Source organism: Balaenoptera ricei, chromosome 2 (assembly GCF_028023285.1).
Source record: "Balaenoptera ricei isolate mBalRic1 chromosome 2, mBalRic1.hap2, whole genome shotgun sequence".
In the NCBI taxonomy this organism is placed as follows: domain Eukaryota; kingdom Metazoa; phylum Chordata; class Mammalia; order Artiodactyla; family Balaenopteridae; genus Balaenoptera; species Balaenoptera ricei.
Window position 1 is genome coordinate 129341407 of NC_082640.1, and position 72089 is coordinate 129413495.

Genomic DNA, 72089 nt, shown 5'->3' on the forward strand with positions numbered 1-72089 from the left:
AGAGGAACTACTCCCAATGAAAAGAACAAGAGAAATCTGCTGAAAGAGCAAACAATGAAACAGACCTCTCCAGTCTACCAGACCCTGACTTCAAAAAGAAGGTAATAAAAGTGCTAAAGGAATTAAGAAAGATTATCAACAGAAATGCAGATCACTGTAACAAGGAACTAGAAACTATAGAGGTGCCAATCAAAATTAGACAACTCAATTGCCAAGATAACAACCAAGCTAAAGGCAATGAGTAGCACACTAAATAATGCAGAAGAATGAATAAATGATCTGGAAGATAGAATAATGGAAAATCACCCAATTAGAACAGCAGACAGAGAAAAATTTTTTAAAAAATGAAAGCAACACATGAGATATATGGGATAATATAAAGCATGGTAACCTATCCATAATAGGTATTCCAGAAGGAAAAGAGAGAGAAAAGGGGATTGGAAATGTATTTGAAGAAATTATGGCTGAAAACTTCCCAAGCCTAAAGAAGGAAACAGATATCCATGTATAGGAAGCACAGAGGGCCCCAAGGATTAAATGAAACAGACTCACACAAAGACATATAATTAAAATCGCAAAGTTAAAGATAAAGAGAGGATTCTAAAGGCAGCAAGAGAAAAACAAAGGGTGAGTTACAAGGAACCCTCCATAAGGCTACCAGCTGATTTCTCTACAGAAACTTCACAGACCAGAAAGGAGTGGCATGATATATTCAAAAAGTCATGAAAGGGGAAAATCTCAACCTAGGATACTGTACCCAGCAAGATTATCATTTAGAATAGAAGGAGAAACTAAGAATTCCTCAGACAACCAAAACCTAAAAGAACACAGAAATACTTAAACCTAACCTAAAAGAAATACTGAAAGGTCTTCTTTAAATAGAAAAGAAGCAAGAATCCATAGGAAAGGGAAAAACAAAATAGGAAAGGCAAATATATAAGAGGACTGAATATAACTTAAATAAGTCAGTACATAGCTTAAAAAACAATCAAAAATTTTGTAAAAGTGATTATAACTAAAATGAACAGCAAAAGGATAAACATGAAGATGTAAAATAGGACATAAAAATCATAAAAATCTGACTACAACAGTATGAAACTAGGAATCAACCACAGAAAGACAAATGGGGGAAAAAATCGATTACATGGAGACTAAACAACATGGCAATGGGTCAGTGATGAAATCAAAGAGGAAATCAGAAAATACCTTGAGAAAAACAACAATGAAAACACAACCTTACAAAAATTCTATGGGATGCAGTAAAAGCAGTCCTAAGAGAGAAGTTCACAGTGATACAGGCCTTTCCCAAGAAATAAGAAAAATCTCAAACAACAATAACCTACCACCTAAAAGAATTAGAAAAAGAACAAACAAAACCTAAAGTCAGCAGAAGGAAGGAAATAATAAAGATCAGAGAGGAAGTGAATGAAATAGAGATAAAACACAATAGAAAAGATTAATAAAACCAAGAGCTGGTTTTTGAAAGGATAAACAAAATTGACAAACATTTAGCCAGGCTCACCAATGAGAAAAGAGAGAGGACTGAAATAAATAAAATAGGAAATGAAAGAAGAGAAATAATAAATTCTGCAGAAATACAAAAAAATCATAAGAAAATACTATGAGGAATTCTATGCCAACAAACTGGAGAACCTAGAAGAAATTGACAGGTTTCTAGAAACATACAGTCTTTCAGAATTAAGTCAAGAAGATAATTTGAACAGACTGATCACTAGAAGTGAAACTGAATCTGCTAAAAAAACAACAACAAATCTCCCTGCATACAAAAGTCCAGGACCAAATGGCTTCACTGGGGAATTCTACCAAACATTCAACACCCACTCATGATAAAAACTCTCACCAAATTGGGTATCAAGGAAACATATCTCAACATAATAAAAGCCACTTAAGACAAACCCACAGTCAATATAATACTCAATGGTGAAAAGCTGAAAGCCTTCCCATTAAATTCTAGAACCAGACAAGGATGCCCACTCTCACTTCTATTCAACATAGTATTGGAAGTCCTAGACACAGCAATCAGACAAGAAATAAAAGGTAGTCAAATTGGAATGGAAGAGGTAAAATTGTCATTATATGCAGATGTCATGATACTCTATGTAGAAAACCCTATTTTCTCCACACGAAGACTTAGAATTGATAAATGAATTCAGCGAGGTAGCAGGATACAGGATTAATATACAGAAATCTGTTGCATTTCATTACACTAACAATAAAATATTAGAGAAAGTAAAAAACAATCCCATTTAAAATCACATAAAAAAAATACCTATGAATAACCTAACTAAGGAGTTGAAAGACCTATACTCTGAGAACTATAAAACATGATAAAGGAAACTGAAGAAAATTCAAAGAAATGGAAAGATATCCTATGCTCTTGGATTAGAAGAATTAATATTGTTAAAATGGCCATACTACCCAAAGCAATCTACAGATTTAATGAAATCCTTATCAAATTACCCATGACATTTTTCACAGAATTAGAACAAATAATCCTAAAATTTATATGGAACCACAAAAGACCCAGAATTGTCCAAGCGATCCTGAGGAAAAAGAACAAAGCTGGATACATAACCCTCCCAGACTTCAGACAATGGCACAAAGCTACAGTAATCAAAACAGTGTTTTGTTGGCACAAAAACAGACATACAGATCAATGGAACAAAATAGAAAGCCCAGAAATAAACCCACACACCTATGGTCAGTTAATCTTCAGCAAAGAAGGCAAGAATAAAAAATGGAGAATGGACAGCCTTTTCAGCAACTGGTGTTGGGAAAGCTAGACAGCCTCATGTAAATCAATGAAATTAGAATACTCCCTCACACCATATACAAAAATAAATTCAAAATGGTTTAAAGATCCAAATATAAGTCATGAGACCATCAAACTCCTGGAAGAGAACACAGGCAAAACATTTTTAGACATAAATTGAAGCATTATTTTCTTTGATCAGTCTCCCAAGGCAAAAGAAATAAAGCAAAAATAAACAAATGGGACCTAATCAAACTTATCAGCTTTTGCACAGCAAAGGAAACCATACACAAAATGAAACGACAATCTACAGACTGGGAGAAAATATTTGCAAACAATGTGACTGACAAGGGGTTAATTTCCAAAATATACAAATAGCCCATATAGCTCAATATCAAAAAAACAAACAACCTCATCAAAAAATGGGCCAAAGATCTGAACAGACACTTCTTCAAAGACATACAAATGGCCAAAAGACACATGAAAAGATGCTCAACATTGTTACTTATTAGAGACGTGCAAATTTAAAACTACAATGAGGTATTACCTCACACTTGTCAGAATGGCTATCATCAAAATTCTACAAATAATAAATGCTGGAGACAGTGTGTTGAAAAGGGAACCCTCCTACACTGTTGGTGGGAATGTAAATTGGTGCAGCCACTATGGAGGACAGTATGGAAGTTTCTTAAAAAACTAAAAATAGAGCTAATACATGATCCAGCAATCCCACTCCTGGACATATATCTGGAAAAGATGAAAACTCTAACTCGAAAAGATACATGCACCCCAATGTTCATAGTAGCACTATTTACAATAGCCAAGACATGGAAGCAACCTAAGTGTCCATTGACAGATGAATGAAGAAGTGATACATGTGTACAATGGAATATTACTCAGCCTTAAAAAAAAAGCATGAAATATTGCCATTTGCAACAAGTTGGATGGATGTAGAGATTATCATACTGAGTAAGTTAGACAGAGAAAAACAAATATGTGATATCACTTATATGTGGAATCTAAAGAATAATACAAATGAATCTACATACAAAACAAACAGACTCAGACATAGAAAACAAACTTATGGTTTCCAAAGAGGAAAGGGACGCTGGGATAAATTAGAAGTATGGGATTAAGAGATACACACCACTACATACAAAATAGACAAACAACAAGGATTTACTGTATTGTACAGGGAGCTATATTCAATATCTTGTAATAACCTATAGCAGAAAAGAATCTGAAAAAGTATATATATACGTAGAACTGAACCACTTTGCTGTACACCTGTAACTAACACAATATTGTAAGTCAACTACACTTCAATAAAAATTTTTAAAAAAAAGAGATAATGAGCCTGTGGGGTATAGGAAAACAAAAGGAGCAAGCGATATGGCACTATCTTTAAATAACTGACCTCTATCACTTTCATTGAGAAAATATCACTGAATCCATTTGTGCAAGTTCCCTTACCTATAAAATGCACATAGTAAGATGAATGATCTCTTCTAGGATGAAAATAATTTTGTTCTTGAGTCAGTGAATGCTAATAAATTTATTTCCTACTGGCAGAGGTTTTCTGTAATTTAAAAAAAGTTGCTGAGTTTTAAAAACAGGACATTTTAGTGAAGTTATATAGCTGGTGAATGTGTTCAATATGACTTTAGATATTTTTTTTTTTCCAGATTTCACTGCTTTTAGTCAAATTTAGCGAGGTTGGGAGGGGTTAGAAAAATGAAGTCACTATTCCCTATAGACCATCAAGGGTCAATTTCCAAGGGTCTCAATTTCTTATCATGATGGAAAACACAGTCCACTTCAGGGCTGTTAGCTTCAGTTTTTATATTGTAATTATTTACCAGTATGTAGTAATAGATTTAAAGCTTTTATAAACTCATTCTATCTCGTTTTAAAAAAAGAAGCATGGTCTGTAGCTCTGTCAGTAAAAGACCTAAGAAAAAGTGGCCACTTGAACCCAGGTTTTGATCTTTAAATGCAATGAAAAAGAAAAAATAACAGCCAGTATTCCTTCGAGAACTGTCTGAGTCAGATCTGGAATAGAAAATGTACAAGATGATCCTGGAGTATTTTATCTACAAGAAATCTAGGCAACTAAAAAAAAGAAAAAAACTGTCATGATTGTGAGATAGTCTGTGACCTGGGACCCTCTATAAGAGGGTCAAACTGGACAAACCTCTCCTCCAGCAACAGAATACAAAGAAACTATAAGGAGCTAAAAATAACGGCACACATGTGCAGTTGGGTCAATTATGAACAAAAAGATACAAAAAGGCCACAAACCAACCACCATTTCTTAGGTGCCTGGAGCAAAAGCAGGCTTCTGTGCATAATCCCTGCACACAGCACCACCAAGGGGGCGGACAGACCATCTAAGCTAAGCCTCCTGCCCAATCCACTGACCCACTCCTGTTATTACTCCCTTTAAGGAACTAGCTTGCCTCCTCTTGGGAAGTGAGGTTTTCTTGTTTTTGCTCTCATGCTGCAGCACAAGCCCCAGTAACGCCTTGTCTGAAATCCTTTCTGGCCTCTTATTAATTTTTATTGATTAAAGAGTCTAAGGACCTAGGTCAGTAACATATTTTAGTGACCACTAAGGGACACCCGTGGGGCTTTTGTTTATCTTGCCCCTCAGAGGACCGCCAAATCTTCCTCTCTGCTGACATGCGGCCACCTGAACCTTTTGCTTCAGTGTCACCGCGTTTAGTAAGTCTGCCTTTGGGCCCCTCAGTACCCTCATTCAGGCAACACTTTCCCCTGCCCCTTTGTCCTTTTCCCTCTCTTTATCTACACTTCTTTTTCTGTCCTCTCCTTCTGTGTCCTAACCTTCTGAGAAAATGGATGTCAGGCAGCTACAGCCTAACTCCTCGCAGCTTGTGACACCATACTCCCTCTGGCTGGCAACGGCTCACCCTGATGGGTGACAAAAAGAGGTGAGAGAGGCTCACCTCATACTGTGCAGATCTTGGTCCAGCGAGCGCTCCCTGATGGGAGATTTCTGAGAGTGACAGAGGTTCAACGCTCACGTCATGTAGTGGCTAGCACTCTGATCATCACAAAATTCTCATCTTTTTTTTTTCCTGTCATCAAGAGAAGTCCCATCAGGAACAGGCTGAAGCAGCAGACTTTTCTGTGTGAAATGGCTGGTGCCTGGCCTTTCAAGAAACAAACTGGAAGTGCCTGAACAGACACCCTCAGAGGGGTGGTTTAAATGGTAATCTCTCTCCTTCTGCCTCTCCTCCCTCTTGCTCTCCCTTGGTCTTCATACCTATACTCCTGTCTCCTTTCATCTTGGAGACTCTGTATTGGGTCACCCCCTTCACGACCCCTAAGACCTTTCTGTTTTGTGTCACCAGCTCTGAGGATGGGAATTCTGTGATCTCCTTTGCCATCTTCCCCTTTGGTTTTGTTACTCTAGGTCTCAAGGGCTCCCTCTGGCCCCCGGGATCTCTAGTAGTCAGCCCCCAGATTTATATGTAAATGTGGGAAATGCCCAGGGAATCCGCAAAGATTCTCCTCTTTTGTATTCTTAGCAATTGAGGACAATTTAAATTAGATGGTTTAAAAAGAAATAAGCGGATTTTCTTTTGCAACACAGCCTGGTCCCAATATGCCCTGGGTGACTGAGAGAAATGGCCACAGAATGGATCCCTTAATTTTAACACCATTATACAACTGGACCTATTTTGTAAGCACTCCCTTATGTGGAGGCTTTTATGAAATGTTACCAAGACCCTGGTCTGAGGGAGAGAGAGAGAGAGAGAGAGAGAGAGAGAGAGAGAGAGAGAGAGTGTGTGTGTGTGTGTGTGTCCTCTCCGTTTTGCCAAAAGACTGGGAGCCAGACCTCCTCACAGACCCTCTCTTCCAATGGCCGATAAGCCATCAGCTCACCGAGTCTCCTTCTCAGAACCCTGTTTCCTCCCTTTAACATCACTTTCAGCCCCTAGACCCCCACCTTACCCTTTCAAATCAGAAACCCCAAAATCGGAGCCCCCAGTGCTGTCCCCAATGGGGCTCCAATCAGGTTCAAAATTAGCTCCCACTTTTGCATCACAGGGCCTTTACCCACTCCAGAAATAGCTGATGGGAATGGGAGAAGTACTAGAGTGCATGCTCCCTTCTTGATGGGGGTTCTAAGATTCTGTAAGGAGAGGTTTGGCAGGTTCTCAGAGAACCCCAACAAGTTTAGGGATGAGTTCATTATGCTGGGGTTAAGGTTCTTCCTGACCTGGCAGGACATCACAATTATTCTGGCCCACTGCTGCACCCCAGACAACAGGAACGTATACCAAGGAAGGCCAGAGGACATGCAGATGGCCTATGGGCCGCCAATCTGCACCACCAGATTTATCAAACAGGTGGTGGTACAATCCCAGATCATGACCCACACTGAGACTATGAAAACTGTGTGGACCAGGCTAAAATGAGACATTGTATTACTTGTTTATCAGAAAGAATGAAAAGTGTATGGTGAAGGCTGTAAATTATGATAAGGTCTGAGAAGTTACACAGGAAAGAGATGAAAACCAGGCAGTCTTCCTGAGCCAGGTGACAGGGGCATTCAGGAAGTACACTGATACAGACCCTGACTCCACACAAGGGAGGTTGCTATTGGCCATGCATTTTATCACCCAGTCTGCTCCTGATATCAGGAGAAAATTTTAAAAGCCTGAGGCTGGGCCCCAAACCTCACTGTCAACCTTGGTAGAAGAGACCTTAAAGGTCTGTAATAAATGAGATTTAACAGAGGAGGCTAACAAGGATAGGAAATTAGTAAACAAAATGAAGCTTTTGGCTGCTCTGATTCACCCACCACCTCGAGGGGACCCTAGGGGGCCGAGAAGATCAGACAGAGAGTGGAGAAGCCTCCTGGGCTAAAATCAGTGTACCTATTCTTGGAAGGAGGGCACGGGAAAGGGGAATGTCCCAAGTGCCCTCTTGTGAGGCCTGAAGGACAACCCTGGTTGGCTCCGATTCCTCCCAAATCTCTCAGATTCCAGCATGCTGAGGGATGGGCCTGAGTGCCTGCCTGATCCTACTCAATCCATCCTCATCACTCCAGCATAGCCTTGGGTTACCCTCAATGTGGCAGGTAGGAGAACGGAATTTCTTATGGACACTGGAGCCACCTGCTCTGTTCTGACTTGGCTGGCTGGCCTCCTCTCCAACTGTGACTGTACTGTGACAAGAGTTGATGAACAGGCAAAGGTAAGGTGATTTATCTCCCCTTACCTGTGGAGTTGGGTCTATAATTATTGCTCACTCACTTTGGTATATGTCAGAATGTCCTGTCCCCCTCCTCAGAAGGAAGAGACTTACTAAATAAATTGAGGGCCAGTATTTTCTTAGAACAAGGTGACGTTCAACAAGGTGACAAACCAGAGCAGGGAATACTCCTATAGGTGACCTCAGACAGCCCGCCTGCTGATCCCCAAGACATTCCCCAAGAACTTAGAGAACAGGTGCATCCAGGGGTTTGGGATATTTCAGTGCCAGGAAGGGCAAAACGTGTTTCCCCAATAGAAGTAAGATTAGAGGGACAGAGACAAGATGGCGGAGTAGAAGTACGTGAGCTCACCTCTTCTTACAAAGACACCAATACCACAACTAACTGCTAAACAACCATCGACCAAAAAGTATTGGAACCTACCAAAAAGATATCCTACATCGAAAGACAAAGAAGAATCAACAATGAGATCGTACGAGGAGCACAATCACAATAAAATCAAACCCTATACCCACTGCATGGGTGACCCACAAACTGGAAAATAATTATACTCCAGATGTTCTCCTGCAGGAGTGAGAGTTCTGAACCCCACATCAGGCTCCCCAGCCTGGGGGGTCTGGAAATGGGAGGAGGAGCCCGCAGAGAATCTGGCTTTGAAGGCCAGCAGGCTTTGAGTGCAGGAATTCCACTGGACTGGGGGAAAAAACTCCACTCTTAGAGGGTGAACACAAGATCTTGTGTGCACCAGGACCCAGGGAAAAAAACAGCAATTCATAAGAGATTGGACTAGATCTACTTGTTAGTATTTGAGGGCCTCCTGTGGAGGCAGGGGGCAGTTGTGGCTCACTGTGGGGACAAAGACACTCGCAGTGGTAGTTCTGGGGAGTACTCACTGATGTGAGCCCTCCTGGAGGCCACTATTTTCTCACCAAGATCTGACCCCACCCAATAGCCTGTAGGCTTCAGTGCTGGGAAGCCTCAGGCCAAACAAGCAACAGGGTGGGAACACAGCCCCACCCATCAGCAGACAGGCTGCTTAAAGTCTCCCTGAGCACACAGCTGCCCATTAAACACACACAATGACACGACCCTGCCCACCAGAGGGATAACACCCAGGTCCACCCACCAGTGGGCAGGAACCAGTCCCTCCCACCAGGAAGCCTGCACAAACCTCTTAGCCTCATCCACCAGGGGGCAGACAGCAGAAGCAAGTAGAACTACAACCCTGCAGCCTGCAGAACAGAAACCGCAATCACAGAAAGTTAGACAGAATGAGACAAAAGAGGAATATGTCCCCGATGAAGGAATAAAAGAAAACCCCAGAAGAACAACTAAGTGAAGTGGAGACAGGCAATCTCCCAAAAAAGAATTCAGAGTAATGATAGTAAAGATGATCCAAGATCCTGAAAAAAGAATGGAGGCACAGATCAGGAAGATATAAGAAATGTTTAACAAAGACCTAGAAGAATTAAAGAACAAACAAACAGAGATGAATACAATAACTAAAATGAAAAATACACTAGAAGGACTCAATAGCAGAATAATTGAGGCAGAAGAATGGATAAGTGAGCTGGAAGACAAATGGTGGAAATCACTGCCATGGAACAGAATAAAGAAAAAACAATGAAAAGAAATCAGGACAGTCTAAGAGACCTCTGAGACAACATTAAAGGCACCAACATTTGCACTATAGGGGTCCTAGAAGGAGAAGAGAGCGAGAAAGGACCTGAGAAAATATTTGAAGAGATAATGGCTGAAAAATTCCCTAATAGGGGAAAGGAAACAGTCATCCAAGTCCACGAAGCGCAGAGAGTCCCAGGCAGGATAAACCCAAGAAGGAAAACTCCGAGAAACATAGTAATCAAATTGACAAAAGTTAAAGACAAAGAAAAAATATTGAAAGCAACAAGGGAAAAGCACAAATAACATACAAGGGAACTTCCAAAATGTTATCACCTGATTTCTCAGCAGAAACTGTGAAGGCCAGAAAGAAGTGGCACTATATATTTAAAGTGATGAAAGGGAAGAATCTACAACCAAGAATACTCTACCCAGCAAGGCTCTCATTCAGAGTTGATGGAGAAATCAAAATCTTTACAGAGAAGCAAAGGCTAATACAATTCAGCACCACCAGACCAGCTTTGCAACAAATGCTAAAAGAACTTCTCTAGGTGGAAAAGAAAACGTCACAACTAGAAACAAGAAAATTATGAATGGAAAAGCTCACTGGTAGAGGCAAACATACAGTAAAGGTAGGAAATAATCTGCACAAAAATGAGATCAAAACCAGCAATTGTAAGAGGAGAGCACAAATGCAGGATATTGGAAATGAAATTGAAATTAAAAGACCAGCAACTTGGGGCTTCCCTGGTGGCGCAGTGGTTGAGAGTCTGCCTGCCAATGCAGGGGATGAGGGTTCGAGCCCTGATCTGGGAGGATGCCACATGCCGCAGAGCGGCTGGGCCCGTGAGCCACAACTACTGAGCCTGTGCTCCGCAATAGGAGAGGCCGCAACAGTGAGAGGCCCGTGCACTGCGATGAGGAGTGGCCCTCATTCACCGCAACTAGAGAGGGCCCTCGCACAGAAACGAAGACCCAACATAGCCAAAAATAAATAAATTAATTAATTAAAAAAATAAAAATAAAAAAGACCAGCAACTTAAAACAATCTTTATATAGAGACAGCCATATCAAAACCTCATGGTAACTGCAAACCAAAAATCTACATTAGATACACACAAAAAAATAAAAAGGAATCGAAACACAACACTAGTTAGTCATCAAATCACAAGAGAAGAGAACAAAAGAGGAAGGGAAGGAAAAAGACCTACAAAAACAAACCCAAAACAATTAATAAAATGGCAATAAGAACATGCATATCAATAATTACCTTAAACATAAATGGATTAAGTACTCCAACCAAAAGACACAGACTGGCTGAATGGATACAAAAACAAAAGCCATAAATATGCTGTCTGCAAGAAACCCACTTCAGATCTTGGGACACATACAGACTGAAAGTGAGGAGATGGAAAAAGGTATTCACTGCAAATGGAAATCAAAAGAAAGTTGGAGTAGCAATACTCACATCAGACAAAATAGACTTTAAAATAAAGACTATTACAAGAGACAAGGAAGGACACTACATAATGATCAAGGGATCAATCCAAGAGGATATAAACACTTGGAAATATATATGTACCCAAAATAGGAACACGTCACTATATAAGGCAAATGCTGACAGCCATAAAAGGAGAAATCGACAATAACACAATAAATAGTGGGGAAATTTAACAACCCACTTTATCAATGGACAGATCATCCAGAAAAAGAATCAATAAGGAAACACAAGCCTTAAATGAAACATTAGACCAGATGGACTTAATTGATATTTATAGAGCTTTCCATTCAAAAGCAGCAGAATACATATTCTTCTCAAGTGCACAAGGAACATTCTCCAGGATTGATCACATGCTGGGCCACAAAGCAAGCCTTGGTAAATTTTTAAAAATTAAAATCATATCAAGGATCTTTTCCGACTACAATGACATGAGACTAGAAATCAATTACAGGAAAAAAACTCTAAAAAGCCACAAACATGTGAAGGCTAAACAATATGCTACTAAACAACTAATGCACCACTGAAGAAGAGGAAAACAAAAAATACCTAGATACAAATGAAAACAAAAGCATGACAATCCAAAACATATGGGATGAAGCAAAAGCAGTTCTAAAGGAAGTGTATAGCAATACAATCTTACCTCAGAAAACAAGAGAAATCTCAAATAACCTAACCTTACACCAAAAGCAACTAGAGAATGAAGAACAAACAAAACCCAAAGTTAGTAGAAGGAAAGAAATCATAAAAATCCGAGCAGAAATAAATGAAGTAGAGACAAAGAAAACAATAGAAAAGATCAATGAAACTAAAAGCTGGTTCTTTAAAAAGGTAAGCAAAATTGATAAACCTTTAGCTGGACTCATCAAGAAAAAAAGGGAGAGGGCTCAAATCAATAAAATTAGTAATGAAAAAGGAAAAGTTACAGCTGACACCACAGAATACAAAGGATCATAAGAGACTACTACAAGCAACTATTCATCAGTAAAATGGACAACCTAGATGAAATGGACAAATTCTTAGAAAGGTACAATCTCCCAAGACTGAACCAGGAGGACATAAAAAATATGAACAGACCAATCACAAGTACTGAAATCGAAATTGTGATTAAAAATCTTCCAACAAACAAAAGTCCAGGACCAGATGGCTTCACAGGCAAATTCTATCAAACATTTAAAGAAAGTTAACACCTCTCCTTCTGAAACTATTCCAAAAAATTGCAGAGGAAGGAACACTCCCAAACTCATACTATGAGACCAACATCACCCTACTACCAAAACCAGACAAAGATACCACAAAAACAGAAAATACCAGGCTAATATTACTGATGAACACAGATGCAAAAATCCTTGACAAAATACTAGCGAACTGAATCCAACAATACATTAAAAGGATCATACACCATGATCAAGTGGGATTCATCCCAGGGATGCAATATCCCTGATATTTTTCAATATCCACAAATCAATCAGTGTGATACACCATATCAACAAATTGAAGAGCAAAAACCATATGATCATCTCAGTAGATGCAGAAAAAGCTTTTGACAAAATTCAGCACCCATTTATAATAAAAACTCTCCAGAAAGGGAACATACCTCAACATAATAAAGCCCATTTAAGACAAAACTACAACTAACATCATACTCAATGGGGAAAAGCTGAAAACATTTTCTCTAAAATAAGGAATAAGACAAGGATGTCCATTCTCATCACTTTTATTTAACATAGTTTTGGAAGTCCTAGCCATGACAATCAGAGAAGAAATAAAAGAAATCCAAATTGGAAAAGAAGAAGTACAACTGCTACTGTTTCCAGATGACATGATACTATACATAGAAAATCCTAAAGATGCTGTTAGAAAACTACTAGAGCTCATCAATGAATTCAGTAAAGTTGCAGGATACAAAATTAACACAAAGAAATCTCTTGCATTCCTATACACTAACAATGAAAGATCAGAAAGGGAAATCAAGGAAACAATCCCACTTACCACTGCATCAAAAAGAATAAAATATCTAGGAATAAACCTACCTAAAGAGGCAAAAGATCAGTAGTCAGAAAACTATAAGATACTGATAAAGAAATAAAAGATGAAACAAACATATGGAGAGATATACCATGTTCCTGGACTGGAAGAATCAATGCTGTGAAAAGGACTATACTACCCAAAGCAATCAATAGATTCAATGCAATCCCTATCAAATTACCAATGGTATTTTTCACAAAACTAGGACAAAAAATTTTAAAATCTGTATGGAGACACAAAAGACCCCAAATAGCTAAAGCAATCTTGAGAAAGAAAAACGGAGCTGGAGGCATCAGGCTCCCTGACTTCAGACTATACTACAAAGCTACAGTCATCAAAACAATATGGTACTGCCAAAAAACAAATATCGATCAATGGAACAGGATAGAAAGCCCAGAAATAAACCAATGTTCATTGCAGTGCTGATGACAAAAGACAATATATGGACACAAACTAAATGTCCATTGACAGATGAATGGATAAAGAAGATGTGGTACGTATATACAATGGAATATTACTCAGCCATTAAAAAGAATGAAATAATGCCATTTGCAGCAACATGGTTGGATCTGGAGATTATCATACTAAGTGAAGTAAGTCAGACAGAGAAAGACAAATATCATATGATATCACTTATATTTGGAATCTAAAAAAAAATGATATAAATGAACTTATTTATGAAACAGAAACAGACTCACAGACTTAGAGAATGAACTTATAGTTACCGGGGGGGGGGAAGGCTGGGAAGCAGGTTTAGACTGGGAGTTTGGGATTGACATATACACACTGTTATATTTAAAATAAATAACCAACAAGGACCTACTGTATACCATAGGGAACTCTACTCAATATTCTGTAGTAACCTAAATGGAAAAATAATTGATACATGTGTATGTATAACTGAATCACTTTGCTGTACCCATGAAACACAACACTGTTAATCAACCATACTCCAATATTAAATAAAAATTAAAAAAAAAAGAAGATCAAAGCCTAGGGGAAAATACCCCTGGAAGAAACAATATTCTTTAAAGCCCTAGGCCCTGGAGGGGATCCAACCACTGCTCACCAAATTCTGAAAACACATACTCATTAGGCCCTTCTAATGAGTCTCTCTGTTCAGAAGCGTAATGGGGATTACTGGTTTGTGCAAGACTTAAGAGCAGTAATGTGGCATCCCTATTCACGCAATGGTGCCAAACCCATGCACCCTCCTCACCCAAATGCCCAGGGGTGCTCAGTAATCTCTGTGTTGGACTTCAAGGGTGTATTTTTCTGTATTCCCCTGTATCCAGACTCTTAATACCTTTTTGCCTTTGAATGGTGGGACCCCAACACCTTGAAGGCTACCCAATACACTTGGACAGTGCTTTCACAGGGTTTTCAGGACAGCCCCCATCTTTTTGGAAATGCTTTAACAAAGTAGCTGAGGGAGAATGGAACTCTGTTAAAATATCTTGATGACTTATTGATCAGTAGTGAGACAAAGCGAGCTTCAGGTCAGAATACCGTTAAGGTTTTAAATTTTCGGGCAGAAAAAGGATATAAAGTCTCATCATCCAAAGCTCAGATCTCACAGTAACAGATTCAATACTTAAGCTTTGGTTTGAGCCCTGGCCATAGATCAGAAGACAGCAATTAGTGCATGATCATCTCCAACCACAAAGAGACAGCTCTGAGGCTTTCTTGGGATGGCTGGGTTCTGTTGTATCTGGATTCTGAATTATGGCCTTATAGCCAAACCCCTATATGAGGCTTTGAAGGGGAAAGAAACAAAACCCCTTCAGTGGAATAGGAACCACTGGTGGGACTTCAAGACTCTAAAGTCTAAATTGAGCACAGCACCAGCACTGGGGCTTCCAAATTTATACAAACCCCTTTACCCTATACATTCGTGAGAGGTCAAAAATAGTGCCAGGTGTCCTGACCCAAAAGCTGGGGACAGATCAAAGACTAGTGGCTTACTTTTCAAAACAAATGGACTCAGTAGCCCTGGCATGGCCAAGGTGCCTGTGGGCAGTAGCCGCTACAGCCCTGTTCGTTAACGAGGCTTCCAAGCTCATCCTGGAACCAAACTTAGATGTATTAACCCCTCATCAAGTACAATCCGTGCTAGAAGTCAAAGGCCATCATTGGTTGACTGGGAGAAGGTTAACAAGATATCAGCCTCTCCTAATGGACACCCACAACATTACCTTAAAGATGTGCCAAACTCTGAACCCAGCAACTCTGCTTCCAGCTGTTGAGAGTGGAGACTTACCACATCAGTGTACAGAAACTACAGAAGAAACTTACTCCAGCAGGTGTGATCTTCTAGATGAACCTCCTGACAGCCCAGAGGTTGAATGGTTTACTGATGGGAGCTGTTTTATAGAAATGGGAACCTGAAAGGCGAGGTATGAGAAGGTCAGTCTAGAAGAAGTCAAAGAAGCCAAGGCCCTGCCACCCCAGATTTCAGCCCAGAAGGCTGAACTAATTGTATTAATGAGAGCTCTGCAATTAGGGAAGGAAAAGAAATTAAATATTTATACTGACTCTAAGTATGGGTTCCATGTGCTGTAAGCTCATGCCGCCATTTGGAAAGAAAGAGGGATGTTAACTGCTGGAAACTCTCCCATAAAGCATAAAGATTTAATCCTGGCTCTTTTAGAGGCAGTGCAGCTCCTGACCCAGGTGGAAGTAATCCACTGTAGAGGCCACCAGAGGGATGGATCTTTTGTGAACCAAGAGAACAGAAAAGCTGATCGAGCTGCAAAACAGGTAGCTCGAGTGCAAGAGCCTGAGCAGATTGTGGCCCTAGTGATTGACCCCCACCCAGGCTCCCTGGCCTTCCCCAGTATTCCCAACAAGAACAAGAAAACACTGAAAAAATAGGGTTATGAGAAAAGAAGCACCTGTTGGTATATGAAGGATGAGAAGGTGCTTATCCCTGAGGCTTAACAGTGGAAACGTGTTAAGAATTTACATGATGCCACCCACTTGGGGAGGGATACACGCTGGAACTTAATGCAAAAGACCTTTTTAGGGAAGGGGCTTAAAAGAACAGCAAAATAAGTAACACTTACCTGTGATTTGTGTGCCCGTAATAATCCACAGGCCCATCCAATCCCCCCTTCATTACTCAAGCCAGTTCAGCACCAAGGGGAATACCCCGGGGAAGATTGGCAGTCAGAGTTTACCCAAATGCCCTGGCAATTAATATATAAATATCTTCTTTATTTGTTGATACCTTCACACGATGGGTTGAAGCCTTCCCTACTCCAACCAAAAAGACTACTGAAGTCTGTAAGTCCCTCTTAAAGGAAATAATTCCTCAGTTTGGACTTTCCAAAAATCTCTCCAGAGTGATAAGGGGCCCTCTTTTATAGCCAAAATCACACAGTGGCTCTCAATGTCTCTGGAAATAGATGATAAGCGACACACCTCCTGGCAGCCCCAACCTTCAGGGAAGGTAGAGAAAATAAACCATACTTCAAAGAAAACTTTAGCAAAGTTTTGCCAAGAGACTCTTGAACCTTGGACCAACCTGTTTCCTGTTGTACTCCTCAGGGTCTGTATAGCCCCCAGGAGTAGTCTGCAGCTTAGCCCATTTGAAATGACCTATGGGAGACCTCTCCTTACTACTGACATTCTACCTGATGAGGAAATGAGCCAAACTGCGCAGTATATTATTAATCTAGGACAAAGTCAAAAGGCAATCCTGGACTATGCCAACAGCACTGCCAGCTCCTGCTAAGAATACAGCGGAAGGGGCAGTCTCTTCATAAACTAACCCTGGAGACCAAGTTCTTCTTAAAACATGGAAGGAAAGATCCCCAGAAGATCAACAATTGTCAAAATGGAAGGGTCCCTAGAGAGTAATCCTAGCCACCCCCACCGCTGTGAAACTGCAAGGGATACCTAGTTGGGTACATCTGTCCAGAATAAAGCTCTTACCTCCAAAAAGTTTGCAGGCCACATCAGAGGAACAATTCACCTGTGAGCCAGTGGAAGATCTGAGATACCTATTCAAAAGACAAGCACAATCAATAGCTAAGTAAAAAGTGAAATGGTGGATTGGATTCTTATTTGCCATTCTTGTTAGTGTATTTTTGTTTGCATTTTGCTGGTTTGCTCAGCCACCCTCGCCATGGAAGCAGCTCTTTTGTCCGCATTGGCTCTTAGGGAAACACACCACCACAAGAATGCCTCTCCTACTGATTCTGTCCACCTTACTAGTCCCTGTAATCAGGGGACAATGGCACAAAGGCTCACTTATCAACACTGCCAAAATCATACTTGAAGGGGAACATTTAAGGGAATGCTGGTTATGCCATCAGCACCCTCAATTGGGTACTGCCCCTGCTTGCATTCTCTCTGAATCTGTCAGTTCCAGTGGTGATTAATGATCTAAACGGAGGACCGCTGCCACCCTCTTGACCTCTGCTAGTCTCACCTGCACTTTTCTTAGGTGCTGGGAGCAAAAGCAGGCTACTGTGCATGATCCCTGCACACAGCACCACCAAGTGGGTGGACAGACCACCTAAGCTATGCCTCCTGGCCAACCTACTGATCTGCCCCTGTTGACACCACATTTAAGGAACCAGCTCACTCCCCCACTCAGGGAGCAAGCAAGAGCACCTGTTTCTTGTTTTTGCTCCCTCAGGCTGCAGCAAGAGCTCCAGTAAAGCCTTGCCTGAAATCCTTGGCTGGCCTGTAATCAATTTCTATTGATTAAAAAGTCCGAGGATCCAGGTTGGTAACAGTTGTGTCAAAAGGATTCAAGAGCCAACATGAAGGGGATTCCATTGCCAAAATATAGAACAATTTGACCAATAATAACTGCCCTTCATTGAAAATAATAGATATTTAAAATCCTTGTATCAAATATATTGAAGTGAGATAATAATACTAATAAAAATACTAATACATAAAAATACTAATTTTCCAATGTTGCAGAATACAAGTGTATCAATCCATTATTTTGAAACTTGGAAAATAAGGTGAAAGAATTAAGAAAAATAGATGAAGGGGAGAAGTACTTTATGGGAAGTTTCCAGGTAATAATATAAGAAGGAGTGGTATGATCAGAATATCAACATTTAGTAACGCCTAATCAATTTATTGGCTCTAAGTACTGATCGTCAATTATCACCTATAAAGTAATCCACTCCCCCATGCCCCAAGTCATACTGGAGTTTGATCTAAGTTGAATGCATATTTTATGGAAAATCTAGTAGATAGAGGAAGATTTTTTTTTTTTTTTTTTTTGAGGAAGATGTTTATACCTTCAGAACACAATGAGCAAAATCCAGACGGAGGATGATTCTACAGGACCTGGTTTTCTCAAAGAAAGTGGCAAGGAAAAAAAGATTAAAGAAATATGAGGCATGTCAACCAACCACAAAGTGTGGGCTTTATTTGGATTCTGATTTAAACAAACTGTCTAGAAGAAATGACATTTATGAGACAATTGGAAATTTTACTTATTTAAAGATAATAAGAATCAACTTTTTCTTATTATAATAGTACTATGGTTATGTTTTTTTAAACTATCATTGAGTGATACAGTGAAATATTTATGGATAAAATGACATGATGTTTGAGATTTGCTTCATAATGATATGGAGTTGGGAAATGGATGAGCTCATGAATCCCATGAATTGATAATTATTAAAATTGTAGGATGGGTACATGGGGGTTGATTTCATTATGGTGTCTACTTTAGTATGTTAAATTCGTCCTTACTAAAAGTTTTAAGTACAGATTTTGCTCCCATAAAACATACCTTTTTACTCAATAGCCCATTATGAAGGTCCTGACCTAAATGCATGTTTACTCCATCAGCGTTTTAATTGCACCTGGATCTTGGCAAACAGCTTGACTTTCTCCAGGTTCATTTTATTAAAAAAAAAAAAGTGTCTCTTCTAAATGCTTATGGACAAATGAATAAGCCCCTCACCTGGGACTGTTTTAAACTGTTAGTTCAGATTGGTAGAAGTATGTCGTATTCCCCTGGACCTCTAAAGTCATTAAAAAATATTATATTTAACAAATTTAAATTCTATACTTAAAACACACTTGTTTCCTCAGTTCCAAATGTACTCTTTTTATTAGAGAATTTTAAGTCTTTAATTATATCTATATTTGTTTGCATCATACTGCCTCTTAATCTTCCATTTCAAAATTAGTATAAAGAAAATTGTGAAAATGTTAGGATCTTGGTCTATCACTGCTAAGGGGCAAAGTTGTTTATTATTTTATGTTTTCATGCTTACTAAAATCCTGCCTCACACCCTTTCATATTAATCTAAAGCAAAGTCCATGGGATCTAGATCTGAAAGTATTTCTCTGATATTCAAGGTAACCAAAAATAGGTCATGAACAGTTAAGAACAAATGTAAATATAGTCATACTTTTTACCTCTATATGCACGGATTATAGTATGGCGTTGATTTCTGCTCTGCTTTCCCAGTTTCCTGACTTCCACGTCAGATCTCCATCTTGGGAATGAGATCATCACAGATTCTGGTCCTTGCTGTCTTTTGTCTTCTATTAATGGTCTTCTCCAGTGAGTGGACGCACTTCTGCTCCTTCCTTACACACGTCTGAAGGCCCTCTGCTTGGGCCTGGCTTGGGACCTGAGCGATCTCCTCGTTTTCCAGCTTTAGTTTCTCTCCTGCATGGCCTTTAGCGCTGGGTATCTCTGGCCTTCCCTTTCAATGTTTACTCTGCAATCTTCGACACACGTCTGCAGTGACTCTTCATTCCTGAGGTAGCCTTCCATCACCTTCTGTTGTTCAAGCTACTTAAAGGGGTCAGGGAAAGATTTTTCTATGGAGTTTAGGTCTGCAGTAAGCTGGATCTTTTTCTTTCAGAACCTTCTGGATTTCGACTTTTGCAAATTCTTCTCTTTTTTTTGTAAATTCATTTATTTAATTTATTTTTGGCTGTGTTGGGTCTTCGTTTCTGTGCGAGGGCTTTTTCTAGTTGCGGTAAGCGGGGGCCACTCTTCATCGTGGTGCGCGGGCCTCTCACTCTCGCGGCCTCTCTTGTGCGGAGCACAAGCTCCAAACGCGCAGGCTCAGTAGTTGTGGCTCACGGGGCCAGTTGCTCCGCGGCACGTGGGATCCTCCCAGACCAGGGCTCGAGCCCACGTCCCCTTAATTGGCAGGCAGATTCTCAACCACTGCGCCACTAGGGAAGCCCAAATTCTTCTTTTTCTGAGTCTCCTCCATCGCCTGGTACAAGATCCCTTCAAACACGTTCGTGACCTTCCCCATCTCCAGGTTCTTCACGTGGAGCTCCTCACACTTGCTCTTCAGCGACAGCTTCTTTTCTGCCACATCCCGGTCCTTCTGGCTGAGCGGCAGCACGTCCATCATGGGTCCCATGGGCAGCAGCTGGTCCGCATGCTGAGGAGAACACACAGGAGCCAGCTGGGCACGGGAACACCCTGAGCTCCCAGGAAACCAGGTTCTGCCAGCTTGGCCTCTGGCGGACTTCCTGAAGAAGGCATGTGGGGCACAGGCTTCTCTCAGGGGCCCGGGCAGGGCGTCGGTCTCAACGGGCCTTCCATAAAGGAGCCCATGGAACTTGAGGCCTAAGGACTGTTTCCTCCAGGCTGATTCCTTAAACCGGGAGCAGCCCCAAACTGCTCCAGAGAATCCACCCCACCTGGTGCCTAGAACCTCAGACGGGTCTCGGAGGTGCTCCTCATTCAGTGGCAAGGCAGCTCTGGCCGTGTGGCTCCGCGGGTAAGCCCTAGGCTCACTGACCGCACCACTGGCAGGAGCCCGCGCGCGGAAGAATCCCCGGCATGCCTGCGGCTCCTGGCGGCCCCGCCCCGCTCTACAGCGCAGGCGTGTCATCCCGCGGACCGGAAAGCAGCTTGCTCCACCGAGGTGAGTTCCAGCCGCTTCTGGCCCAGCTCTGAGCAGTGGAGCTGCAGGCCCCGCCCGCCTGTTCGGAGGGTCTTCTGGGGACCGGGTCTCTTCGCCACCTCGGAACAGGTTAAAGTTTGGGTCACCCAGCTTGTCCCAGTCCGGGTTGTAAGACAGCGGAGGAGGGAGAATGGGACCCTCCTCTGCCTGCTCTGGGGCCTCTTCCTGCCTCGCCTCAGGTCTCCCAGAGGGAGGTTTGAGGCCGGCCCCCTTTCCCAGGTTCCTTGGTGGGGGCGGACTTTTGCTGGCAGCGTCTTCAGAGACGTCAGATTCTAGGCCTATGAGCCCACTCCTGGAAGGGTCAGCCATTTGGCCCTTGGCCGCTTCCTTCTGAGGCCATGGAGACGTGGCCCTTCCAGTCTTCAGAGGGCAGGCCTGTCCCTGTTCTCAGGACTAGGAGCATCCTTCCCGGTGGCTGCAGCCTCGCCAAGCAGGTCTGCGAGGGGCCGGCTTTCCGCGGGGCTCCTTCCAGGCAAGTACCCAGGGGCAAAGCAGCGGAGGAGGAGAGTCCGCGGCCAGCTTTCCCCTTCCGCGCTGTGTGGTCCTCTCTTCTGTCTTGGGAGGCCATTCCCAGAGGGCCTTCCAGGATTTGGCAGGTGGATGTAATGTCTTTCTCTAAGCGATAAGAACTAATGTGTTCTTGCAAGGCTTGCTCAGGGCTGCCAGACATTTGTGCTGGAGATGCCTCTTGGTTTTCAAGACTTCCAGGGTCCGGGGAGAGTTTGAGGGATCTAGGAATTTTCTAAATTCCTAAACACTTTCCTCTAAGCCACACTTTAGTTGCATTTTGTAAATTTTAGTAAGTTGTATTTTAATTTTTATTCAGTTAAAATATTTTTTCAATTTCTCTTGGGACTTCTTTTGATACCCACCTAGGCCCTTGGACTCTTTAATCAATAGAAATTGACAACAGGCCAGTGAGGATTTCAGGCAAGGCTTTAATGGAGCTCCTGCTACAGCAGGAGTGAGCAAAAACAAGAAACAGGTGCCCTTGGCCAGTTGGTTCCTTAAATGCGGTGAGGAGGAGGGGTTGGGTCTTTGGCTTGGGCCAGAGGCATTGCTTAAGTGGTCTGCCCACCCTCTTGGTGGTGCTGTGTGCAGAGATCACAAGCAGTAGCCTGTTTTTCCTCCTGGCACCTAAGAAAGACAGTTGGTTTGTTCACAATTGACCCAACCATGTAAGTGTGTAGTTATTTTTAGTCCCTAATAGTTTCTTTGTAGTCTCTTGTTCAAGGAGACATTTGTCCAGGTGCAAGCACTCTGGTAGAGGGTCCCAGTTCCCAGCCAATCTCACTTTGACCCACAAATTATTTAGAAATGTGCTGTTCGATTTCTAAATTATTAGGGATTTTCATCTGTCTTTCTGTTAACTGATTTCTAAATTAATTACATTGCAGACTGAGAATATACTTTGTATAATTTCTATTCTTTTAAAATTAAAGTATGTTTTATGGCCTAGAATGTGGTCCATCTTAGTGAATATCAACATGAGCTTGAGAAAAATATGGATTCTGCTCTTGTTTAATAGAATATTCTATAGATGCCAATTAGATCAAGTTTATTGTTGTTCAGGTTATGCAAATCTATGCTGAATCAATCTGTCAACTGACAGAGGGATGTTGATGTCTCAGATTGTAATAGTGAATATGTCTATTTCTCTTTTCATTTTGATGCTCTGTTAGGTACCTCCATATTTAAGATTTTTATGTCATTTGAAGATTGACCCTTTTGTCATTATGCAATGCCCTTCTTTATTTCAGATAATCTTCCTTCTGAATATGCTTTATGTGAAGTTAATGTAGTTCCTCCAGCTTTTTTTGGATTGTTGTTAGTATATCTTTCTCCCTTCCTTTACTTTTTACTTACATGTAGTATTTATATGTAAAGTATATTTCTTGTAGACAACATATTTCTGTGTTTTTTCTTTTTTCCTTTTAAACCACTCTGAAAACTTCAGTTTTTTCAGTTGATATTTTCAGACCACCTTAAAAGTGATTGTTATTATAGTTGGATTATTAACTAGTTTTAATTGAGTGCTTATATGATTCCATTTTATTTCCTCTCTTAGCATATCAATTGTAATTTTTTAACTATTATTTAGTGGTGTCCCTGGATTTTACAAGATATAGTTTTTAACTAATCTAAGTCCACCTTCAAAAAGCACTATACCATTTCAAATGTAGCGTAGATACTCGGAACATTACCAGTTTCTCTTATTGCTTCTTATATTACTGTATTAGTCTGCTTGGGCTGCCATAACAAAATACTACAGATGTGATATTTGATGTGCCTTAAAGAACAGAAATTTATTTTCTCTCAGGTCTGAAGGTTGGGAAGTCCAAGAACAAGGTGATAGCCAGTTCAGTTTCTGATGAGAACTCTCTTCCTGGCATGTATATGGTTACCTTCTTGCTACGTCTTCACAGGGCAGAAAGAGAGCCCGAGCTCTCGCATGTCTCTTCTTATAAGGATACTAATCCTATTGGATCAGGACCCCACTCTTATGACCTCAATTAATCTTACTTATCTCCTTATAGGCCCTATCTCCAAATACAGTCACATTGAGGATTAGGGCTTTAGCATATGAATTTTAGGGGGACACAGTTCAGTCCATAGTAATTAGTGTCATTCATTTCACTTACCGATATATTCTAATCACCCAGTACATTTTTACTAGTATTACTTTAGGCAAACTACAATCTTTTAGATCCATTAAGAGTAAAAAATTTATTTTACCTTTATTTTTTCTCTGATAGTCTTCTTTAATTTAGACAGATTGAAGTTCTGACCTATATCATTTTTCATTTGCCTGAAGATCTTAACATTTCATGAAAAGCAAGTCAGCTGGCAATTAATTTCCTGTTTCATGTTACTTTGAGAAAGTCTTCATTTCTCTTTCACTTTTGAAGAGTAATTTCACTGGATATAGAATTCCAGGTTGGCATATTTTTTTTCTTTCAACTCTTTATTTTGCTTAATTCTCTCCTTACATGATATCTAATGAGAAATTTACTATAATACTTGTTCCTATTACTTACTATAATCCTTGTTTATTTCTTCTTTCACTATTTACTTTTTCTGTCTGGTGTTCTACAATTTAAATATACTACACTTGGGTGGTTTTCTGTTTGTTTTACGTTTATCCTGCTTGGTGTTCTCTGAACTTCCATAATATGTGTTTTGGTGATTGCCATTAATATTAATAGAAGCCTGACCATGTTAACCGAAATTTCAGAAATGGAGACCTGACTGAAATAAAGCGGCATATTTATTTGTGGTTTGTTAGGACTGCAGCCCGGGAGACAGATTCAACAAGCACGTGAATTGTGTTCTGCTAGATTGTAAGATGGAGGAAGCTTATAAAAGCAAAAGCTGCAAGGCCACACCTAGTCACATAGTTGTTTGTCAAAAATTATGATTGGAGCTGGCAAGAAGGGCGCTTGTTAAGCAAAGATTGGTTGGGGCCTGAAATGGTTGCATAGTTACAAGGGGTGGGGGGAGGGACTTGAGACCATAAAGTTGCAGCTTGTGGATGTTATTCCAAATACACCTGGTGATAATACTTGGGTTTGATACAATTCAGAGAAAATTCAAGTTCTCAGTGGTCTATGGGTGCATCTGGGGCCAGATCCTAAATGGCTTAATCACCCCATTTTTGTATGTCTGAACTATGATTACTGCATTACAATTTCAATTTGTCATCAGTCATTATTACTTAAAATATATTTTTTTTCTGCTCCATTCTTTTTTTCATCTTCTTCTCTTATTCCAATTATAGGTATGCTATAACTTTTTTTTTCCCCAGTATTTTCTCTTTATACTTCAGTTTGGGGTGCTTTTGTTTGTTTAAAGATACTTTATTTTTTTAAAGCAGTTTTAGGTTCACAGAAAATTTAGTGGAACATAATTTTTAGTGGAACTCATACATAGAGTTCCCACATCCCCCCACCTCCATACACATACAACCTTCCTCACAATCAACATCCCATAACAGAGTGATACATTTTTTACAATCAATGCATGTGCATTAGCACATCATCATCCAAAGTCTGTAGTTTACATTATAGTTCATTCTTGGTAGTTCAGGAAATTTTATTGATATGCCTCTAAGCTCACTGATTCCTCAGTTGTATTGTCTACTGATGAGCCCATTGGAGACATTCATTTCTGCTATTGTGTTTTGATTTCTAGCATTCACTTTTGCTTCTTCTTGTAGTTTCCATCTCTCTGATAATATTACCCATCTGTCACTGCATGTTGTCACTTTTTTCCATTAGAGCCTTTAACATTTTAACCATTGATATTTTAAATTCAGTAAGTCCAGCATCTGTGTCCTATCAGATTCTGGTTCTGATATTGCTTTGTCTTTTATTTTATTTTTCACTTTATTAAAATTATTTTATTTTGTTTGAGAAGCAACTCCTAAAGCAAATATAATAGCATGGAATTTTGATTTTGAGATTTATTATATATATATAGTAAAATACATAACAGTGACACAAAGATGTGGGTAGTACATGTAATTTTACTTTTTAAGGTTCTTATGTTTTATATGAAATGGTACATTGCTAACTCTGTAGACTGTGACCACTTAAGGATGTTTATTATAGTTGCTACAATAACTATAAAAATAATACAAAGAGGTATAGTTAAAAAGCCAATTGAGGCATTAAAATGAAAAATTAATAAAAAAGAAATGATAACCCAAGAGAAGTTAGTAAAGGAGGAACACAAAGACAAACTAAAAGAAAAATTACTTAGGAACACAAATAAAACATGAATTAATAGCACCACTGAATTTTTAATCCTACATACTGATAAATATAAATGAACTAAACACTCCAATTTTTAGAAAGATATTTTCAGGCTGGATAAAAAGGAAGACTAAATTATATGTACAAGAGACAGATAACAAGACATAGGGGGGCAAAAAATGGTAAAAGATATGCTATGCAGACAATAAACACAATAAAACATTGCCTATATTAGTATCAGGGAAAAAGGATTAATTTATCAGGAAGGCACAACAATGCTTAAAATGTTTACCACTTATAAAAGAACTGAAAAATATGAAGCAAATATTAATAGGATTAAAGAGAAGTAGATTAATCCACCAATGTGGCTGAGGATTTTAACATTTCTCTCGAAGTATTTGATAGAACAGATTTGAACAACAGATTGGAACAGATTTGTCAGCCAATCTGGCCTGATTTACACTGATGGAGCCAATAACTCAGATAACGTAATACTTTTCAAGCACACATAAAACAATTACCGAAATATATTTCAAGACAAAATAAGTTCTCAATACGTTTTGAAAACTGAAATATCACATAGTAAGTTCTCTCACTGTAATAGAATTAGAATTAGATTAGAAATCAATACCAGTAAGGCACCTTTGTCTCTTTAAACAGTGCTTTTTTCTTGCCTTTTGGCATACCTTTTAATTTTTTTTTTTTTTTTTGTTATAGATCAGACAGATTATACTGGGTAATAGAAAGTAAAGTAAATAGGCTTTTAGTGTGAGAATTTATGTTATTCTGGCTAGGAGCTGAGTTGTGTTTAATGTTTGTTGTAACTGTACGTGCCAGAGTGTTCAAATTCCTCTTATGTCCTTATTTTTATCTCTCCTCTTGACTTTGGAGCTTCTCTATACTGCTACTATTATCTCCTGGAGCAGCCTTAGTGTGGTGCTAAAATGTGGGGGAGAGGGAGCATTCTACAATCCAATTAAGTGTCAGTCTTTCAGTAGGCCTGTATCTCAGGCCTTCACAAGTGTTTGTCTCCCACCCCTACTCATTTCCCTGATTGCAATGTTCTCAATCTATTTCCTTGCCATCCTGAGCCATGATTACTATTTTTAATTCTTAGGTGAAATAATAAGTCTAGTGGGGATTGTAGTTGGGAGGAATTCCTTTCCCCAGTTTGGGTAAGAGTTCAAAATTGTGCTCTAAGAGAGTACTATCCCACCGAGAATAGGCCGTTGTTATGGAGAAAGCTCTGGACATGTTTCATAATGTTACTCTTCCTCTTCCGCTGCCATTTCTACAATGGATCTTTCTTGGGTACTCACCATAAGAACATGATAGGGTTCCTGGAAGGAATGCTCATGAAAGTATGGGCCCCATGATTCTGAGACCACCAGAAGTTTTTCACTTTCATGTTAGTCTACATTCTGTGTAGCAATTCATCAAAATTACCATTTAAGTGTTCCCACCAGCTTATGGCTCTAGCAGCTTCTGCTTCAGGTAAGCAGATCTTGGCTCTGATTCTCTGGATTCACCTTTCTGTCCAGATTTAACAGTGGTGGTTTCCTCTGAGACCTCAGTTTTCTAATGGATCCAAGAAATGTCACCAATTTTCAGTTTGTCCAGGTTTTTCTTGTTGTAAGGATCAGAGTGACCACTTCTAAGATCTTTATATTTTTAAACTGAAGGTAGAATTGCCCATTCTGCCTCTTTTTCTAATTTTTTTGAAATTGATTTTAAGTAGTGTAAATGTCTAAGTATTGCCATCTCAACTGGTTTTAGTTCAGAATACCTGAGCAGTATCAAGTACGCTGTAGCAATTTTATTTTTGCATTAAATATCTTGGGACATGCTTCTGCTAACATTTAATGGAATCTTAAATAGAAATTCATGCTGAAATGTTCAGATATTTCTATTAAATGTTTTAAAATCTTCCACAAATATACTAGATATATATTCAAAACCATGTTTGGTTGGAGTGCATGAAACACATTTTTTGGTATGTGCTATAGCAATTAACTGTGATTTTTTTGAATACAGATTTATTAAATACTTGAGGACTTCTCTGTCAATGACTTTACAAAAGTGTTATTATCCTTTTTCCAAATAAGGGCTAAGTAAATTTGGTTTGAAATGCTAGCTGTCTAAGGCAGCAGAGGCATTTGAAGTTTGCTGGCTCTGCTACTTTGAAGAGAACATCTTGATGTCCCATTAATACTCTAGGCATTGATCAAAAGGGAAAGACAGCTTATTTTCTTTTCCTTTTAAAGGTTTTTCTCACATTAAAAATATAAATTTCATGTTAAAGGGGAAAATAAATCATCGTGACACTATAACTAAATCTGCAGCAAATTCCATTCATTCTGCTACTGTACAAATTGGAGACCTAGGAGGATGAATTAGAGATGCTGATTCTACAGTTTTCACAAGTAAATGGGAGCCAAAAATAGAATCAGTCACAAACCAGTAGAGAATTATAGCAGCATCCTACGATGTTGATTTTTTTATATTTTAACAAGTAGACTTTAACCTATATTAATGATTGATTTGAGAGATTATCCATACAGGTACTATAAATAATCTGATGCACAGATAGGCATACTTCAAAATTCTTAAGGTATATGGAATAATTGCATTATCAAGTGATATTTTTCCTACTCTTATATATTACTTGTCTACATTTCAATTTCATTTTCTTATGAATTTAGTTTAGAGATACAATAATTCAGATATATTTTCAAAATAACCCTACTTTAAAATCCAATTTCCTTTTGGCAGTGTATTATACTCTATGTCTGACATGTTTCCAGTACAATTCAGAACCAAAATGGCTAGGTTTCTTTGGCCTAAATTGCTAATTTGTTCATAAAATTAAATCACATTTAAGTACCGTAAGAAAAAAATTCTAGCGGAAATCTAATTACTATTAAAATAATAAACAATTATTATTAAATTAACATTAAATCAACCAAAGGTGAAATCACTAGCCATTTATTACTTTGACAAAAATTTTACATTTTCTTGTAAATATCTCAGTTTTAGTAATGCCACTGAATTTTTATAGATGTGCTTTGATTTATGACTTATAGATGTATTTAAGAAAATATTGTTCACTCAGATTAAAAAATATCAAAGGGAAAAGGCACAGTAAGTTTTATGTGGTGTAGTAACTAGAAAATTATGCCTAAGTTGATGCATACATATGGCCGGTTCCCACCTAGAAACTCAAGGTGCCTGAGCCTCTTTTCACAGAAATCAACACTTCATCATTTTCAGGCTTGGCAATGAAAGTCTCCCCAAAGAAACAAGAAGTGTCTTGTTTGCCCAGTTCTAGAATTATGTTTGACTGGTGCTATTTCTCAAAGTCACATCTTAATTTGTTTCCTGGACTTCACTGGAAATGGCTTGATGCATCCTCACATTCATATTTGCAGTCCTGAAAGTGAATCTTTCCAGAATAATAAGACTGGAGAGGACTTTTTAAAAGGGCTTAAATGAAAATATATGACGAAGATAAAAAAATTATGAAGGAAAATAATCTTCAACACATTTAAACTCACATGATGTATAAGGACTTTGGGAAATAGTAATGCAGTGTTATTTATGTTGTTCTACACTCAGTTGAGGTTTACATTCAAATCATTTTAGTTCAAGGCAGAGTTCAGTAATGCTTTAATAAATTTAGTAAAAATAAATTTTTATAATGAAATAAAACAGAGTCACAGTAGAAGAAGCTATCTTTATTTGGACTTATCATTAATAGTCTATATGAAGAAGTGGCAGCTGAGCCCTGACTTCAAAGTTTCCTGTAGGCAGGGATAAAGGAAAGCGTTAGAGGTTGAGAGGGCAGTGTGAACATTAGCACATAGCATGAGGATGTGGAAAATGTTCTCTATAGGAGAGAATACTCACTTTCGTTTCAGTCAGTGGAAGATACATGATCACTAGAATTTAAAACTGATACTTTGGTATGGCCAGTTTGTTGAAGACATGGCTTCAGAATTTAGAAACATTATTCTGGAAATATTTCTGGCCTGGGAGAAGTAAGGAAGTAGCTACAATTGTCTAGGAAATAGGAAAATACTTTTTGGCAATATAAGTTAAAAAAACTAGAAGATTTTGATAGGTTTTACAGATAGAATTAATATTATTTGGTAACTGATTAAAAATGAATGTGAGAAAAGAGTCAAAGTTAACTGACCTCAAACTTAAATCCCCTGGGGCTGTTCTGCCTTAACAAAATGTGGGAAAAACAAAGAGCAGATTTTAAAGAAGAAATTACTGTTTGTTTTGGACCTCCTGATTTTCAGGTGGTGGTGTCTTATTAGAGAGCCCTTCATGATAATTTGCCTATATTACAGATGATTAAGTCTAAAAGAGACTAAGGTCACATAATCTGTGAGTTACTAAGCAGACATTTAAACTCAAGAATTTTGTCTCAAACAGCAGTTCTTTTCTATAAAGCACACTTTTCTTTTTGTCAATGTAAGTATGACAGGTTGTATCTCGTAAAGGACTAGAGGATGTGTAAGAAGGGCCAGACAGGCCAGGGTGCACACTCTCACCCTGCCACTTCTCAGTTCTACTACCTGGAACATATTACTCAACCACAGTGAGTTTCAATTTATTTACGTGTAAAAATGTAGATAATAACATCCACCCTAAGCTTGTTGAAAGGATTATATATAATAATGTTGTAATAATTAAAAGCACTATAAAAACAGAAATTTATGTAAGACTGGAAAAAAAAGTGAGTCCTATCTACAGGCCATAAATATCAATGCCTTTTTGCTAGACCAAGCCCATATAGCATGACACTGAAGGGTGACATCAACTGTTGACTCACAACTCACCTTCCTAAAAAATGTGAAAACAAACTAAGATCCTGTTACATCTATTTGGAGACCACAGAGATGAAGACAGTGTGATGCATAGGACAGATTGGGAAATCTAGCTTTGGCCTTTTTGCACTCCACTGTATCAGTGGTTTCAAAATGAACTGCCCTTTATTTGTATGGCAGTCAAATACCTGAGAAGCTATAGATTAATCACAACATATACTTAGAGTATGCAGAGCAAAGGTACGTGTGACAATAAAGATAAAAATTGTGACCTCCCCCCATTGTGACTCTTTCTTGATACATTGGGGATAACAACTATTTCAGCAACTCCAGGAACAAGGTCTCATATTTGTGTCATGGAATCTGGCCCTGGTGCATAGGACTCTCTAGAAACAGGAGAGGCTACACACAGAAAACATTTACCTACTGGGACAGCCCATGGTTCAGCTACCTTCCTCTTCCTTTCAAGAGGCTGGGTTACTTAACTGGTAGCATAAACTGGCATAACCTTCCAATATAGCAAACACAGACTTTCTATTTTACGGATAAAAGAGTAAGAAAACTTACTAGACTTAGTGTTTGTTTCTAGGAGTTATTCAGTAATCTTCCTTGCCTTACTTCTGTCAAGAACAACAAACACCTCTGCTTACAGGATAATAGTGAGAATCTTTCTAGTTACACAAGATATTAGGTAGTAGTAATAAGCATAGCCTTTCATGTCAGACAAACCTGGGTATGGATCTCTGATCTGCTACTAATTAATAGGTATTTGACTTTGGGTAAGATATTTAAATTCACTAAGCATCAACTTACTTGTAAAAGAGGAATAATAAAAATAATATAAAAATAATACCTCATAGGTTGATCTGTAGAATAAATATGGTATTAATGTAAGCAATTGGTTTACTGTAAGTCCCCTACATACAAACCGTTAAGTTGCGAACTTTCAGAGATGTGAACGTGCGTTCACATGTCCAGTCACGTAAGTTAGTTCACGTGTCTGGCACACATTGTCACGTGCGTGCATCCTCTACAAGTGGTTGTGCTTTGGTGTACTTAACTGTACAGTACTGTATAGAGTATGGTAGTACATTATCTGTATTTCAAGCCCAGGATGTCTGGAAGCAAGCTTAAAAGCAGTGGTGATATAGCTGGTGCTACTGTACTTTTCAAGGTACTGTACTATAAGATTAAAAATGTTTTCTTTATTTTTTGTGTTTATTTTTTATATATTATTTGTGTGAAAAGGATTATAAACCTATTACAGTACAGTATATATAGCCAATTGTGTTAATTGGGTACCTAGGCTAACTTTGTTGGACTTAGGAACAAATTGGACTTACGAACATGCTCTCGGAACACAACTCGTTTGTATGTAGGGAATTACAGTATAGCCTGGCACATAATGAAACTATTGATCAAGGCATTTGTGAGTCCTGCCCATATTCAAGGGTATGGGGAAATATTCTCCACCTTTTTGATGGGGTGAGAAGTTGACATTGCATAAGAGCATGTGGAATGGGAAATATTGTTGTAGTCATTTTTGGAAAATGCAATAAGTTACAGTTTACTCTCTTACCAAAACATTTCACATCCTTCCCACAAGAAAAACACACCTACCTCCTTCCTTACCCTCACTAAATTCTCATAATTATGGCAGTCAAATCCATGAGTATAAGATCTCACATCTAAACCAGGTTCATGTGCTGATTCCTTGGTAACAGTTTCTCAAGTAGTTCCTCTTGATCTGAAACCTATAAAAATTGTTATTTATCCGCTTCAGACCCAACACGCAGTGTTCATCTACATAGTATATCCACAGTATCCACAGACCCTCCTGCTCAATAATGCCATGGAATAGGAGGCTTTTGAGCAGGCACTGATCCATAGCATTCTGGGACCCAGCACAAGCACATGTTACCACTTCTTTGATTAGGGCCCCATCCTGCTCTTTGGAAGTAGTGCTCAGGGGACCTTGGCTTCACCCTTTGAGTTATCCTTCATTCCCTACATGAAATGGCCCATGTTTGCATTAGAAACCTGAGGGCTCAGAGACTTCTAATGAATATCTCTGTTCTTTTCAGTCCAAGCTGATATAATTATTATACATGAACTTCTCACCCCATCAAAAAGGTGGAGAATATTTCTCCATACCCTTGAATATGGACAGGACTCACAAATGCCTTGGCTTGGAAAAAATGTGGGTAAGAAGACTGTGAATTTCTTATATATCAAAGTATAATCAATTCTGCACATCCCAGGTGACCCATTCATATGGCGAGCAGTTGATGTTGGCTGAAAGCTAAGTTGGGCCTGTTGACTGAAGCATAGCCTCTCCACATGACTTTGGCTATTCAAAATGTGGTAACTGGGTTCTGAGAGGGGGCAAAGAAATGTGCAAGAAGTATCAGGAAGCAGGACCTGCTAGGCCTAATAAGGGCTATGTCTAGAATTGGTATAGTGTCATTTCTGCCATATTCTATTAATCAAAGCAGTTATAGGGCTTACCTAATTTCAAGGTAGTAGAGAAACAGACTTCACATTTTGTTTGGAGAGTGGAAAGGTCACACTGGAGAAGATCTAAGAGATTGAGGGATTTTGTTGCATCTATCTTTGGAAAATAAAATCACTTATGGTAAGCAGGTCAGTGCTGCTTGTTGAAGTGCATCTTTCTGTCTTTCTTTCTGTCCCTTTTTTTCTCCTTCTTACCTCCCTCCTCTGTGTCCACCTTTGTTGCTTCCTCCTTTTCCATCTTGTTCTTACATAACAGCCTTGCCAAGAGTTGTTACAGTTTAGGAATGGCTGGGTGGGAGATTATAGACATTGGGGATGAACTCTGTTTCCTACTCTCTCTAGATATGTTTTATCAAGGGCTGGCACATCTCATCTCAATGGAATTGAAAATTTTGATATTTGTGTGGCTTAGGGGAAATAGGTCATTTTATTTGCTTTGATCTGGATACTAGTCTATTGCAAATGAGCCAAAAAAAGTGTTCCATGTCAGTTCATTCACATCATTAGTGCACTACATTGTGGTTTGGGACCAAAGGTCAAGTTAGAGTTAGCATACTATTTTAATTCCTTCACTTCTTGGTATGTATTCCTCTGCTTGAGTCCTCTTGGGAAATAGTGTGACAGCCAGGACCAAGTCAGGACCCAGGTTAATGTGGATTCCCTGGTCAAAGGCCTGGTGACATCTTAAGAATATCATATGAAAATAATTCACATACTTGTAAAAGCCTTAGTACAAGGCACAGAGAAAAGGAACCAATCTCTGTATTGGGACAAAATCACAGGCCTTTGAAACAGTGTTCCTATAACAAACAAGAGAACTTTATAAAACTTCAACTCATTTCTTTAATAAAATTCAGAAGGACGTTTGATGAGATTGAATAGCATAAAAGCATAATCGTGAAAAAAAAGTATAAGGTAATTGCAAGGAAAATGTGATTGACTATTTTTGCTTAAAAAGCACACTTGGAGGGAGTAAATAAGACAGGGTAGTAGGAAAACCCATTTTGTGAAATAGAGGATAAAGTTAAGAAATTGATGAATCATAAAAACAAAATATAGAAGACACAGAATAGATCTCAGATACCCAATGTAGTCTCATTTAATTAATCTTTTTATGTATTTAGTGAGCATCTATTATCATTTTATATTAAGCACTATCCTGATTGTTTGGGACCTAACACTTAGCATAGCAGACACTGTCCTTTTTCTGAAAGAGGCTAAAGTCAAGCAAATGAAACAGAAAATTAAGTAATTATGGTAAAGCATGATGAATTATCTGATCAGGGTAGTACAGGTTGCTAAGAGAGTGAATAATGGTTATATGAAAGTACTCTTAATAGGGTCACAAAGTCTTCTTAGAGGAAGTACTATTTAAAATGAGATCTGAAATATGAGTAATAGATAAAGAAAGCAATGGTGTGGAGAGTTTCAGAGGAAATACCATATATAATACCCAATTAGGCCCATGTAGAGGAGAGAACACGGCACATTCAAAGAAATGAAAAAGATTCTGTTGTTGGTTGAACAGATGTTCCATTTCTTTCAGCTATGTAATTCATTGGGTCAAGCTTAGTTAGGGCAGATACTTGCAAACTCTGATTCAAGCCAAAAACTAAGAACCAGTAGCAAGGGCCAGTATGTCTAGAGACCTGCATTTCTTAGTGTGACTGCACAAAAAATTGAGTGCATACAGACAGTAGGAAATTCTTAGATGTCATAGGACTTGACAAATTCTAGTAGTTTATTGCTATTTCTTATTTTTGATCATAGGTCTCATGTTCTTGGATCTATGAACATCCTCCATTACTTTGATTAGAGTACACTGAAAACAAATGCCTTCCAAAATTAATTTTAAATTAATTTAATTTTTTCTGTGAGATATCTTTACATCAAATGCATCCTTTTGTTTGTTCTGAACCTTGAGCACTGTATTTCCCATTTTTTAATATACCAAGCACTGTAATCTTCACAATAACCCTGTAAAGTGGGTGCAATTTTTTTTTTAACATTTAATTCTTTACAAATGAGAAAACTAAGACACAGGGAGCTTAAGTTACTGGCCTAAAGTCATCAGAGCTAGAATATGGTGGGGATAGTTTTCAGATACATTTATTCTGAGTGCAGAGCCACATTCTTAATCACTATACTAAAAAAACTACCTAACTACAGATATATTTCTTTTACAGTAGTATCATTGCTGATTTAATACAGGGGAAGGAGAAAAACAGACAAGATAAGGGAAATTAGTGAAGAGAGAAGAAAACAGGAGAAAATTTCTCTGAGCTGAAGAAAGAAGTGCGTCTCACCAAATGCCACCATAAACTTACTATAATGAAATATCTGTGGTTTATGAGACTATGAATCTATCCTTTAAGCATATTTTAAAAAAAAGAAAAGAAAAAAAATCCCTGTAGTTTAAAAAGAAGTAGATTGATAACAGTTTTCTGTAATTGAAAAAATTTTCTAAATAAATTTATTGAGATAATTCTTGCATATTTTCATGTGAAGTATAGTGATCTCAGAATTTTGTACACAGAAAGTGTATTAATGTTGTGTGAGACACAACATAGAAGAGTTTAGAAATTGTACCGCTAACATATTCTTCATGAACATGTCTCGGGAAGAAGAATGCGAACTAGATGAAGTTCAGTGTCCTTATAGTGAATGTTAGAAGTCTTATGGAAAGTGAGTCATTAAAAGGCAGCCAGGATGACTGAGGCCAGGAGAGGAGATGGTATGGAAAGAAATAGACCTAAAGAGGTGGGAATGATAAATTAGATCAGTTAGGGTCTCATAAGCCAAGTTAAGTGGTCTAGTCTTTTACTAAGAATAGTCAGATGCCATTAGAAGACATTAAGAAAAATCAGATCTAGGTTTCAAAATAATCTTTTAGTGTGGAGAATGGTAGGGAAGGTGCTGAAAATGAGCAGAGAAAAGTCAAGTTGTTTCGGAACAATTCGAGGGTGCTTAATATCACCATTTTTATTTACTGTTATTCATAGTATTATATCTATCTAATGCAAAAATAAGAGAAATATTTAAAAAATTAAAATAATGTCTGAAAAGTGACAGTAAAATTCTCATTTTTCTATAATCCTCTAATCATATGAATATCTTCTGGGTAAATCCAACAAATTAACTGAAGCATTATTATCCCAAATTAAAGTTCAGTAAGATCATAGCTTAAAAATATACATACTTTGTTTAATAGAGTGAACTAACCAAAGCTTTTTAACCTAACATCTGTCATAAAAATATATCCCAGATTAAACATGTGTTAAAGGAAAAAATTAAAGTTTGTAGAAAAATGTACCTGCCAATATTTATCAAACCTTCTATTTGAAATGCTTCTTTTCTTGTACAAAACTCAAGGTAGAAACTATATAGCAATGTAATTATGTGGTCGATAACAAAACAATGAAATATTCATAAAACAAAACAAAGACCATCATTGCTATATAAAAGTTTGGAGTCATCTGCATGAAGGTGCTAGGGCAATCTGTGAGAATTTATGAAGCTGTGAAGGAAAGGAAGACTTTCTCTGAATGAAGCTGTGAATTTATATACAAGAACAGAATAAACAAGAGCAGCTGGGTACGGAGACAAAGAAAATGCGGTTCAACAGATGAGGGGAGAAAGAAAGTGAAAGGTTAGGGTTTCATTGGTAAAAGGTGTTCAAATGATTTGAAGGCTTAAGAGAACTTGAAGAAAAAAAATTTTTTTAGAACTAGCTGTTGAGAGGTCATTGATGACATGTAATTACACAGTTTATTTGGAGGTATTTAAACTAAGTAAAATAGAGCATTAATTATAGGCACATCTTGGAAATATTGTGGGTTTGGTTCTAGACCACTGAGATAAAGTGAATATCACAATAAAGTGAGTGACACAAATTTTTGGTTTCCCAGTGCATATAAAAGTTATATTTATACTATACTGCAGTCTAATATGTGTAAAATAGTATTGTCTAAAAAAAAAACAATGTACATAACCTTGATTAAAAATACTTTATTGCTAAAAATGCTAACCATCATCTGAGCCTTCAGTGAATCATAATCTTTTTGCTGGTAGACGGTCTTGCCTCCGTGTTGGTGGCTGCTGACTGATCTGAGTGGTGGTTGCTCAAGGTTGGGGTGGCTGTGGCAGTTTCTTAAAATAAGACAACAATGATGTTTGCAGCATCAATTGACTCTTTCTTTCACAACTGATTTCTCTGTAGCACTCAATGCTGTTTGATGGTATTTCACCCGTGGGAGAACTTTTAAAATTGGAGTCAACCTCTCACCCTGCTGCTGCTTTATTGACTAAGTTTATGTAATACCTTAAATCCTTTGTTGTCGTTTCAATAATCTTCACAGCATCTTCACCGGCAGTAGATTCTGTCTCAAGAAACCACATTGTTTTGCTCATCCACAGGAAGCAATTCCTCATCTGATAAATTTTTATCATGAGATTATAGCAATTTGGTTACACCTTCAGGCTCCAGTTATAATTCTAATTCTCTTGCTATTTCTACCATATCTGCAGTGACTTCCTCCACTGAAGTCTTGAACCTCTCCAAGTCATCTGTGAGAGTTGGAATCAACTTCTTCCAAACTCCTGTTAATGTTGATATTTTCATCTCTTCCCATGAATCACAAATGTTCTTAATGGCATCTAGAATGGTGAATCCTTTCCAGAAGGCTTTCAGTTTACTTTGCCGAGATCCATCAATGGAATCAGTATCTATGGCAGCTATACTATTATGAAATGTAATTCTTAAACAATATGACTTGAAAGTTGAAATTACTCCTTGATCCATGAGCTTCAGAATGTGTACTGTGTTAACCAGCCTGGAAACAATATTAATCTCATTGTCCATCTCCATCAGAGTTCTTCAGTGACCAGGTGCATTATCAGTGAGCAGTACTATTTTGAAAGCAATTTTTTTTTTTTTTTCCTGAGCAGTGGGCTTCAACAGTGGGCTTAAAATAGTCAGTAAGCCATGTTGTAAACAGATGTGCTGTCATCTAGGCTATGTTGTTCCATTTACGGAGCATAGGCAGAATAGATTTAGCATAACTCTTAAGGGCCCTAGGATTTTCAGAATGGTAAATGAGCATTCGCTTCAACTTAAAGTCACCAGCTGCATTAGCCCCTAACAAGAGAGTCAGCCTGTCCTTTGAGGCTCTGAAGCCAGCCACAGACTTCTCTAGCTATCAAAGTCCTCGATGGCATCTTCTTCCAACAGAAAACTGTTGTGTCCACATTGAAAATCTGTTGTTTAGTGTAGCCACCTTTATTAATGATCTTAGCTAGATCTTCTGGATAACTTGCTGCAGCTTTAATATCAGCACTTATAACTTTATATTATGGAGAGGACTTCTTTCCTTAAACCTCATGAACCGATCTTTACTAGCTTCAAACTTTTCTTCTCCAGCTTCCTCACCTTTCTCATTCTTCATAGAATTGAAAAGAGTAAGATTAGGTTCTTGCTCCGGATTATGCTTTGACTTAAGAGAATGTTATGGCTGGTTTGATCTTCTGTTTCAGAGCATTAAAACTTTCTCCATATCACCTATAAGGCTGTTTCACTTTCTTATTGTTGTGTTCACTGGAGCAGCACTTTTAATTTCCTTCAAGAACTTTTCCTTTGCCTTCACAACTTGGCTAACTGTTTGACACAAGGCTTAGCTTTTGGCCTATCTCGGCTTTCGACATGTCTTCCTCACTAAGCTTAATCATTTATAGCTTTTGATTTTAAGTGACTCTTCTTTCACTTGAACACTTAGAGTTTTGAGGCTTATTAATTAGGCTAATTTCAATAATGTTGTGTCTTGGGGAACAGGAAGGCCAGAGGAGAGGGAGAGAGAAAGGGCAGTGGCCAATAGATGTAGCTGTCAGAACACACACCACATTTATCCATTAACTTCATCTTCTTATATGGCGCAATTCATAGTGCCCCCAAACAATTACAGTAGTAACATCAAAGATCACTGATCACAGATCAACATAACAAATATAGTAATAATAAAAAAGTTTAAAATATTGGGAGAATTACCAAAATGTGATGCAGAGACATGAAATGAGCAAATGCTATTGGAAAAATGGCACTGATAGATTTGCTCAATACAGAGTTGCCACAAACCTTCAATTTGTGAAAAATGCAATATCTGTGAAGTGCAATAAAATGAGGTATGTCTATATATCAGTCAACTCAAGTATATAGTCAAATTTTATGGCATTTTAAATTCAGTGATGTTTGATGAATATCTTTTCACTAACACTTGATAAACCAAATCAAATGACAAGTAAGAACTTTGAATTATGCATGTAATTGCAAAAAGAAAGAACATAATCAAGGCATGTGAATTTTCATTACACTCTTGAATTTATTTACAATAACTTTATCATTAACTTTCCTTTATAAAATGGAGTTGTATCTGCTTTCACATCCTCCAAGAGGCGTTTCAAAAAATAAGTAATGGTTATGAAAACACATTAAAATATTTTTAAGAATACTGTAAGTACATGGTATTCCTATTGCACCCCAAGTTTCTGTTTGCTGTTAAGAAAGAAAGGAATAGATAATTCCCAAATTTCTAAAATCTATCAGCAGGAGAATTGTCTAGTTCTTATACTGAAATGCTATGTAAAACTTAAATTGTTATGTAAATTTACAATAAATTAAACGAAAAAAATGGTTAATTCATAGTTTGAAGATATAATCACAGAAGAAAATTAAATTGGCTAGTATTCCATTCTCTTCCTTCCTTCATGCTATGGCCTCACTTTTCTTGCTCTTTACTGTACTGCAGAGATAAAGAATATGAAAAATATGTCAACTGTACTTTTTCTTTTTAAATTTGCTTATCTTTACCTGTCTTGGGAAAAGTTAAACTCACTGACTAGATTGGAGGTTGAGTTAGATAAATAAACAAGAACTAGCTAGTACTTCTGTTATCAAAGAAATAAAAGAGACTATTAGTTACCGTACTTAAATATGCTAATTAATATTTTAGGATAATATAGGTTACTATTGTGGAAAAGTTGCTAGTTTCTCTAAACCTCAAGTTCCTATCAATAATATGGGAATTATCTAACTTACTGTATTGTTATAATTTTTAAATGAAATCTTTAAATGAGATCTTTAAATGAGATAGTGTATTCATGTTGCTAGTGACTAGCACAATGCTTGGTAAAGATTAGATATTCAATAAAGGAGAGCTGCTGATTTTACTTTTATATTTTACTGATCATAAATTGAAAATTACTAACAATTATATTTAGTTTAATAAAAACCGCTATTTCCAAAAATAAATCTCTGCTAAAATACAGACTCACGACATTTCTGCTCCTTGGATATCAGTTTCTTCATTCTTTGGGAATAAAGTATATTTGCAAATTGTACCAGCCTCTACAAATTCCAGATAAAGTCCTAATTTAAATTACAGCTTTCCTTTGTACTCCTTGGAAACATGACTCTCCACATCACTATCTGCTGTTTCAAATCGGACCTATAAATAAATAATAAATACTGTTATTACCTTCATTCAAAAAAATCCTGAATATTATTATTTTGAGAAATAATTATGTTTAAAGCTATGACTTTCTTTACTGAATTTGTTGTGTTGCTGATCCAGATATAACTCATGCTATTCTTAGAAGATATTTGAATAGTCAACAGTATATTTCATTTATCTGAATTGAAGTGAGATTATGTCACATTTTTAATGAAGTAAATCTCATATTTATATCAGAAAAAATAAACATTAGGTTTGTTATAAGATTTATGGTTTCTAAATTACATGCATAAATGTAAGCAAAAAATGTGTTCTATAATTATTTTTTAATTATAAATTAGTGGAAAAAGACATGGTTTGCTTTTGGTCAGACAAAGCAACTAGGTGACCTATGTAATTATTTATTTGTTCAAGTGATTTTTGTCACATGACTAAGCACAATCATCATTTCATGCATTAATTTGCATTTTTTCTCATATAGAAATGTATACATTTTCATATTACATATGTTTCATATTTCTAGAATAAATTTCCACACTCTATATTCTTTTCCATGCCATTATTTCTAGAGCAAAGTATTTTAAACTACTTCTCTTGGCATTATAGTCATTCTAGTGTCTTAATGTTGATTGCTTATACACAGATGAAAGAGGTTATTTTCAGGGTGTCATTGTTTTAGTGGCCTTGTTTAAACTGCTCAGCAAAAAAAGACCAATCTGAGTGTCTGTTTACTGCATGATAAATTGCTTGTGTTTTGTATATTGGCATTAGGGACAGACTGAAAAATGGATACTCTAAGGTGGAACTTCTTAAAACTGTAAATTTCTGAGGTCCTAGAACATCATATTACCCTAGAGAGATCTGTTTTGCCTTGGAATGTAATTTAAGGACTCTGTTCATAATATTGTAGGTATTTCTTCTGCCAAACCCTTTATGAGAAAAGAGAATATCCTTCTGTATTCTTTATGAAATTCAGATGGAAAGTTGAAGCTACATTTGGGAAACAAATTGTATATTTAACCTTTCAACAAAAAAATGTATGTAATCTAAAATTCACTTTTACAAAAATTGATTGTCAACAAAATAGCAAAGCTTATTTTACTCTTGATTATAGAATTTGAGTAAAGCTGCATTGCAGAAGACAGATAAGATTATTCTCCTTTTGGTATGTTGATATGTATCTTTGATATGCCTTATTTTTAATCTCTGGCAGTTGATTATCTTTCAGAAAGACAAGAAAAAAATGTTTTGTTGAAGTTTACTAAATGTTGTCTCCTCTGGGGAAGAGGTAGAGTTTAGTGAGTTAATTGGATATGTTGAAGTTAGCCTTGAGAGAGTTACAAATACAATATTGACTCAAAAATTGTTTATCTGTGAAGATTCATTTTATAATGTATTCTATATAGCCATATTCAGTGCATTATTTCTTGATGAAAGTCTTCATATGTCTAGCATTAATTTAATGCAGGCTTTTAGTATTGATGATAAAAAACATAATTTGTACTCTAAAGCATTTTATTTATATTATTTGATTTTTCTTGAATCCTAAAAGATAGTTTAGGGAAAAACTATTATTGTCCCAATTTCAGAGATTGGGAAACTGACCCAAGGACTGTCAAGTTTTGAACCCAAGCTCATTAAACTCTATTGCCATAATTCTCTATTAGTTATGTAACTGAGACTGGAAACTCTTGCTTCTTTGCCCACAGGGTAAAGAAGTAATATGTGTTTTTTTATTTTTTTAACATCTTTATTGGAGTATAATTGCTTTACAATGGTGTGTTAGTTCCTGCTGTATAAAAAAGTGAATCAGTTATACATATACATATATCCCCATATCCCCTACCTCTTGCTTCTCCCTCCCATCCTCCCTACAGCACCCCTCTAGGTGGTCACAAAGCACTGAGCTGATCTCCCTGTGCTATGTGGCTGCTTCCCATTAGCTATCTATTTTACATTTGGTAGTGTATATATGTCCATACCACTCTCTCACTTCACCCAGCTTACCCTTCCCCCTCCCCATGTCCTCAAGTCCATTCTCTACGTCTGCGTCTTTATTCCTGTCCTGCCCCTAGGTTCTTCAGAACCATAATAGACATTTCTCCAAAGAAGATATACAGATTGCCAGCAAACACATGAAAGGGTGCTCAACATCACAAATCATTAGAGAAATGCATATAAAAACTACAATGAGGTATTACCTCACACCAGTCAGAATGGCCATCATCAAAAAATCTACAAACAGTAAATGCTGGAGAGGGTGTGGAGAAAAGGGAACCCTCTTGCACTGTTGGTGCATGTAAATTGATACAGCCACTATGGAGAACAGTATGGAGGTTCCTTAAAAAACTAAAAATAGAACTACAATACGACACAGCAATCCCACTACTGGACATATACCCTGAGAAAACCATAATTCAAAAAGAGTCATGTACCACAATGTTCATTGCAGCACTATTTACAATAGCCAGAACATGGAAGCAACCTAAGTGTCCATCGACAGATGAATGGATAAAGAAGATGTGGCACCTATATACAATAGAATATTACTCAGCCATAAGAAGAAACGAAATTGAGTTATTTGTAGTGAGGTGGATGGACCTAGAGTCTGTCATACAGAGTGAAGAAAGTCAGAAAGAGAAAACAAATACCATATGCTAACACATATATATGGAATTAAAAAAAAAAAAAAAGGTTATGAAGAACCTAGGGGCAGGACAGGATTAAAGACACAGATATAGAGAATGGAGTTGAGGACATGGGGAGGGGGAAGGGTAAGCTGGGACCAAGTGAGAGAGTGGCATGGACATATATACACTACCAAATGTAAAATAGATAGCTAGTGGGAAGCAGCCACATAGCACAGGGAGATCAGCTCAGTGCTTTGTGACCACCTAGAGGGGTGCTGTAGGGAGGATGGGAGGGAGATGCAAGAGGGAGGAGATATGGGGATATATATATAAGTATAGCTGATTCACTTTGTTATAAAGCAGAAACTACCCCACCATTGTAAAGCAATTATACTCCAATAAAGATGTTTAATATATATATATATAAAGGCCAATTAAAGCTAAAAAAATTAAAAAATAAATAAAAATAAAAATCTATCTCTTTAAAAAAAATAATCTACAAACAGTAAATGCTGGAGAGGGAGTGGAGAAAAAGGAAGCCTCTTGCACTGTTGATAGGAATGTAAATTGGTACAGCCACTATGGAGAACAGTATGGAGCTTCCTTAAAAAACTAAAAATATGTGTTTATTTTTAAATGATGATGGTGAGATGCTCCCAAAGCTAAATCCACATCCTGTATTTGTTTGTTAATTGTGCTGCTTTGTTGAACCCTAATGTTTCTGAGTTCCCTTAGCATCTCCTAAAGTGATTAAGAAAATAAAATATTTTACTAGTAAAACAATCCTTATTTCTCTTTGTTCACTGATGTGGAACTATATCTTCTGCCCTAAAGGTAATGACAGTAACATTATGTTAAGGATTATTAAGTGAGGAAATTTTTCAAAGGAAGAAAGAAGTTGAAAAATATCCCATGTCCAAATCTCTCCTCATGTAATAGACGTCTGCCATTTTGCTGCCCAGCATCTGTATAACTTTCTGAAAACAGCTTTTTTTTGTGTGTGGGAAATTACCCTTCTACCAGTTGATCTAGTAAGAGAGTCTGTCCCAGTCCTGTTTCAGCTAATCAGTGGGAATGAAACTTGAGCTGACGTTCTTCCCTGGGAATTTGAACTTCGGACAAAATGAATGTAAAAAGCTGAGCAAGATTGGAACTTACTCATCTAAAGTAATTCTTGGTACCTTGTAGAGACTTACATTGGTTCTCATTACCCATTGAATTACTCTTAGCTTCCTTTTGACTAGTTATAAAGCATCCCCTTTACATTTTTGAGCTACCGACTATCTGTCCAATAAATTTCCTCTCTAATTAACTTAGTACTGATCATTTTAAGTTGCTTTGGTAAAGGCAGTATTGTCTTGCACTGTTTAACTGCTAAGTCTTTTCACTTTTTTCCCCTTAAATCATGCTCCTCAGTATGATTCTATCATCACAACATTGGAGAAGGGGTAGGATTGTGGAAGTTAAGGTGTTAAGGAAGTCTAGGTGGAAAAAAAATGATTAAGTGGAAAATCTACTCTTTTGGTCCCTGATAAATTTTAAGAAGAATGAGCATGGAGGAAAGGTGGCAGGTGTTGAGATAAATGTGTCCTCCTCTCCCTTATCAGGATGGAAGTTACTGAAGGAGGGAGTATTTAAAAGAATTGTGGGCAAAGTCAAAGAAATAGGAGCTTTTTATTCCTCAACTATCTATTTTGGACTTTGGAAACTTACTGAAATATGACAAGATGGGATAAGTACACCTGAATATTACCTGTGCTATAGAGTGTTTAGCCACCATGAATGCCTTCTTTTGGCTTCCTTGAGTTGATCTTGAACTTCATTGTTTCCAATGAGACACAAAAATTATCAAGTAGTTCCCTCATGGGTCATGTAGCAAGATGTGATTATGAGGTCAACAGCACAGGGACATCACTTGCTTGGTAGGAGTAGAGTAGAAGTTATAGCCAAAACTCAAGGGATATGAAGCACTGGCAATAGTTGATGTAAGACAGAGTCAACAGGAAGAGGTGACCTGTGGAGCTTATCTAGTGGAGAGTAAACTATTCTCAAACAGCAAAAAGGTGAATAGTGACTAGGTGGAGAGTAAATGCTAATGCTGCCAGGGTCAGAAGGAGTAGTCGTACTCAGCAGAAACTGATCCTCACCAGTTTAGTAGCAGGGACCTAAGAAGGGCCAGAAAACAGTGGACAGATGGAACTCTGTTCTTTTCAGAGATCTCAAGAATATAGTAATATTTTCTATAGCCCCAATATATCATCTTAGGAATAATAGAGAGCAGAGCATAGAGAGATGACTGATTTAATAATTTAAAATGAAAGAGGCTGTAATACCATAAACTGGCTAATTTTTTAGCATTGATTCTTCTTTTTTGAATCTATCTGACTAGTTTTATCTGCAACTTCACAGAGTAACTGATCAAAAATGACTTAGACAACAGAGGCCTATTTTTATCTCACATAACAAGATTCCAGAGGTGGACAGTCCCAGATATAGCACAGAGATCAAGATTGTAATTTGGGAGCCAAATTCCTTTCATCTTTCTGATCTGCCATCTTTAGTATGTCAGCAAAGTCGTCCTTCCTGGTTATAAGATGGCTGCAGCAGCTCCAATCATCACATTCTAAACACATTCAAAAGCAGGAAGAAGGATGTTGAGGGGTAGGTGATAAAGACAATAGTATATACATATACTTCTTATATATACAATCATATATATGTGTGTGTGTGTGTGTGTGTGTATATATATATATATATATATATATATATATATATATATGTAGTCCTATTTTTATTAGGAGAAATATATTTCTGAACATCCTTAAGCAGACTTCCAATTTCCAGTTTGTTATGTACAAAGCTTAGGAAACACCACTCCATCCTAACAACAAATAAAATGCTGAACAAAGTAAAATATCAACAACTCTTCTTAGCTCCATAAGAGAAATGAGGTCACAGGGTGAACTGCTGCCCCCTTCCCCAAGTTGTAGAGACTGACATGCTGATACAGAGAATCAAGCTTACCAAAGCAGAAACCTACCAGCTGAAACTTCCACGGAAGTCAGGGCCGGAGTAGTTTACCTGAACTATAATTGATGAATTTCTGGAGGCTCAGTGTGTAAAAGTGGGAGATAAAAACTTCAAGTTTCCAGGGGGGTAGTTATGGCAGAAGATGGCAATAAAAAATAAACATGTGTCATCTGACATGAAATTAAAATGTAAGCTTTATGAGAGCAAGGATCTTTGTCTGCTTTGCTTAGCCATTAGAACATCATCTAACACATAGTAGACACTTGATACATAAATAGTGATAAATGTTACAAAAATAGATATAGCATGATAAGGTGATAGAGAGTGATAAGTGAGTGCTACTTAAGCTGGAGTGATTGATTTAGCTTCACCTCTTAGATGAGATGAATTTTAGTAAAGGCTTGCACGTACAGAGGTTATCTGGGAGAATGTTCCAGGAGAAAGACTAGCATAAGCAAATTTTCAAGGAAGGGAGTGTGCTTGGCACATTTGAGGAACAATAAGAAACCCAGTATGGCTGGAAGAAGGGAGAGAGTGGTAGGAGTTGAAATCAGAGAGATAGGTAGGGACCAGATCATGTAGAGCTTTATGAGTCATTGGAAGGACTTGAATCTTATTAAATGTGATGGAGGAGATAGGAAGCCACAATCTGAGATGTGTCATGCTCTAATACATATTTTTAAAATATTTTGGTTGATCTCTTGAACAAAGGCTGTAAAGGAGCAAGAATGGAAATAGAGAAGCTAATTTTTATGCTATGATTATCATTATTATCACGCTGTTAACACTATTATTAACTTCTTTCTTCACTGTTGAGAAATACTATTCTTTAAAAAATGTCTTCACCCAAATGATTTATACAATAAAACCATGAGGAAAGCAAACTTACAAATTCAGATCTGGAAAAGAACCAAATGGAATCTCTAGAAATAATTGAAAAAAACACTATTGTTAACAAAAATTTAGTGGATCAATTATGCAGCAGATTGACACAGCTGAAAACAATATGTTAACTGGAGCTGATCTGACTTAGGAATTAGAATGCAGTTTGGAGAAATACAGAAGTGGAAATTAAGTGAGATAGTAAGAGATATGGGAAATAAGTTGGCAAGTTCCAAACATAATATTCAGGAAGGTATTAGAATTAGTGAAAGTAAATGTATGCTGGTATACAAGCTGCAAATTTTCTGGAGTTAATAAAAAGCAAACATTTTCACAATCAACAAATACAGGAAATCCTTAGCAGAACAGTTTAAAAATAAAACCATCCTGTAATATTGTAGTGAAATTGCAGAACACAAAAATGAAAAAGTCTTACCAAAGACAGTGAGAAAAGACCTACTATTACAAATTAACCTGACAACAGATATATCAACAACAATAATAGAATCCAAAAGTAAGAAAAATAATAACTTAAAAATGCTAAAACTGGTAAGATAAAATAACTATCAATCAGGAACTTTGTACCCAGTTAAATTAGCATTCAAGATTGAGGATGAACTAAACATATTTCCATTAAGTAAAGACTGAGTGAGCCTGTCATACCTGAAAACAGTAATTCAGGGGGAAGAAGTTGAATTCCAAAGGAAGAAATGAGATGCAAGTAGGAAAGATTAGCAAATAAATTAGTAAACTTAAATCCACATAAGAAATGAAAATAGTCACTCATTTTGAAGTGTGAAAACAAGGTCAAAAAAAAAATAATGGGAAAAACATCAAAGAAGACATGAGGTGATAATTATAGCTAAAGCTTTCTAAGATTTTTTTATATTGCTTAACTTTAAATTTTTATGTCAAATATACAAGTTCAAAATATATTGCCATCCATAAAGATGAAGAAATAGAATGTATAACATCTAAAACAGTAAAGAGGGAGATGGAACTAAAAAGATAGAGTTTAGCAATATACTTAATGCTAAAGAATAAAGAAAAATTTACATATTTCATAATATATGAAGGAATATAGCAATATTTAAAACAAATTTATAGCTTTAATTATATACAAAAGTAATAAAAATCACAATTTAATAATCTAAATAGCCCCATAAAAGTCATTAATTAAAGAAAAATAAACATACACAATGTAGAAGGAAGGGTTAATAAATATAGGAATATACTTAATGAGATAGAAAACAAAGAAATATTTTATTAGGCTTTTTGAAGTTGTTCCTCTGAAGAGTTTGGTTAAATAGGAAATTATTTGTTGAATCAAAGCAAGAAAAAAATATAATGTTAGAAATAAATAAAAGGTGTCTATAAAAAAGGATTGAAAATAATGTAAAAGTTTTTACTGGAATTTTTTTGCAAAGAGTAGACTAAATAATTTTTAGGGGGAAAATATAATGATATTTTTAAGGAGAAACAATTATCTATAACCATTAAAATAGTTGAAATCTATGCTAAAATAACATCTGGGACGAATAATTTTTCTCTTATTCTATAAAAGTAACCTAATCCTATGCAGTATTAGAGAATAGAAAAGAAGGAAAATTGTCTCATCTTATTTGATGTCTCATATAATCTTAATGAAGAAATTAAATAAGGAGAGATTTGATGTCCTGTTAATATGAGCAGGTGAGGGCTCCAGAATTTAATGTAATTTTGGAAAAGAGAAATGATTTAATTATTCCCAAGACTAGTGAGTTGGAACCTACCAGTAATACTAGAATTGGCTACCTTTATGTTACATGCTTCCTCTTTATTTGAAGCCATGAGTCTAAATAATTATTAAATTCCTCAATAAAAAGTAGGAAAATTTCAGTTCAGGAGATTTGTTTATATAACACATTAATGGGCTACTTGGAAACATGTACCACCATTTATACACATTGAGGTCTAAAATTTTACCCTTTTTTTGGTTTTATTTTGAAATGGTTTATTTGGAGACATAATTTATAAACTATGTGAACTGTGGGTTTTTCTTTGTCTCTCCTTCTGAGCTTTAGTTACCACCCTGAAAGTGCTATGAGATTGTATAACATCATGTTTATGAAAGTGCTCAAAACCAAACTGTCTACATTTTGGATTATTGTAAGCAAAATGTATTTTCCATAATGCCTTATGTAAGAAAGCTGATAGCTAAAAGATTGCAATGAGAATAGGAAAGTCAGAACTAAAATATCATTTCTTTGTCATGGGAACTTGTTAAGCATGTTATCTCTCATTTGTATTTTACCTGAATGACAATCTTGTGTGTGGGGGTGGGATGGGGGTGGAGAAGAGAGGGTGTCATGCATGATATTAATAGTTTGTCTTATATTTTTAACTCATTTTTGGGGGGTATTTTTATTCATCTCCTTTTCTTATTTGTCTACTTTTACCAGAATTTTCTAATTGTAAAAATTTGAGGAGCAAATATCAAATGTAAATGAAAAATGGAAACTCTGGAAACTCTAATAAGATTTTAAAAAGCTAGATGAGCTTTCATACAGTTATCCACCCACCTCGTATTACTTACGGTGCAGAACACTCAATTTTAAATGTAACTCTCCAATTCCACAGCACAGAAAATGAGACTATATATATCATTACAATCCCCAGTAGAGGTAATGAGAGCATATGCCCAGCTACAGCTATCCATTGAGATAATGAGATTATAAATACTATACTCCTACTGCTTCCAGGTGTAATGAGAAGCTACCGTTTTATGGTCATATTTCCTGCAATCGTCCTTGAAACCAGGAGACCGTGAATTCAGAGATAACCTAATGAGGAACAGAAACAGATAACCATTTATCATAGCCTTTCCAAAATCAGCTCATGAAGAAAGGCACAAATGGCAACAAAGTTACTGAATACATCCATTTGTTAACTAATATCTGCTGTTCTTAGAGAACCATGAACAATGAAGGCATTGTTAAAGAGGAAATGACCTGAAATACTCTTCTACAGAGTTAAACATCATACCGACAGCTCTCATAAAAGTAGGGTACAATTAAGAGCTTTTTGGAAATACTCATTTAATGTATTTCTTTCTCTTTTAAATTAAAGAAAAATCAGTGTCTAACCTATTATTAATAACTTATGTTTTTGGCAGTAGTATTTATTTTCTGCAGCCAGAGGATATTTATATTCCTTAGGTACATACACTTTTCTAGAGGTATTTATTTGTGTTCAAAAATGTTGTGTGGAAAGAGCTCCAGGCTCAGTTTGGGAATGGCGTGGGGGATTAATTGTCATGTAATCCAAATTGGAAAAATTTTTATATACTTCCTCTCAATTTCGAAACTTGAAATTTAATCCCCCAAAGTAAAATATCCTTGCGTGTAAGAAAATGTGATTCTAGTTTTAGGAAGATAAGAGTAAATTTTTCACCCTCTGTTGCCCGTACTAAGTTGGAAATTTTTTATCTCTGATTATTTTGAGCCTTTGCTAGAAGTTTTGAAGTAAAATCCAGGTTTTGAGTGTTTCACAAAATTATTTCTGCCTACCTCTTAATTTCATAATCTACCACTCCCCTCCCATCCCCTGCTGCTTTAAGATCCAGGCACAGTGGTTTCCTTACTACTTGTTCAATATATCAAAATATTTTCTAGGCCTTGTTCACAAAGGGCTTAAATCCACTTCCCCAGCTAGAAAATAATTTTTTCACTCATGTCCTTTAGGTGTCCAAGCAAGAGAGGTTTGTCATTCCTAATCATTTTGAGACCACTCTTAACCTATCAACCCAGTCAGGTTACTGTCTTATGATACATTTCCATTTTTTTCTTAGTAATTATCACAATCTGAAGATATATTTCATTTCTGTTATTTAATATCTGTCTTCCCCACATGAACATAAGAGGCAAGAGGAAAGAAAACTTTTCTGTATTGTGTAAGTTATAAAACAGGAATATAACACATGCCTGGGACATTATATTGCAGTATAGATGAGTGATAGATAGAATCGATGACTATGTATAGGTAACCATAAATACTTTAAAACAAAAAGAATTGAGACTATGCTTATCCTATGTTGGATATGTATTTCTAGATACCTAACATGATTTCATATATATATGAAATTACACACACATATAAATCTATCTATCTCAAGATATGGGTACTTGGTGTGCTTCTTGTTACTGCTACTAGGGGGTTTTTGCTTCTAGGCCTTCTCATCAGACAGAACTAGGAAATATATGTATGTATTCTAATTCATGAGCACTTAGACATCTATATTTCTGTGTCCATATGTATAAGTATAATTTTAACAAAAACATAAATTTATATTGATAACTCTAAATTCAATCTTATTCTACCAGGTTCATCTTAGCCCTCCACCTATCCTTATTTGTAACTTTCTTCTCTGACAGTGAGAAACTTGGCTTTCTTTTCCTATGTTTACTTATTTGGCCAATCCTAGTGTACATCTAAAGTACCTTCAGAACTACTAATCCATACCCTTGAAAATGTTCTAGCTTTAGCTAGAGAAACATTCATGATTCCAAAACAGAGGTAATGAAAGTAGAGATTTGACTTTCTTCAAATAGAGAAATTCGCTTTTAGAAAGACTTGGAGGGGAACTTCCCTGGTGGCGCAGTAGTTAAGAATCTGCCTGCCGATGCAGGGGACATGGGTTCGAGCCCTGGTCTGGGAAGATCCCACATGCCACGGAGCAACTAAGCATGTGCGCCACAATTACTGAGCCTCTGCTCTAGAGCCTGTGAGCCACAAGTACTGAGCCCACGTGCCGCAACTACTGAAGCCCATGCACCTAGAGCCCGAGCTCCACAACAAGAGAAGCCACTGCAATGAGAAGCCCGCGCCACAACGAAGACTAGTCCTCACTCGCTGCAACTAGAGAAAGCCCGCACGCAGCAATGAAGACCCAAAGACGAAGACCCAACACAGCGAGAAATAAATAAATAAATAAATTTATTTTAAAAAAAAGAAAAACTTAGAGGAAGCCCATCGTTTACCAAAGTGTTCAACAAGTCCTCATTGCTTGCTGCTAATTTCATCTTTAGCTTTTTTGATTCCTTGAGAAACACATCCAATCTACATCTTCATTTCATCTCTCTATCTAGCTTTGTGGAACAACAACCTGTTGTTGTGCTTGCATTGTACTTTGACATTATTATGGCACCCAATTTCTTATCTTTGTTGTCTAGTTCATTTCGGAGCAATTGCTAGTAAGAGTTGTCCCTGCTCCTTACTTACCATTTAAGGAATCAATCCTAAACCAAATAGAGGGGGTAGCAGAAACATTTTTAATCCTTAACCTTTTTATCTTCTTATTTCCACCATTCTTAGCCTCATTCAAGACAATTATTCTTTAGAAGTCCCTCTTTCCCTAGATGACATAGCTACCCCATTCTACCATCTTTACTCAGGCTAAAACTTTAGAGACATTGTTGATTCTGCCCTTTACTTTGTTTTAAAATCTAATTAATGGCTTCACAGTTTAAATGTTAAGTTATCTTTCTCAGATTGGTGAGACTTCTTTCATGTTTTTATGTCCATGAGAAGCTTTTGTAATAATACAAACCAGCAGAACATTCTGCATGGGAAATTGCAATTACTTGCCCCTATGCCCCAATGTATTCCGCATACTGCTAAAAATAACCTTATTAAAACAGCTGATGATATGTTTTCTGGGGCCAATTAGATCACATAAGAATTAAGTACAATTTCTTAATCAAATATTCCAATCTTATTATGCTGTGATTTCAACCAGCATTTCTGGAGGTGATCCTTGCTCTTTTCCTTGACATCAACAACCCTCTAGTAAAAATAGAAAACTCTACATTCTCTGAACTTTCCTTCATTTTAATTTTGCCTGTATTATTTTCTTTGTGTTTCAGAAGAAAAGTTATAGACCTAAAGACATATATTAGAAATTTTAAATATCTGAGTTTTACTGATATAGGCACCTCTCTTAAAAGCTAGAAAAATAACAGCAAATTAATCCTAAAGATAGTAGAAGAAAATAAATTATAAAGTTAGGAACAGATATCAATAAAATAGAAAACAAATATGCAATCAAGAAATCAACAAAGGTTAAAGTTGGTTTATTTAAATGTAAAATTGACAACCTTCTAAGATTGATAAGACTAATAAAAATATATAATTATGTATATAATAATTTATATATATCATCTCAGTGAATAAAAATGAAATGACTTAGACCTACAGATTAAAAAGGTAATGAAAAGATAATAAACTATATTAAAGGTAATAAAATAGTATTGTGCATAACTTTATGGCTATATATACCCAAAGTGACACAAGTTGAGATTTAAAATTTATATTAAAGGTTTACCTGTATTGAAGAAATTGAAACAAAAAAGTCCTCTTTCAAAGAAGTAAAGTTCATACAATTTTACTAGTGAATTTTTCTAAATAGTTAAGGGCATAATAAAATGTCATTTTTACATGAATCTTTTTTGAGAATAGAAAAAAGGAGCATTCCCTAATCTATTCATTTTTAGTGGTTAGCATAGTTTTTATAACAAATCATGAAAAAAACTTTACAGAAAGGAAAATTACAAGTTAATTTCTTTCTGCATCTTAACATACATGCATGCATAGCCTAAACAAAATATTTCAAATAAATTCCAGCATATATAAAGAGGATAATATATTTGCCCAAGTGGGACCTATACCAGAAATACAAGTTTGGTTTAGTATTCAAAACTCAATTATTATGTGTTACCTCATTAAAAGAATAAAGGAGAAAATGCAAATGGTCATCTCAATAGATGTAGGAGAAGCATCTGATAGATTCAACCACACTTAAACTGTTTAAAAATATAGAAAATTTGGAATAGAATGGAACTATCTTAATTTGACTTATTTTAAAAATTATCATTCTTAATGATTATATATTGAAAATTTTTATCCTAAGACCAGGAAAATTAAAAGGATGCTCTGAGTCATAAGACTCAGTATATTCAATGCTTTATTTGAGTTATTAGCCGTTGCAGTAAGCTAGGAAACAAAATATATAAACATTGTAAGAGAATAAATAAAACGAATGACTATATCATTATAATGCATACAGAAAATCCAAAAGAATCTACAGACTTTATTAAAATTAACAGTTAATCAAAGTTTCTTAATAAGAATCAGTGTCCAAGATTTAATACTTTTATATAATCTCAAAAAATAATTAGCAAATAAAGCTGAAATATTCAACTCCATGGCATCTAAAGAAAATTAAATGACTAGGCATAAGTCTAACACAAGTTATGGAAGTCTTCTAGGCTGAAAAAAACAAAATTCTATTAAAAGGAACTAAAGAAAAACTAAAATCTCCTCTATTTTATTTACAAATTCAATACCATTCCATTCAAATTTTAGCAGGTTTTTAAATTAGAAATTCATTAGATGATTTTAGAATGTATATGGGAATGAAAATGGCCAAGAAAAGTCCAATTACTGATATTAGTTTTCTATTGCTGCAAACAGTTGCCACGAACAGTGGCTTAAAACAAAATCCATTTGTTTTCTCACAGTTTCTGTAGATCACAAGACCAGGCACAGGTCAGATGTGTTCTGTGCTTAAGGTTATACAAGGGTATAATCAAGGTGTCAGCCAGGCTGCATGTTCATTTGGAGGAGTGACCAGGGAAGAATCTATTTCTAAGCTCATTCAGGTTGTTGGTAGAATTCAGTTCCTTGCAGCTGTGAGGCTGAGGTCCCTGTTTTCTTAGTGGCTGTTAGCCACGGGTGAGTCTCAGCTCCTAGAGGTAGCCCTCATGACCTAATCACATAGCCTTCTTCAAAGGCAGCAGGAGAATCTTCACTTTGCTACGTGATAGTCAGATAATGTAATGTAATCATGGGAATGACAATGCCATCATTTTGTCTATATAACATAAACTAATCAAGGGAGCAATTATTCCATCGTATCCCCAGGTCCTGCCCACACTCAAGGGGAGGGGACTATGCAGGGTATGTATACCAGGGGTTGGGAAACTTGAGGGCCATCTTAGAATTCTGTCTGCCACAGTATTCCCTAAGCATAAGAATTAAGCCTAAGGATGAACACACCAATCATAAAGGTTAATTATAAAGCTGGTTAATAATGTCTATTATTCATTCAAGGATAGACACATATGGTAATAGAAGAAAACTGAGTGACAGGAAACAGACCCACACACGTAGAACTGCTATTTGGTTTAAAGATGACAATGTAGTGCATTGAAGAAAAGATGGTATTTTCAATAAAGAATGGTGTGTCAATTAGATAGTTACCTTGAAAAAAATTGAAAACAAGCAAATCTTCACCTCCTACCTTACATCATACCACAAAAATCAATTCCAAATGAACTGGATGTTTAAATGTGAAAATTAAAACAATAGAATTTATATAAGATAACATATGGAAATATCTTTAGGACCTTGAGTTCAGCAAAGATATCTTGAGTAAGAAATAAACAGCATTAATCATACACATAGATAAATTTGGCTATTTTAAGTTAATTTGTATTTGTCAAAAGTACCATTAGAAAGTGAAAGTACAATGCACAAATTAGAAGATACTTTTCAATATATATCAAAGAACTCATACACAATATGTGAAGAACTGACTTTTGGAATGTGACAAAAGAGAATAAGTAGCCAATAAACATGAAAATTTGTTTAACTTAATTTTTAATAATATGCAAATTAAACCCACAATATTATACAACTACACATCCACCAGAATGGCTAAAATTTAAAAGAAACCTAAAAATTGACAATCCAAGTTTTGGTCAGTATGTAGAGTAATTGGAAATTTTATACATTACTGTCAGGAAAGTAATTTGGTAAAACCACTTTGGAGAAAAGCATAATTGTGTCTACAAAAGCTGGTCATATGCAAATCTTATTACTCAGGCATGCTGCTTCTAGGTATTTACCCTCATGTATGCATCAAAAGATATGGAGAATATTTATAGCAGCACTATTTGGATTTGCCCCAATTTGGAAACAACCCAAATGCCTATTAATAGTAGAATGGATAAGTAAATTTGGTATATTCATGTAATGGAATGCTAAAGAGCAATAAGAATTCATGAACTATTGCTACATTCAAGAAGAAAGATGAATCTCATAGATGTTGAGCCAGAGAAACCCTATGCAAGAGCATGAATTACTGATTCAATTTATATGAATTATAAAAACAACATCCAACTGATTGTGATAGAAGTCAGGATGGAGACTACTCTTGGCAATGGAAGTAAAGAAACTGGGAGGGCCATATGAGAGCTTTTGTACTGAGTTTTCTGCACATTCACAAGTCTATACTTGTGTATGTGCAGGTTGTGAAAATTTGTTGAACTGTAATTTCATGGTCTGTGCATTTCTTGGTATATATGATATATTTCAGTAAACATTGTCTTAAAAAAGTAATCTTCAGCTTTGTAGGGTAAGGTTTAGGTAATTTTACTTTGCATTAAATTTATACACACATCAAAAGTCTACGTTTAACTGTGATAATAACCTGTTAATGCATTTATTTGTGCCTTGTATACTGAAATCAAGACTTGTGCTTGACTAGAGAGTACGATGTGACTACAAATTATTCAGTTTAAATTGTGACATTGGGAGGCTTCTTGTTAGCCTGAACTTTGATGATGATAGTAATGTCAAGCAATTTACTCCATGTTGCCCCAAAGTGCACTTTATTTACAGTCACGTGGGTACTGTAATATATTAATTTTATTCTTTTCCCCAAGATAAAAACAATATATGCTTGAAAAATTTTCCGTGTGAATATATGCAATGCTTTCACATTGACTACATGCAAATTTAATTTAAATTAAATTTCAAAGTTAACTTTGAGCTTAAGATTTTTGTAATTCTGATTTAGTTTGTCCATCAAGTAAATACATTTCTAATCAAGAAAGCTATCACTTGGTGGTTTTGCATCAAATATCCATAAAATAATTTTTACCTGGGTTATAATTTTTAGAAGTATTGTTTTCTATTCTATACTAGTCTGACAGCTAAAAGATGAAGAAAAAGGATTTACAGTCATCCCTTGGTATCCATCAGGGATTGGTTCCAGGACACCCTACAGATACTAAAATCTGCAATGCTCAAGTCCCCTATATAAAATGGTGTAGTATTTGTGTATAACCTATGCACATCTTCTCACATACTTTAAACCATCTCTAGATTACTTATACTATTTAATACAATGTAAATGCTGTGTAAATAGTTGCAGATATGTGGCAAATTCAAATTTTGCTTTTGGAACTTTCTGGAGTTTTTTGGTTTTTTTTTTGAATATTTTTTATCTGTGGTGGAACACATGGATATGGAGGGCCAACTGTATTTCATTTCCAGAACACTTTCTTAGTCCACTTATGTTTATTTCTGATACTTGGTGAGAAGAAAACTTTGAATTTCAATGAACTCATTTTAAGAAACATTTTCCCAGCTTCTAAGAGTAAAAATTTCTCCGAGGGTTATAGACTTACAGAGTTCACAAATCATTTATCCATAATAATTCATAGGAGGACAGTAAACTGTAACTGTGACATCTCCAGATCTTAGAAAAAACAGTATTTAATCTAACTACATTTATCTGCCCTTACACGAGGGCTTAAATCTTTAGGAATAAAATCTTGAAATTTTGTAAAAGTCTGTAATATTCTTACAAAATTATTTCAGATTAAAAAGAATTAATTTTATCACTTTAAAACACATCAGACTCTAAATGTATTTTTACCCAGGCATTTTTGAGTAAAGATTTTGAGGAATAGAAAAAATAACCCTATTTTTTCTATTTCTAGCCTAATCGAAGAAAAAAATCAGCGTGGCAAGGAACATTTTCCAGGTAACTGAAGCCTAACTAACTAAACATCAAAATATTTAATTTTATTATTTTTGATGTAAATAAGAGGGAACTATTTCAAAACCCTTCCTGCCTTCTTAGAGACTAGTGAGGATAACTTGGCCATTTCTAGGAGTCTTACACATCTCAGGCGGCTATAATAAAAATACCATAGGCTGGGTGGCTTAATAAGCAACAGAAACTTATTTCTTACAGCTCTAGAGTGTGGAAGTCCAAGATCAGGGTGCTAACACAGTCACATTCTGGTGAGGATGCTCTTCCAGGTTGCAGACTACCAACTTCTTATATCCGCACATGGCAGAGTAAGGAGGGGAAGCAAGCTCCCTCATGACTCTCATAAGGGCATTAATCCCATTCATGAAGACTCAACCCTCATGACCTCATCTAAGCGTAATTACCTCTCAAATGCCCCACCTCTTGATATCATTAAATCAAGGATTTCAACATGTCAGTTTTGGGGGGACACAAACATTCAGTCTGTAACACTAGGTGACCCTTAAATGGGTCAGATATTTTCATATGTTATCTAATTTGGGCCTCTATTATAATGAACTATATAGCATGTTTTCTCCAGTCCGTCTTATTTTACTTGAACTAAATATCAGTAATATAACTTTTTTCATTTCAGGCATTTGAAATATGTTTGGGGAAATGTTTAAGTATTCTCAAATTCAATGAAGAAACATTTATTAAATACCTCTTATATGTCAATCACTGTGCTAAGATTTGGGGATACAAAGATGAATTAAAAAGGGCCCTGATCTAAAGAGTACATGGTGATAACAGTCAAGTAAATTTTAATAAGGCATAATGTCTATAATAAGTGTAGACACTAGGTACAATGATGATAAGAAACACAGATCTACCTAAGTGGAAAGAGAAGTCAATTCTGTTGGGTTTTTTCCCCCTAACTTTAGAGACATGATACTTTAAAGATTCATAAAATCAGTCCAGTAAATTGTGATCAATATTTTAAAATAATAGATGAATAGAAATTATGAGATGTATCAAGTAGTAAGGTTAAGGATTTTTATGTGAAACTGTTTTTCTTATATATGTATACAGAGGCATACATGCACATATTTGTGTACTTGGCTGGTCTTTAAAATACATATCATATTGGGAGTCAACATCTAAAAAGTTTTAAAAGTTTTTTTTCTTTTTTTGCACTACTGGAATAAGAAATAGGAGATGCAAAACATAGACAAATAAAACAAGATATCATATTCAACTTACTATAGTTAGTTTTTTTGTCTGGTTTGTAGACTATGTGTTAGGGAAATAAATGGAGGGAAGATGTATGTAGAAGCCCCACAATGTAATGTTTTAAATGATCTTTAATGAATTAATACTTTTGAAATATGTTTTATCAATAAGACACGATGTTTCTACTGTCACAATATAGGCCACACTTTTCTTCAATTATACATAAAGATTAAATTTGAACAGCAAGTTAAAGTTAAGAGGAAGTGTTTATTGTTTATGTGTTACTCCAGGAATTTGGGGGCAAGGTGATAGGATTAGTATTTTTTTAGCCCAGGTACCCAGTCAGTTATTCAAAGATCAAGAGATAACTCCCAATCAGAATGAACAGGAACAGGTCTGGTGGTATGCACAATCCTTAAGCTCCAAAGCATTTTGCCTGAAATGAAACAGACTCATTTAGGGGAAAAAGAATGAGAGTGCTTCAAGTTGGTTTAGGGGTACATGAGAACTGCTGATGAGAATGGGTGACTTGGGATGTCTTGTGTAATGCCACATCCATTGTCTTTTGACCCTGTCTTTGGAAGAATTTGAATCAAAATATTATAGTATGAGGTCAAGAATAATCCAAGAATTATATAAGAGGTTGTAAGAAATTCGTAGGGCCCTATTTTTGGCCTATTAGATGAATTTTAAACACATTTCAGCTCAATAGGAAGATTATAATTATTGATTCAGAAGATGTTATTTTGACAAAAATTTTCATATATACACTGAGCAGGTATGCAAAGTCAAGGATAACTGGAAAAGCTATTTTATGAGGCAGCAACAAAAGCAACATCAAGGCCAGGAGAAGGGATGAAGTGACCACGGGTGTCCCTAGGCACAGGCATAAGAAATAGCAGAGAGAAAGAGACTAGGGAAGCTATGGAAATGGGACCAATATTCATTCATTAATTTATCAGTCATTTGCAGCACACAGGATAACTATGTGATTTGTTTATCTCAATTTATTAATATTAGTTAAACCTTAATCTAGAAGAATCTTCAAAGTTGTTTTGTTTTTTAATTACTTCTGCTCAGCATCTGTCTGAATGTAATTAATAAAAGCACATTATCGTAAGTATCTAATCAAGTCCTCTGCACTGGAGTACACAATCCATTTCCTCATGGAAAGTTTCTGTCTTGAAAACTATACTAGTCATCCACTTAGAAATGTTACTGCCTTCTACTTAGCCTAAACTTAAACCATTCTACTCTATTTATTTGAAGGAAGTTTTGCTTTTTTGCATTTCAGCATGTCCACTTAAATTCCCATTGTGTTGTTAGGAGTTACTTACCTGAAAAAGTGAAATTCCTGCATTTTTATGTCTAAGGGCAGTAGTCTCTTATGCACAATTAACAACTCAGCCTTGAGCCAGCCAGCCAGCTGGCATACTCTGTAGACATAAGGAGGAACAACCTCAATTTGGTTATATTTCTGTTTGATATGGGCTGGAAATATTGCAAAATGTTATATACACACACACATATATATATATATATATATATATATATATATATATAAGCACACACATACATTCTTGTCAAAGTCATATTCACAATCATTTCATAGATTAATAGATACAGAAGACAAAACCCAGGACATTTATTATGTGATAGGTATACATGCATATTTTTCTGACTATGAAAAACAAAAAAGTTTCCTTGGCTCATGTTGCATATTTTTAATGCATTTGAGGTATTCATTTCATGTTGGATCTTATATGCATAGATTTGGATTGATTCACCTTGTCATCCTCCTTAATTTTTTCATTTTTTTTAATCTCCCATTTCAATAACTTTCCTTCTCATCATACAAACACATTATCACAAATAAAATACATAACCTGCCAATTCTCCATTTCTACCTTTATTGACAGATGTACATATAAGTGATTAATACTTAATTTTGTGTCATATGTGGTTTCAAAAATTGTATATATTTAGACTCAGGTGTTGCTAAGCAGGTAGAATGTGGTTCTAGAGAGGTGGGCATCTATATTAACCATCACATAGAAAGAATCTATCTAGGAGATTGGTTCAAGATGGTGGAGTAGAAGGACATGCGCTCACTCCCTCTTGCGAGAGCACTGGAATCACAACTAACTGCTGAACAGTCATTGACAGGAAGACACTGGAACCCACCAAAAAAGACACCGCACATCCAAAGACAAAGGAGAAACCACAGTGAGACGGTAGGAGGGGCGTAATCACAATAAAATCAATTCCCATAACTGCTGGATGGGTGACTCACAGACTGGAGAACACTTATACCACAGAAGTCCACCCACTGGAGTGAAGGTTCTGAGCCCAATGTCAGGCTTCCCAACCAGGGGGTCTGGCAACAGAAGGAGGAATTCCTAGAGAATCAGACTTTGCATGCTAGAGGGATTTGATTGCAGGACTTCGACAGGACCGAGGGAAACAGACTCCACTCTTGGAGGACACACACAAAGTAGTGTGCGCATCGGGACCCAGGGGAAGGAGCAGTGGCCCTGGGGGAGACTGAACAAGACCTACCTGCTAGTGTTGGAAGGTCTCCTGCAGAGGCGGGGGGTGGCTCTGTTTCACCGTGGGGACAAGGACACTGGCAGCAGAAGTTCTGGGAAGTACTCCTTGGCATGAGCCCTCCCAGAGTCTGCCATTAGCCCCACCAAAGAGCTGGGTAGGCTCCAGTATTGGTTTGCCTCAGGCCAAACAACCAACAGGGAGGGAACCCAGCCCCACCCATCAGCAGACAAACGGATTAGTGTTTTACTTAGCTCTGCCCACCAGAGCAACACCCAGCTCTACACACCACCAATCCCTCCCATCAGGAAACTTGCACAAGCCTCTTAGATAGCCTCATCCACCAGAGAACAGACAGCAGAAGCAAGAAGAACTACAATCCTGTAGCCAGTGGAACAAAAACTGCATTCACAGATAGAAAAGATGAAAAGGCAGAGAGCTTGTACCAGATGAAGGAACAAGATAAAACCCCAGAAAAACAACTAAATGAAGTGGAGATAGGCAAGCTTCCAGAAAAAGAATTCAGAATAATGATAGTGAAGATGTTCCAGGACCTTGGAAAAAAAATGGAGGTAAAGATCGAGAAGATGCAAGAAATGTTTAACAAAGACCTAGAAGAATTAAAGAACAAACAAACAGAGATGAACAATACAATAACTGAAATGAAAAATACACTAGAAGGAATCAATAGCAGAATAACTGAGGCAGAAGAACGGATAAGTGACCTGGAAGACAGGATGGTGCAATTTACTGCCTTGGAACAGAATGAAGAAAAAAGAATGAAAAGAAATGAAGACAGCCAAAGAGACCTCTGGGACAACATTAAATGCAACAACATTCGCATTATAGGGTTCCCAGAAGGAGAAGAGAGAGAGTAAGGACCCGAGAAAATATTTGAAGAGATTATAGTCGAAAACTTCCCTAATATGTGAAAAAAATAGCCACCCAAGTCCAGGAAGCACAGAGTCCCAGTCAAGATAAACCTACACCGAGACACATAGTAATCAAATTGACAAAAATTAAAGAGAAAGAAAAATTACTGAAAGCAACAAGGGAAAAATGACAAATAATATACAAGGGAACTCCCATAAGGTTAACAGCTGATTTCTCAGTAGAAATTCTACATGTGAGAAGGGAGTGACATGATATATTTAAAGTGATGAAAGGGAAGAACCTACAACAAGATTACTCTACCCAGCAAGGATCTCATTCAGATTCGATGGAGAAATCAAAAGCTCTACAGAAAAGCAAAAGCTAAGAGAATTCAGCACCACCAAACCAGCTCTACAACAAATGCTAAAGGAACTTCTCTAAGTGAGAAACACAAGAAAAGGACCTACAAAAACAAACCCATAACAATTAAGAAAATGGTAATAGGAACGTACATATCGATAATTACCTTAAACGTGAATGGATTAAATGCTACAACCAAAAGACACAGGCTCGCTGAATGAATACAAAAACAAGACCCATATATATGCTGTCTACAAGAGACCCACTTCAGACCTAGGGACACATACAAACTGAAAGTGAGGGGATGGAAAAAGATATTCTATGAACATGGAAATCAAAAGAAAGCTGGAGTAGCAATTCTCATATCAGACAAAGTAGATTTTAAAATAAAGACAATTATAAGAGACAAAGAAGGACACTACATAATGATCAAGGGATCAATCCAAGAAGAAGATATAACAATTATAAATATATATGCACCCAACATAGGAGCGCCTCAATATATAAGGCAACTGCTAACAACTATAAAAGAGGAAACCAACAGTAACACAATAATAGTGGGGGACTTTAACACCTCACTGACACCAATGGACACATCATCCAAACAGAAAATTATTAAGGAAACACAAGCTTTAAATGACACAATAGACCACATAGATTTAATTGATATTTATAGGACAATCCATCCCAAAACAGCAGATAACACTTTCTTCTCAAGTGCACATGCAACATTCTCCAGGATAGATCACATCTTGGGTCACAAATCAAGCCTCAGTAAATTTAAGATCATTGAAATCATATCAAGCATCTTTTCTGACCACAATGCTGTGAGAGTAGAAATCAAGTACAAGGAAAAAAAAGTAAAAAACACAAACACAAGGAGGCTAGACAATACGTTACTAAATAATGAAGAGATTACTGAAGAAATGAAAGAGGAAATCAAAAAATTCCTAGAGAAAAATTACACTGAAAACACGATGATTCAAAAGCTATGGGATGCAGCCAAAGCAGTTCTAAGAAGGAAGATTATAGCAGTAAGCCTACCTCAAGAAACAAGAAAAAACTCAAACAATCTAACCTTACACGTAAAGGAACTAGAGAATGAAGAACAAACAAAACCCAAAGTTAGTATAAGGAAAGAAATCATAAAGAGAGCAGAAATAAATGAAATAGAAACAAAACAGTAGCAAAGATCAATAAAACTAAAAGCTGGTTCTCTGAGAAAATAAACAAAATTGATAAGCCGTTAGCCAGATTCATCAAGATAAACAGGGAGAGAACTCAAATTGATAAAATTAGAAATGAAAAAGGAGAAGTTACAACAGACACTGCAGAAATACAAAGCATCCTAAGAGACTACTACAAGCAACTCTATGCCAATAAAATGGATAACCTGGAAGAAATGGACAAATTCTTAGAAACGTATAACCTTCCAAGACTGAACCAGGAAGATATAGAAAATATGAACATACCAATCACAAGTAATGAAATTGAAACTGTGGATAAAAATCTTCCAACAGACAAAAGTCCAGGACCATAGGGCTTCACAGGCAAATTCTATCAAACATTTAGGGAAGAGCTAACAACCATCCTTCTCAAAGTCTTCCAAAATATTGCAGAGGAATGAACACTCCCAAACTCATTCTATGAGGCCACCATCACCCTGATACCAAAACCAGACAAAGATGCTACAAGAAAAGAAAATTACAGACCAATATCACTGATGAATATAGAGGCAAAAATCCTCAACAAAATAGTAGCAAACAGAATCCAACAACACATTAAAAGGATCATACACCATGATCAAGTGGGATTTATCCCAGGGATGCAAGGATTCTTCAATATATGCAAATCAATCGATGTGATACACCATATTAACAAATTGAAGAATAAAACCATATGATCATCTCAATAGATGCAGAAAAAGCTTTTGACAAAATTCAAAACCCATTTATGGTTAAAAACTCTCTAGAAAATGGGCATAGAAGGAACCTACATCAACATAATAAAGGCCATATATGACAAACCCACAGCAAACATCATTCTCAATGGTGAAAAACTGAAAACATTTCCTCTAAGATCAGGAATAAGACAAGGGTGTCCACTCTTGCGACTATTATTCAACATAGTTTTGGAAGTCCTAGCCACAGCAATCAGAGAAAAAAAGAAATAAAAGGAATACAAATTGGAAAAGAAGAAGTAAAACTGTCACTGTTTGCAGATGACATGATACTATACATAGAGAATTCTAAAGATGCCACCAGAAAACTACTACAGCTAATCAATGAATTTGGTAAAGTAGCAGGATACAAAATTAATGCACAGAAATCTCTTGCATTCCTATACACTGATGATGAAAAATCTGAAAGAGAAGTTAAGTAACACTCCCATTTACCACTGCAACAAAAAGAATAAAATACCTAGGAATAAACCTACCTAGGGAGACAGAAGACCTGTATGCAGAAAACTATAAGACACTGATGAAAGAAATTAAAGATGATACCAACAGATGGAGAGATATACCATATTCTTGGATTGGAAGAATCAACATTGTGAAAATGACTATACTACCTAAAGCAATCTACAGATTCAATGCAGTCCCTATCAAACTATCAATGGCATTTGTCACAGAACTAGAACAAAAAATATCACAATTTGTTTGGAAACACAATAGACCCCAAATAGCCAAAGCAGTCCTGAGGGAAAAAAAAACAGAGCTGGAGGAATCAGGCTCCCCAACTTCAGACTATACTACAAAGCTACAGTAATCAAGACAGTAAGGTACTGGCACAAAAACAGAAATATAGATCAATGGAACAGGATAGAAAGCCCAGAGATAAAACCATGCATATATGGTCACCTTATCTTTGATAAAGGAGGCAAGAATATACAGTGGAGAAAAGACAGTCTCTTCAGTAAGTGGTGCTGGGAAAACTAGACAATTACATGTACAAGAATGAAATTAGAACACTCCCTAACACCATATACAAAAATAAACTCAAAATGGATTAGAGACCTAAATGTAAGACTGGACACTATAGAACTCTTAGAGGAAAACGTAGGAAGAACACTCTTTGACATAAATCACAGCAAGATCTTTTTTGATCCACCTCCTAGAGTAATGAAAAAAAACCAGAAATAAACAAATGGGACCTAATGAAACTTAAAAGCTTTTGCAAAGCAAAGGAAACTACAGACAAGACGAAAAGACAGCCCTCAGAATGGGACAAAATATTTGCCAATGAAACAACGGAAAAAGGATTAATCTCCAAAATATATAAACAGCTCATGCAGCTCTATATTAAAAAAACAAACCACCCAATCAAATAATGGGTAGAAGACCTAAATAGACATTTCTTCAAAGAAGACATACAGATGGCCAAGATGCACATGAAAAGCTGCTCACCGTCACTAATTATTAGAGAAATGCAAATCAAAACTACAATGAGGTGTCACCTCACACCAGTTAGAATGGGCATCATCAGAAAATCTACAAACAACAAATGTTGGAGAGGGTTTGGAGAAAAGGGAACCCTCTTGCACTGTTGGTGGGAATGTAAATTAATACAGCCACTGTGGAGTACAGTAGGGAGGTTCCTTAACAAACTAAAATAAAATTACCATATGACCCAGCAATCCCACTACTGGGCATATACCCAGAGAAAGCCATAATTCAAAGAGACACATGCATCCCAATGCTCATTGCAGCAGTATTTACCATAGTCAGGTCATGGAAGCAACCTAAATGCCCATCAACAGACGAATGGATAAAGAAGAGTGATATATATATATACAATGGAATATTACTCAGCCATAAAAAGGAACGAAATTGGGTTATTTGTTGAGACATGGATGGATCTAGAGATTGTCGTACAGAGTGAAGTAAGTCAGAAAGACTTCAGAGAAAAACAAAAGAGAAAAACAAATATCGTATATTAATGCATATATGTGGAACCTAGAAAAATGGTACAGATGAACCGGTTTGCAGGGCAGAAATTTAGACACAGATGTAGAGAACAAAACTATGGACACTAAGGGCGGAACGCCACAGGTGGGTGAGGGTGGTGGTGTGATGAATTGGGCGATTGGGATTGACATGTATACACTGATGTGTATAAAATTGATGACTAATAAGAACATGCTGTATAAAAAAAGAAGTGATCAAATGTATTCTATTCGAAAGAAGCAAAAATAGACCATATTTACTGTCTAAATTATATAATAATTTAATGATATTTAGCATCTATTGCAGATGTATTCATTAATGCAGATTGTATTTGCTTTATCAATGTCTTTGCTTTGGTAATCAAAATAAAAATAAAATAAAATAAAATCTGAAAAAAAAAGAAGAAAATATGGTACATATATACAATAGAATATTACTCAGCCATTAAAAGGAACGAAATTGGGTCATTTGTAGAGACATGGATGGATCTAGAGACTGTCATACAGAGTGAAGTAAGTCAGAAAGAGAAAAATAAATATCATATATTAACGCATATATGTGGAACCTAGAAAAATGGTACAGATGAACCCGTTTGCAGGGCAGAAATAGAGACACATGTAGAGAACAAACGTATGGACACCAAGGGGGAAAGTAGCGGGGGCGGGGGGCGGGGTGGCTGGTGTGATGAATTGGGAGATTGGGATTGACAGATATACACTAATATGTACAAAATGGATAACTAATAAGATCCTGCTGTAGAGAAAAAAAATTATACGTGTTTAATGCAATATTCTACTGCAACTTGCTTTTTCACTCAGCACTTTTTGAAATAATCCTTGCTGAAAAAAATCAATAGATTTTGTGATATATTTCGTTAATTATTTAGTATTCCAACTCGTGTTATGCCACGTTTCATCTAGCCATTGACACAATTGAAGTACGTTAAGCTGTTTCTTAGGATGCATGAGTAACATCCTCACACATATTTCCATGTGTGCTATGTACAGATTTCTTTAGGTTGTATATCTAAGCGTATTGCTTTGGTCTAAAGGTAAATTTTCACTTTACGTATACTACCAAATTTTTCTTTAATATTATTGTGATATAGCTTTACCATCCACATATTTGAGTTTCTGTTTTCCCCATAACCTTAAATGGAGGTGCAATCATACTTTTAAGTTTGTCTGTCTAGTGGGTGAAAAATGTTTTCTCCTTGTTTCACTTTGCATTTCTTTGAGTAATAGTGGCATCTTTATTGATCAATATTGATTGATCAATATCAATATTGATTGAGTGGCATCTTTATGTTTCACCTAGGAATTGCCTCCTCATAGCCTCTGCCCATATTTTCTGTAGTTATCATTTTCTATTTGTATGAATTTGTATATTCATGTTGCTTTGTTTTCTCTCACTACTAATCTTTTATTATATATTTTCAAACATAAAATGGTTTATTTATCTATGGCACTTTTTTCTATCTTCTATAGTTAATCATATTAGCTCTTTTGTTTTTCTTTATCCCTCTAACATTTCCTGTTATGTAAATTTTAGTTTGTTCCAGCAAATTTTGTTTTGTAGTGCTTTCACTGGAGTTCTCTTCCAGAACTTCCATAGATTTCCTCTGTATCCTTAGATTATTCAGGGGTGAGTGTGTGAAACATGGGTGGGTTTTTTCTTCTTATGGAATTATAAAAATTATCTTTCTACTATTGATTTCTAATTACATTGCATTGTAAGCTAAGAATTTATAGTCTAAAATTAAAATTCTTATAATTTCTTGAGACAGCCACTATTCTGTAATATGTGGCCAGTATTTCCTAATATTTTTATTATGTGATGAAAATTTTTATTTTCTATTCCTTATGTATAAATTCTTTGGAATAACAAGATTGAAGGTATGTAACTATATCATTTCTAATTTGTTGTCTGCTTGATATGTTAGCTTATGGGAGAAATAGGTTGATTTCAAAACTAACCATTGTCCCCATCATTGGCACCTCAGCTGCTGGTCCTCCTCATCCTATTCCCTCTTCTTCTCTCCTTCTTTGGTTAATATTTGTCTGATATATATTTTTCTGTTATTTTATCTACAAATTCTAAAGACAAATATTAACTGTATTCTATCTCTTAGCATATTTTTTTATTTGTGTTTATTTTAAATATTATTTCCCTTCCTTTTGCTCCCTTCTACCTCTTACCCTTCTATTCTTCCTTTCCCAACACAGCTCCAAAATTTTTACCTCTGGCATTTTAGTTCTGGACTTTTATGGGAAAATACTATTATTACTGGATAGGCAACAAAAAATTTTAGTTACTTTTGCTCTTTATATGTTTTAATTTTCCTCCTGGATATATATTTTTTTCTTATTGGATAGCATATAATAATCATTTTGGAAAGGGTCTCTGGGTGATAAACTGTCTGAATCATATATGTGTCTGAAAATAGCTACTATTTAAATATTACTCTGCTACAAATTGACTTTTACTTTCAGAGTTTTTTTTTCAACTTTTATGCATTGTTTGCCTACAGTGTCATTAAAGATAAATCAGTTATCAATTTTATACTAATTAACTTCTGGTACTTTAGTAATCTCTGAGTTTTTTATAAGCTTCACTTTATCCTCGATTTCAGAAATTTTACTCCCATGTAAATAGAAAAGGTTGCTCTTTATTTATTTATTTTTCTTATACTACCTTGTTCCTTTTAAATATGCACTATGAAAACATATAGCTTACTTTAGATCTGGGAATCTTTTACTATCAATTTTTCAAAAATGTCATTATTTTTCTCTTTCTCTTTCTGAACATCCTGTTAATAAGATATTATACTTTACCATTTATTCTTTATTTTTCCTGTTTTATTTTATATTTTCCATACCTCAATTCATTTCTGTTTTAAACTGGGCAAATGATTCTATTTCCTAACTTGCTACTTAAATCTTTGTCTATATCTATATGCTGCGTATTTTTTTTTCTCATTTTCTTTTCATTTCCAATATCTTTGTTTCTTCTGAACAGACCCTGGAACACTCTACCATCACAATTTCTGGATTGCTTCACATTTTACACTTATCTCCTGTCTGCTTCAATAATGGTCACACTCAAGATCATGTTATCATCTAAAATTCTGAAGAATAAATAATTTTATTATCCTATTCCAACAACAACTTCCAACTGCTTAACTCTCACTCCCTCTGCACCTGTTCCCAGTTCTCAGCGATATCTCTTAGGCTTTTTTTTTTTTTTTTCTATCTTTTCATTTTGGCCTCTCTTTCATACTAGGTATTAACCTATGGTTGAACTTCACAACCGAAAAGCTGTTTTAACACATCATTTATAGAAACCAACAGGTAGATGTAAGACGTCAAAATTCCCAATAAAATACATGGTTAAAAATAAAGTCCCATGTAAAATTTTGTTTGTAAAAGTGGAAAAACTCATAATGATGACTGCTCCATATCATTTGCTGCATATGCTGGTCAAAAACACTAAAAGTCATATTTTTCTGGCAATGGAATGATTCATTGATCAAAAAACTTAGTTGGTTCAAGTCCTGTCTACCAGAAGACTTTTCATTTCTGGGTCCACACCACTTTATCAATGCATTTCTTATTGTCACAATCATGGGGCCTGAGAATTGTCATTAGAATTGTGCAATAGTAGTTTAGCGATACAGATCAGTTTAATCTCTGAGAGGATTATAGTTTTTTGTTGTTTTTACTTTATTTTCTTAGGAAGTTCTATAGACTGGTAACTAAAATTGGAAATCTTGCCTCATGGAGTTATCAGAGCTAGAGTTAATATAAGGAAAGATTCTCATCTTTAAATGTCTTCATTTTTTCCATATTTATTTTTCTGTTTCATTTTAAACATTTTTGGGGAAAAAGTGTGAGAATATATATATGTATAAAAATATACATGTAATATATTATATGTATATTACACATGCCTAAAATTATAATTTTTATATTTTTCAAATTAGTTTCCAAGTTAATGGATATTACTATTTTTTACATTTTAAATTGTTTATATTCATGGTTAAAACATTTAGTCCTTCTAAATATGTAAATTTTTTAATCTTTGCTTTTTGGATTAGGCTTGCTGGAAAAAACAGATATACGTTACATGTAATCATAAATTCTTCCATGATACTGCCTTTGTTCCTTTTTTATTAAAAATTATATATGTGTCTATATGTCACTTAACATTGCTCAAGTCTACTTCAGTTACATTTGTTTAAAATTATTGAAACTAAATTCAAGCTTAGTTATAGTTTTTGTTTAACATTAAAAATGATTAAATACTGCATTTTTCTCTGAATACAGTTTTGGGAAAAGTCTGTAAGCTTTTGTTGACTTTGTTCTTATTTTTATATCCTTAAAAAGTACAATTTACATTAGGATTTATACTTTTAGTTTGAATCTTAGTTAATGTATTATAGTTTCTTGTTTAATAACAAAAATCATTAAATATTGTATCTTTTTCTCTAAGAGTACAGTTTTGGGAAAATTGTATACATTTTGATGTTTTGTTCTGATTATTGTTTATCTTTAAAAATTGTGTAACTAACTTTTGGTTTTACTCACTGATTCAGATAGATAGATTTTTTTCCCCTAAATGATATTTTTCTTTTCTTTGTTTATACTTTTGTAATTCATTTTTGTTGCTCGTATTACTTTTAATTTTTGAAGTCAGTAAATTTTATATAAATATTCTACATATACAGGAAAGTTAACTCTCTTTCTTAGAGAAAGAGTTTGATTTACTTTTATTTAATAAAACAAATATTTTTACTCATATGACCTAAATACTTAGTAATTTTTGCTGTTTAATCTATAAAGTACTGAACAAGTATGTTATCATCTTCAGTACTGCAGTGCAGCTCTCCTTTTCCCTGTATTTGTTTGTTATCCATCTATATATGTCTATAGGAAAGTACACATATGTTGATTGATGGATTTTCTATTTTAAAGTCCTAGTGCCGGGACTTCCCTGGTGGTCCAGTGGTTAAGACTTCACCTTCCAAGACAGGGGGT

At 36.2% G+C, this 72089-nt stretch overlaps 1 pseudogene; it reads right to left on the bottom strand.

Moving 5' to 3' along the window:
- Nucleotides 1-19634: 19634 nt before the first annotated feature.
- LOC132360144 (transforming acidic coiled-coil-containing protein 3-like) lies at nt 19635-37587 on the bottom strand (annotated as a pseudogene).
- Nucleotides 37588-72089: the final 34502 nt, after the last annotated feature.